Consider the following 60948-nt stretch of genomic DNA (forward strand, 5'->3'; position numbering starts at 1 on the left):
CCCCTCCAACTCCAGCCTCACCTCCCACCAAGGCATTGGTCACCAGTGCACCCCAGAAGAAGACACCACCCATGCTCACTTCAGATCCAGCTCTCCCACCGAAGCCACTGGGCACACACAGACTGCACAGGGACTCTCCTACACAAGAACACACCTTCAAGACTGGGGTAGGTAACTGGTTCTCCTAATTTCATAGATACAAACAGAGAAAGTCAAACAAAATGAGAAGACAGAGGAATATGTTCAAAATGAAAGAACAAGATTAAAAAACCTAGAAAAAAGCCCTAATGAAATGGAGAGAAATAATTTACCGGATAAAGAGTTCAAAGCAATAGTAATAAAAATGCTCACTGAACCCAGGAAAAAAATAGAGGAACACAGTGAGAACTTCAACAAAGAACTAAAAAACATAAAACAGAACAAATCATAGCTGGAGAATACAAAACCTGAAGTGAAAAATATACTAGAAGGAACTACAGCAGATTAGGTGATGCAGAAGAATGCATACGTGATCTGTAAGGCAGAAAACTGGGAAATCAGCCAATCAGAACAGCAAAAAGAGAAACAAAGTTTTAATGAGGATAGTTTATGGGAACTCTGGAACAACACCAAGCATACCAACATTCACATTATAGGGGTCCCAGAAGGAGAAGAGAGAGACAAAGGGGCAGAAAACATTTTTGATGAAGTTACAGCTGAAAACTTCCCTAACCTGAACAAGTAAACAGATATCCAGGTACAGAAAGCATAGAGTTCCAAACAAGATGAACCCAAAGAGACCCACAGCAAGACATATCATAATTAAAATGGCAAAATTTAAAAATAAAGAAAGAATTTTAAAGGCAGCAAGAGAAAAACAAAGAGTCACATACAAGGGAACCCCCATAAGGCTATCAGGTGATTTTCCAGCAGAAACTTTGCAGGCCAGAAGGGAGTGACATGATTTATTAATGTGCTGAAAGGAAAAAATCTACAAGCAAGGATACTTTACCCAGCAAGGTTATCATTCAAAACTGAAAGAGAGTTAAAGAGTTTCCCAGACAAGAAAAAGTAAGAGTTTATCACCACTAAACCAGCCTTACAAGAAGTGTTAAAGGAACTTCAAGTGAAAAAGAAAAGGCTATAACAAGAAATAAGAAAATATATGGAAGGAAAAATCTCATTGGTTGAGGTAAATATATACTAATGGCAGTGGACCAACAACTTAAATAAGCTGGTACAAAGGTTAAAAGACAAAAATTGTAAAATCAACTATAACTATGATAAACAATTAAAGGATATATATAAGGATGTAAAATATGACATCAAATACTTAAAACATGGGGGAGGGAGTAAAAAATGTAGTGCTTTTAGAATGTGTTTGAACTTAAATGACTATAAGTCTAAAACAAGTAAATATAGGTATAAACCTTATGGTAACCACCAGTCAAAAACCTGCAATAGATACACAAAAAACAAAGAGAATGAAACCCAAACATAACATTAAAGAAAATCAAACCACAAGGGAAGAGACTAGAAGAAGAAGAAAGGGAGAGAGAAGAACCATCAAAATGACCAGAAAACAAGTAACAAAATGGCAATAAGTACATACCTATCAATAATTACTTTAAATATCAATGGACTAACTGAAGAAAACAGATAGGTCCCAGATGATGATAACAGATTCCACAAATTCAAATAAGAAGTTGCTCCAATGGAATAAACTGGGCCAGATGTGTCTCCTTGGTAGAGCATATTAGCATAGTATTGGTCCTCAAGTCTACAGTCCTCAATTTGGTGAATGTGCTCTTTTTCATCCCTATCAAGAAAGTAGATCAGAATGAATATACATTCACGTGGAGCTGACAATAATATACATTATTTGAGGGCTATTTTAGTACTTTCACCTGCCATCATAAGATAGACTGAAGAGAACTGAACTATCTGTACATCCTGCAGGACATCACACTGGTCAACTATATCAAGGACATCATACTATTCAGACTGTAAGAGCAGGAAGTGGGTAATACATGGAAGGTCTTGATAATACACATGTGCTCTACATGGTGAACAAGAAGCTCTACAAATATTCAGAGGCCAGACCCATCAATAAAAGTTTTAAATGTTAAAATAAAATGTCAATGGACTAAATGCTCCAATCAAAAGACAGGGGGTAGCTGACTGGATAAAATAACAAGACCTACCTAAATGCTGCCTAAAAGAGACTCACTTTAGAGCTGAAGACACAAACAGACTGAAAGTGAATGGATAGAAAAAGATAGTCCATATATATAGAAAGCTGGGGTAGCAATATTCATATCACACAAAGTAGACTTTAAAACAGGTCTATAACAAAAGACAAAGAAGGATATTATATAATGATAAAGGGGTCAATCCAAGAAGAAGATATAACATTTATAAACATATATGCACCTAATACAGGAGCACCTAAATATATAAAACAAATATTAACAGACATAAAGGGAGAAATCGACAATAATACAATAATATTAGGGAACTTTAGCACCCCAATTACATCAGTGGAAAGATAATCCATACGGAAACTCAATAAGGAAATGGTAACTTTAAGTGACACATTAGATTAGATGGACTTAACAGACATCTATAAAACATTCCACCCACAAACAGCAGAATACACATTCTTTACAAGCGCACATAGAACTTTCTCCAGGATAGATCACGTACTAGGCCACAAAACAGGTCTCAATAAATTTAAGAAGATTGAAATTATATCAAGCATCTTTTCTGACCAAAATGGTATAAAACTAGAAATCAATTACGAGGAAGAAAAATGGAAAGAACACAAACATGTGGAGACTAAACAACATGCTATTAAAACACCAATGGGTCGGGGCTTCCCTGGTGGCGCAGTGGTTGAGAATCTGCCTGCTAATGCAGGGGACACGGGTTCGAGCCCTGGTCTGGGAAGATCCCACATGCCGCAGAGCAGCTAGGCCCGTGAGCCACAACTACTGAGCCTGCGCGTCTGGAGCCTGTGCTCCGCAACAAGAGAGGCCGCGATAGTGAGAGGCCCGAGCACCGCGATGAAGAGTGGCCCCCACTTGCCACAACTAGAGAAAGCCCTCGCACAGAAACGAAGATCCAACACAAATTAAAAAAAAAAAAAAAACCAAAACCAATGGGTCAACAAAAAATCAAAGAGGAAATCAGAAAATCCCTTGAGACAAATGAAAATAAAGACATAACTTTCTAAAATCTATGGGACGTAGCAAAAGCTAAGAGGAAAGTTTATAGCAATACAGGCCTACCTCAAGAAACAAGAAAAATCTCAAATAAACAACCTAAATCTCATCTAAGGGAATTAGAAAAACAAATAAACCCACCCTCCCACCTACTGCTTCATGGGCTCCACCCCCATGAAATCAAAAGCCTGAGCCCATCAGCCAATCCCTTCTCCTGGCTCCTGTGATTGGTTCCGGGGGTTGGGCAGTGAGCCAATCCGGGCCAGTGATGGTCAGACCCAGACTTTTGTTCCAAGGGTTTGGAAGGAGCTCCCTCTGTGGATTTGAACCTGGAGGGTGTAGACCAACAGCTGCTGGCAGCCAGCTTGCCACCTCTCAGAGATGGAGAATAAAACAACACAGAAAAAAAGGAGTGCTAAAGATGGGGAGAGACTGGAGTTTTTCTGGATACTCAAGTCTATATAGGCTCTTTTATGGCCTAAGGCAGTCTCAGTTGTGTTTGCTGTCATTTGCGGTTGAAAGAGACCTACCTCAAACAAAATGATTGGGACCCTAAGGGAACCCTTTGATAAGGGCTGGGAGGTAAGGGTCTCAGGATGAGCCCCTGTCAGTTCTCTGAACCCCTGAGGGTCTCTCTCTTCCCTCCCTTCCAGAAAGAGAGAGTTTTGTCCTCTAGGACTGTGGCCATTTTGCTGTAGTATCTTTATGTCTTTCAACCCCACATATTCTCACTTCACAAAAGCTGCACATTGTGGTAAAAAGAACAAGTATACTTCTCAAATTCTGGCTGCCACTTACCAGCTGTGCCATCCAGAGCAAGTTACTTAATTTCTCTAAGACTCAGCTTTCTTATCTGAAAAGGACAATACTACCTCCTGGACTCTTTGTGAGAATTAGATGCAATACCACTTCTGCCCTGTGGGTGGAGCAGCACTAAAGCAGTTGGAGCCCGCAGAGGGTGGTTGACAGACGCTGGGCTTCTAAGACCCCCTTCTCTTTCCTCCTCACCCTCAGCCTTTATGGGGAGGGGATATTTGACACAACAGATATGTCATATTATGGAAAGACATGAGCGGTAGGATGAGAGAGATTTATTTATCTCATAGATGTTTCACTGTGAGATATATAAACATCATTGCTGCTCTCCCGAGATGGTATCCGGAGTGAGTCTCCCCAGCCTCAGACACGAGAGGTGCATGTGCATTGTGCTGACCTCCACCACGAGGCATGCAAACTGAGCAGGTGAGGACCCCGCGTGGCTTTCAGCGAGTCGGAATGCCTTCTCAGGGGCCAGGGGCAGCAGAGGGCCAGGGGTGGTGATAGCAGTAGAGCCACTGGGGCAGGGGAAGACTGCGGAACAGACACTTCAACCAGGAGCAGGGACTCCTCCTTTAGGTCGGAATTGATGGGGCAGGATAATGCCCAGCCCTACTCAAGGGAAGGTCCCTGAAGGATTTCAAGGGAGGCAGGGGGCCTGTGCAGCAGGCAGCCTGGAGGAAGAGGTTCATGAGTGCGATATGACCGAGCTGGTGCCAGGACCTTAGCCAGTGTGGGATCAGACTCCACCCACACAGGGGCTCTGGGTGAACAGCCCAGGACAAGAAAAGGACCAGCAGCACAGCTTGCACTGGGCACCCCACATTTGGACACCTTGGGGCTCGTGGGAGATTAGGGCACGTGTCAGGGCAAGAAAAACTTGCCTCAACAGCTGAACACCCTTGTGAGAAGTCACAGTGATGGAAACTGTGGTAGGGTGAATATCCCAAAGATATCAGGGTCCTAATCCCTGGAACCTGTGACTGTTACCTTAGGTGGCCAAAGGGACTTTGCAGAAGTAATTAAAAGAAGGAATTTGAGATGGGGATATTACCCTGGATTAGGCAGGGGAGGCTCTACAGGTAATCAGGAAGTATCCTTTATTATAAGACGAAGGCAAAGGGGAATTTTACCAAAGAAGAGAAAAGCAAAGTGACTACTGAAGCAAGATATCGCGCTGTTGGCTTTGCAGATGGAGGAAGGGGCCACAAGCCAAGGAATGCAGCTTTAGAAGCTGGAAAGGCAAGGAAACAGACCCTCCCCTACAGCCTCTAGAGAGAACACAGCCCTGCCTACACCTTGATTTCTATGCAGTGAAACTGACTTTGGACCTCTGACCTCCTGAGCTATAGGAGAATAAAGTGTGCTATTTTAAGCCACCCATTTTCCAGCAGTTACAGGAAACAGGGACTGATAAACAAAGGTAGGTAATGGTTAGCCTCAAGGACCAGGAAGGAGGTGGGAGGTCCCTGCACTTGACTGGCAGCTGGAGCTAGAGCCGGCCTTAGGCAGTTGAACAGAAGGCCAATTCCCAATGGCTCAGTGCCTGCCGACTGCCACCCCAAATAACATGTGTGAGGGGAGGTGGTGTTGGCACCCCGGCGGGCTCCTGGATGGGCAGCTCGGAGACGGGGCCTTGCAGAGAACTGTGGAAGCAGCATCACCGTGGCTGGTGGTAGACTGACCCATCACCCTGCCACTGGACAAAGTTCAGCTGGACGCTGACCCCACCCCTGCTCTGCTTCCTCTTCTGCTATCGCTGTTGGCCTCATTCTAGTCTCGAACATGGGCTCAAATTCTGAGTCCTCTGTCTTAAGGGCTGAGGAAGGACTTCCTGATTCCCAGGACTACTAAGCAGATTCCCCAACACCCCCAAGGTTGGGGGTGGTGAATTTCACTGTGTTCCCCACCCCAGGTGCTGCCTCTCCTCCACAGCACACAGACCAGTTCATTCATGCTCCATCACCTGGTCAAAGAACTGGGGGTAATCTACCCAGTCCCAAGACAGAAACAACCAGGGCCGGATAGCAGGCAAACTCCAAGCCTGGCTAGAGAGGACCCCTAACTGCCCACGGACTCACGGACAAGGAGGCAGTGGCAGACAGACGGACCCTGTCTGGTGGCAAAGGGGAGAGGCAACACCCAAGGCAGAAATCCAATGACATCTCTGGGGGACTTAAGGAACCTGCTCAGTTGTCCTGGGAGACAGGAAGCCTCCCTGAGACCTTAAGGAGAAGACTTCACATTTGAACCCTTATTCGAGACCAGAATGAGACCGATGGTGACCATGGAAGAAACAGCAAGGCAGGGGGCAGGTTTGGTGCTCAATGTGGAGAAGCCAGGCACAGCTACCTGCAAGGGGCGTCGGGAAATCCACCCAGTGTTGCAAATGTCCCCTGAGAAGCTGGAGAACCTCTTCTCAGTGCTTCAGCTGTGGTTCAGTGGTGACTGGTCTTTGGGGAAAAGGTGCCCACCCCCCAACCCTAGGAGAGGGGCAGAAAAAATGTACCTATCGCTGCTATATCCGTAGTTATTTCTTTGTCACACTTCTGATTTTGTACGCTGGCTCTGTCTCCATTTTTTTTTATCAGACTCGTAGATTATATTATTAGGTATTTTCCCCTCTTGAATCAGCTCTTTGACTTGTCAGTTCTGCTATTTTTCTCTTTTTTTACTTATTACAATCTGTTCTTATCTGTCTTGTTTCCTTCCTACACTCCTTTCTGTGTATTTTGTCATTCTTTTTCTAACTTCTTGCATTGAATGCTTAATTTATTCATTTCATTCTTCCTCGCTTATGAATGCATTTGACTATCAATTTTCTGTGTATGGTTTAATCTATAACCTGTAACCATGAAATGCTGTTTTCATTATTCTACAATATTAAAAATGTCTTCATATATATGAGAGTCATTTAGAAGAATTCCCTTTCCCAGTGATAGAGGCTTTTCTTTCTTCTTTTGTTAGTTATTATTGCTTCTTATTGTGTTGTAGACCAAGTCTGTACTATTTCTACCTTTTTTGTTTAAATTAATTGATGTTTTCTTTGAGACCTAACACGTGGTCAGTTTTTGTTTGCATCCCACACACACTTGACTAGGAAGAATAACCTCTGTTTATCAGGCATAGAATTAGACCTATTAGATTCTTTATACAGTCATTTAATAAACATTTGTTAAGCATTTGCTATGTTCCAGCACTGTTCAAGTGCACAGATCACACCAGATAAAACAGATGTCTGGCCAAGGTTCCTGCTCTGGGATGGTGGGGGGCAGGGAGGAGGAGGGGGGAGACAGTCAATGACTGTAAACATAATTAAAAGTAAATTATATAGAAGGAAGAGAAGATGGAAAAGATGCTGATGATAAATAAAAGTTATGTAGCTTGAAAAAAATTTTAAGCACTAATAAAAAATATCTAGAATTTTTTTTTTTTTTTTTTTTTTTGCGGTACACGGGCCTCTCCTGTTGCGGAGCACAGGCTCCGGACGCACAGGCTCAGCAGTCATGGCTCACGGGCCCAGCCGCTCTGCGGCATGTGCGATCTTCCCGGACCAGGGCACGAACCCGTGTCCCCTGCATCGGCAGGCGGACTCTCAACCACTGCACCACCAGGGAAGCCCCTAGAATTTTTTTTAAAAAAGTAAATTATATAGTATATTGGAAGGTGACAAATGTTATGAATATAGAAAAAGTACATCTGATTAAGAGGAATGGGATGGGGGAGGAGTTGTAACTGTAAATAGGGTCGGAGGGGGATTCACTGAGAAAGTGACATTTGAAAAAAAAATTGAAGGACGTGAGGGTGTCAAGCAAACAGACATCTGGGGGAAGAGCCTGCCAGGCAGAGAGACAAACCAGGGCCGAGGCCCCAGAGCAAGGGTGAGCCTGGCATGTTGGAGGACCAGCCAGAAGACAAGGGTGTCTGGAGCACACTGAGCAAGACAGCATAACAGGGATTGGAAACAGGGCGTTGGACCATGTGGGACCCTGTCTCCCACCGTGAGACTTTGTCTTATTCTGAGACAAAGTGAGATGATGTGACTTGCACATAAAGTGATCACTCTGGCCAGTGTGTTGAGAAGAGACTGTAGGAAGCAAAGGCAGAAGCAGTCATACAGGTGAGGGAGTCATACAGGTGAGGGTGTCATACAGGTGGCAAGATGGCGGCGGCTCAGACAAGGCAGGAACCATGGAGGAGGTGAGAAGTGGTCAGTTTCTGGATATAATTTGAAAGCAGAAACAATTGGATAAGGGGTGTGAGGGGTCAAGGGTGACTCCAGGGTTTTCAGCCTAAGCAGTAGAAATCCCATGGAATGAGAAGGGAAAGACAGAGTGAAGCAGTGCTCTGGGGACAGGTCAGGAGTTCACTCTTGGTCATGTTGACTTTGAGATGCCTGTTACACATCCACGTGGGGGTGTTGAGTAGGCAGGTGAATAAAGGCATCTCCATTTACAGAAGTGCATACCTGAGCTTCAGGTATGAACTTGACAGTCATTAGCCAACAGATGGTACTGAAAAGCCGTGGGAGTTGATGGCATCACCAAGGGAGTGAGTGTGGAGAAGGGAAGCTGGGAAGGAAGATGAGAAGGAGTGGCTGGGGAGGAAACCAGGAGAAGGTGGTAGAAGCCAAGTAAAGAAAATGGGCCGAGGAGGTGGAAGGGTCAGCGTGTTAAATGCTGCGATAGGTCCCCTAAGGTGAGTATTAGCCATTGGACCAGCAATATGGTTATCCTTGGTGACCTTAGGAAGAGCCATGGGGCGAAGTTCTGGGAGTGAGACTGATTGATCAGAGTGTGTATCAGTCAAAGTCCTGACAGAAAATAGGTAGCCCCTTCGAACTGTAACTCAAGGAGACTTTAATAAAAGGACTTTCAGCAAAGATGTGGGCAGGTGTAGGGAAATCTCAAGGAATTTGTAATGGTGGGGTAGTTGTTACCATCTGCATGCCTGGAAAGTCGGGGGGCGGGGAGGGCGGGGCGGGGAGTGAGGAGAGGAGCCTGGGGGTGTGGCCTTCAGTCAAGGGACACACCCATACCCCTCCCCAGAGAGGGGCCCAGAGGAATAAACATCCTGACCTCACTCTCCTCCCTCCTCTGATTCTTCCGCTGGTCCTCCCTGGGGCCAAACCAAACAGGAAGCCACAGCTCAAGTGGACCTGTTGATGCAGTCATAGGGGTCAGCCTCCCAGGATGCAGGAAGGGCAGGGAACAGGACTGGAAGGACAAAGTAGTTTGGAGAGAATAACATTTGCTGTGTTTGCATTTTCCTGGCATTTTTAATTCCCTTGTGCCCAATACTTGCAATAGGTGTAAGAGAAAGTATACACTATGACTTAAATGAAAGGAAAGAGACTTTCTTAAATTAAAAATGATGAGGTCATGAGAAATGTTACAAATGCAGGCCACTTCAATTGCCTTAACCCTCAAGTTGACAATAATCTAATTGCATCATTTCTATACCTTAACTACAAGTAGATGCGATGTTATGTTTATAGTAAAAGTATCCATTCCTTTTTAATTTTTTTTCTCTGTTATAAAATCTACCACCTTTCCATGGGTGGGTCTAAAATTTGACCGTGGCCTGACTTCTGTCATTGATAAATTCAGAGCTAACTTGAGACTTTGTGTGGGATTGACCACATTGGACAAGCCATCTAAATCCAAGGCTGATCCCTCTACAGCAGGGTTTTCAACCTCAGCACTATTGACATTTGGGGCTGGGTAGTTCTCTGTTGTGGGGTCTGTCCTGGGCATTGTAGGCTGTTTAACAGCATCCGTGACCTGCACCAACTGGATCCCAGTAACATCCTCTCAGTTGCAACAACAAAATACCTCTCCAGACTTTGCCACATGTCCCCTGGAGGCCAAATCACCCTTGGTTGAGAATGATCCTCTACAGTTTAGTGCCTGGGCTCTGAGGCCATGCAAAACAACGTAAAGGGAAAGGAATTTGGGCGATCCCTCTATACCGACCACAGGAGCCTTTAATGCTAAAAGCTAAAGGCTTCATGCTCTAGAGCAGCACTGCTCAAAATGTAACGTGTCTGAAAATCTCCCAGGGAATCTTGTTAAAATGCAGATTCTGGTTTCCGGCCTTACGTTTAGGGCCACTCTGGAAAACAGTATGGAGGTTCCTCAAAAAACTAAAAATAGAACTACCATATGATCCAGTAATCCCACTCCTGGGTATAAATCTGAAGAAAACAAAAACACTAATTCAAAAAGATACATACACCCCAATGTTCATAGCAACGTTATTTACAATAGCCAAGATATGGAAGCCACCTAAGTGTCTATCAACAGAGGAATGGATAAAGAAGATGTGAGATATATATACACACAATGGAGATACACACACACACACACACACACACACACACACACACACACACACGAGTATACTACCCAGCCATAAAAAAGAATGAAAATTTTGCCATTTGCAGCAACATGGATGGACTTAGAGGGAATCATGCTAACTGAAATAAGTCAGACAAAGACAAATTCTGTATGATATCACTCATATGTGGAATCTAAAAAATAAAACAAACTAGTGAATATAACAAAAAAGAAACAGACTCACAGATAAAGAAAACAAACTTGTGGTTACTAGTCATGAGAGGTACTAACTACTATGCATAAAATAAATAAGCTACAAGGATATATGGTACAGCACAGGGAATATAGCCAATATTTATAATAACTTAAATGGAGTATAATCTATAAAAATATTGAATCACTATGTTGTACACCTGAAACTCATCAAGTATTGTAAATCAACTATACTTCAATTTCAAAAATAATTAATTTTTTAAAATGCAGATCCTGATTCAGCAGGTCTGGAACAGGACCTACCTGGTATTCAAAGTCAAGTCCAACTCAGACTAAGTGAATCAGAATCTGCCTTTTCAGAAAACCCCCAAGGGATTCATATGCACATTAAGGTTGAGAAGCACTGTCCTGAGAAAACACACTCGAATTTAGCTGAAGCTAAAGTCCTGGTCTGCAAACCTGGCTGAAGAAACACAGGAAATTCAGCAGGTCATCGTTCTGCCCCCATTGTCTGCAGGACGTGCCTACTGGAAGCCTCGTTCCCCCATCTTGAATCCTTGCCTCAGCTGTGCATACTGCCTAAAGCTCCCACAGCCCTAGGGCATCTGCTAAAGACCTCTGCTATCTCATGTACCTGTGCTAAGGCAGGCTCCTAGTTCAAGGTCAAGGTGAAGTTGCTTGGCCCACACTTTTGTGAAGTCCTTCCCCATGAACCTGCCCATATTTGCTTAAGAATATCACCTGAAGCTCCACCTGTATGGAAACAGCAGCTTGTATCAAATGCCACCTGTATTGGGCTTCCCTAGTTCTAATCCCTGTTTATTTCTTATGTTCCTAACAGACATCAGATGTGGGTTTTGGAGGAGGGTCATTAAATAATATTTTTCCCTTCCCATGTAGGTAACTTTTGTAGTGAACTTTAAATTCTGTCTCTTATTAACCCAGATCCAGAAGAACATCTTATCTCACCTGACTCAATTTTTTTTTAACATTTTGAAACATTTTAACACAAATACTGTAGAATTTTATCTCTAAGTGTATGGCTCCTACTTCACGTATTTCTTTCTACTGGATCAAAGTTATTTCTGCACCTGCTTATCTCCTCTTTGGGACGACAGACCTGCAGGATGGGCTACATATCTGGTTTGTTCTTGGACCAGGACATAACCTTGCACATAAGAGATGCTCAGTCAACATTTATGTAATGAATAGTCATGACTCTTTTGCCCCTTAGGCCATTGTATTATAAATTAAGTAATTAATTCAACTCCTTCTAGATGTGGCATAGAGCCTAGTTCTGTGGGGTAGCCCTCCCTGATCGGAGCCGCTCCCTCATATCGCAACTCTGAAACTATCTTGCAGATCTTATGCCATGTTGACTAACTCGCTGATAGATTTCTTTATCCTTGTCTAGTTCTGGCCTTTTGTTAATGTTTGAAGACATTACTTGCTTTCATCTGTTCTTGGATCACCCTTGTTCTGTTATCTCAGCAGCTAAGGACTTGATGGACACGTTATTTCAGATCTTGATCTGAAGATATTCTATGTCTAACATCAAAGTATAACAAGGTGACCCTGGGTGGGAAAAGACTTGAACCTGTTTTAACCCTTGGTGAGGAACAATGAGAAAGGGATGGGCCTAAGCTTGGCTGTTAGTGTTTCACACATGGTGTCACTTAACACGGAGCAGCATAGACTTGGGAGATGAGATGATGGGGATAGTGATAGGTGGACGATGATGATGATGATAAGAAGAGGGGGAGTCAACAGCATGATGTCTTCCATGACACTCAAGTACATGAAATGTCACAATGCTTTAGCTTTTCAAATCAAATCAATTTAGCTCACCTGACCCAGGTTGGTAGGCAATTTAAGTCATGTCTTGGAGGAATCTCTTCCCCCTCCCTTGAAGTTGTACCATAGTCTTCAGGATTGACCCAGCCCAGGACATTTGGGAAAGGGTCTTGGTACACCATGCTGCACTTCCTGGTGGTCACTTGGCCCATTTGAAAAGCTGAGGCTATTCTCTTTCCAAGCCATGGTTGAGCCCGTGGATCTTTGTGGAGGTTTCCAACCTCTGCACCTGGTGTTCAGCCTCACCTCCATGTACCACCCAGATACCCCTCCTGGGGTCTCCTGAGTCCAAGTAGAACCAGATTTCTGCTACCCATAGAAACCTTCTGGGTTATTCTTGCTCCTTCTCAGTTTCAAATGACAGAACCCAAGTCAAACTAGCCTAAGTCACAAAGAGAATCTGTTGGTCTACATAACTTGAAGGTTCAGAGTAGAAATCAAACGATGTTAGATCCAAGAATCTCAATATCTCTCTGTGTCTCTCTGTCTCTGTCTCTCTAGCTCTCTGCCCGCCTCCACCAGCATAGTGGCTTCATTCTATAGGAAGCTTCTCCCATGGAGTCAAGAAACATGGTCACTGACAGCTCCAGGCTTGCATGGTCTTTATAGCTCAAGGCCCCAGAGAAAGGGGGGACCCATAAATCAAATCTAAGGAAAGATTCTGATTGGTCCATTTTAAGTGCTTATTCCTGGAAATACCCCTGTAGCCAGGAGAAACAACCTGTGCTTGGACATCTTGGGTCACGAGTCTACCCTAGTGGTGGAAAATGCAGGGCACCATGACGAATAATTGTACAGGATCACATAGAATGGAGGGGAGAGATGGTTTGCGAAGTAAAAAGCAGTTATTACCAACAAAATGGAGAGGAGATGTTAAAACAAACCTTCCTCACTACACACACACACGTATACACACACACTCACATAAACACGTATACACACTTAGAATGCCTAGTGGTTGGGCATCCCATCTCCCCACCCCCAGTCCCCACTACACTCCTAGCAAAAAAAAAAAAAATCAAAGGACTTCTATTTCAGAAAGTTGTCTAACAATAATTAGGGTAACTAATGTGGACTTTCATGCCCAAAATAAAAGAGCTCTCCATGCTGCCACAAAGGCAGCTCCCTGCCCATCCATCTGAAAGCACTGGATGACAGGCCCCACCCACATGCATGGAGATGTTTATGGTCTTGTTTATAAATATCAGCAGACCATCAAGGACTACCAGAAATGTAAAGAAACATTACAAAGTGGAGGAGGCCAACATAAACAAGGTGAGGGAGATGACCCCGTAGAAATTGAGATAATTCAGAGAACAGAAGATATATGTTTTGGTTTTTTGTTTTTTTGCGGTACACGGGCCTCTCACTGCTGTGGCCTCTCCTGTTGCGGAGCACAGGCTCCGGACGTGCAGGCCCAGTGGCCACAGCTCACGGGCCAAGCCGCTCCGCGGCATGTGGGATCTTCCCAGACCGGGGCACGAACCCGTGTCCCCTGCATTGGCAGGCGGACTCTCAACCACTCCACCACCAGGGAAGCCCCAGAAGATATATTTTTTAAATCTCTAATTGTTACCCTCAGAAAGATTCAAGAAAATAATGCATTCATAAAGCACCAGGAAGTTATGTTAAAACAGTAAGTGGATAACAAGAAAGAAGTTTTAAAAAAAGATATGATTGCTGGAATTTTTAAAAGCAAAGAAGGGTTGGAAGAAAAAGTCAAAGTAATTCTTAGAAAGTAGAACCAAAAGACTATAAAAGAAAAAATATAACAGAAAAGAGACTCAGAGAATCAATCCAAGAAGTCTAACAGTCATCTTATAGGAAATCCAAAAGAGAGAAAACAGAGCAAAAGAAATTCTCAAAGAAACACGAGAATCCCCCAGAGCTGAAGAATAACTGTCCTCAGATTGAACAGCCTCACTTGAGTGCTTAGAAAATCAGATGGGGAAAACACTCACGCCTAGCCACATCACTGCAAAATTTTAGAACACTAAAGATGAACAAGGGGTCTTATAGCTTCTGAGAAAGAGGGGGAAATAAACAGGTTATCTACAAAGGAATAAGAATTTGGCAAAAGGGCTGATTTGGTCCATGGGCCATAATTGCCAACTGCTGGGATACAGTTCTACATCCAGAGAAACTGTGAGGTAACCATGAAATTTTGGGACATGGAAGGATTTAGAAGTTGCTTCTTTTTCCTAGAAAATTATCTGAGGATGCATTCCAACAAAATAAGAATGTAAGTTAAGGTGAAGACGTAAAGTCCGAAAAACAGTGCATCAAACTCAAAGATAGGGCTTCACTGGTGGCGCAGTGGTTGAGAATCCACCTGCCAATTCAGGGGACACGGGTTCGAGCCCTGGTCTGGGAAGATCCCACATGTCGTGGAGCAACTAGGCCCGTGAGCCACAACTACTGAGCCTGTGTGTCTGGAGCTTGTGCTCCGCAACAAGAGAGGCCGCGACAGTGAAAGGCCTGCGCACCTCAATGAAGAGTGGCCCCCGCTCGCTGCAACTAGAGAAAGCCCTCGCACAGAAACGAAGACCCAACACAGCCCCAAAAATAAATTAATTAATTAATTAATTTTAAAAAACTCACAAAGATAATAATAGGAAGTCCCAGGATGATTGACAGCTGTACCTGATGGAAATCTATGCCAGTCTGAGTCTCCCTCTAATTCAGAAGTGATATCCTGACAGGCTCCTGGACCCTAAGGAACTTCACTGAAGTTGAGATGCTGTATATTCAGTATCCTGTCATTCGGGTGTGTCAATTACTCAAATCAAACACGATCTCAGTGGGATACCAGCCCATTTCATTTCTGGTGACTCCAAAGTAGATCAGCCCATGCTCTGAGATCTCATCACCTCACCCACCAGCTATTGCCAGGATGACCCCCCACTCACTTTGCTCCTGATCATTGCCTGCTGCCTCCTGGCTGTGCCACCCTGGGCATCCCTCAACCCCACTGAAATAATTTCACCTGTTTCATTCCTCCCTCTTGTGAAAGGAAAATCAAAATGGAGTTGGTATTGGTAAGAGAGCTCTCTAAAATGGAACAGGGAGGGAGGCCATTGAGGAAGGATGACCTAGGTACATCTCAGCCTGGATGGAATCTGACCTTTTGACTGCTTATTATCCTAACAGAACATCTGGCAAAAACTCAAGATACTGATGGGACCTTACCCTAAAACGACCCATGATAGCCATCCCTTAAGCACAAATATTTCCTTTCTTGTATCAGAGTACAGCTTCATGGCTTTTGCCTTTATAAGCCCCTGACTCCTTCTCTTCCCCAGAACACTCTTTCCACTTTACCGGAATCTGTGTCTCCTGACTTGCAATTCTATTCTTTTTTTTTTCTTTAATTTACTTTTGGCTGCATTGGGTCTTCGTTGCTGCGTGCGGACTTTCTCTAGTTGCGGCGAGTGGGGGCTACTCTTCGCTGCGGTGCGCAGGCTTCTCATTGCAGTGGCTTCTCTTGTTGCAGAGCACGGGCTCTAGGCACACGGGCTTCAGTAGTTGTGGCACGAGGGCTCAGTAGTTGTGGCTCGCGGGCTCTAGACAGCAGGCTCAGTAGTTGTGGCACACCGCCTTAGTTGCTCTGCGGCATGTGGGATCTTCCCGGACCAGGGCTTGAACCTGTGTCCCCTGCATTGGCAGGAGGATTCTTAACCACTGCTCCACCAGGCAAGCCCCTAACTTGCGGTTCTTAAGACCCCAAATACACTCTTTTCTTATTTGCAGCCTTCTGTGGTTTTCTGGTTGATACTCCATGTTAAGACAATGAGTTCTGACTTTCCACATGCCGTGAACCAGCATGTGAGTTCGCCAACCCAGGCGACATTAGACTCACAGAGCTGCCCAGATTAGCACAGTGAATTACAGAACCTTGGGCTAGGGCACCCAGAGTAATAAGTTCAACCTGACACAACATTTTACTCTTGGTGGGGGAGCCTCAACATCTTTTCTCACAATTTCTCCCCAGATCTTTTTATAATACGAATTAGCAAATTCTTCTGACTCTTTCTGGGATAACGCTTCTATTTCTTACTCTAGAAATTCTAAACTAGAGCTCGCTGTTTAGTCGTGCATGCATTTGCTCACTTAAGTGCCTACCTTGTGCCAGGCATTGTTCTAGGCACTGGAGGAAGAACAGTGTTCGAGACAAAGTGTCTGCCCTCAAGGAACTCACATTCTATGAGGGGAGAACAGAAGAAATAAATAAATCTGACATATAATATGTTGCGTGGTCCTGGGTATGATAAATACCTCCCTCTTTAACCAAATGCCATCAAAACAATCAGCCCGTCATGAGGTCTTTCTATTCCTCATCCCGCCGTCATGAGGTCTTTCTATTCCTCATCCCTCTTAAGTTGTTGTATGTCAGCAAGCACCCAGCACGCCAAGCTTTGCCCTTGTGAGCAGGTGGCTGTTTAATGACTATGGGTACCATGGGCAGCTGGCGTTCGAAAATCATGGCCCCGTCTGTGCCCGTTAACCTATCCCAGGGCCTATTGCTTACAACCTTCTTTCTGGTGCCAATTTCTATATGAAATAAAGGTTTTTGTTTGCAAGCACATTGAACGGTTACAGAAACCTACTCTGGTTAACCAAAGTCAGAAAGGAATTTGGTGAAAGGAAACTGGATGACTCATGAACTAGAAGAGCTCAGGGCGGAGTCAAGATGGCATACTAGGAGGACGTGGAATTCGCGTCTCTGCACAGCGAGGGTACCTACCAGGCACCGGTGGGGGACCACGGACACCTAAGGGGTCAGGAGGAACCCCCAGCGACCTGGTATGATGTGAGCGCGGGGGGGAGGGAGGGAGAAGGAGAAGTGGAGGCAGGAGAGGACTGGCACCCCTCAGGGGCGGCGCGGGGGAGGGGAAGGGATCTCAGGCCCGAAGCGGGAAACTGGGAGGGCAGAGGATCAAACGGGAGCGTGGCCAGGTTTCCCCTGCCTACTTGGGCCCCGGGGAGCCTGCTGAGATCCCGGGCCTGATCCTCTGCCCACCAAGGCCCCCTCCAGCCGCGCGGGTCCTGAGGGAGTGGGAGGGAGGGAAGGGGGAGCAAAAGTAAAGGCTGGACCTCCAGGATCGGCACCCCTGAGGGGTGGCTGGAGGAGGGGAGGAGTTCCTACACCCACTTGGACCCACTCATGGCTAGGGGTCCAGCGGGGACGGGGAGACCCTGGGGGTGGACCGTGCGGGGGTGGGGGGCGGAGCAACGGAAGGGAAGGTGGCCAGCGCTTTCCCTGTGCACTTTGGCACTGGGGAGCCTATTGGGCTCCCAGGCCTAATCCTCTGCCCTTGGAGCCTCCCTCTTGCCAGCGCAGAGCCCAAGCCCCGCCCCTACACCCCCCCCCCCCCGCCAGGGCCCACCTCTACACTGGGAGACCCCCTCCAGTGCGCTGAGTCTAAACTCCACCCACACCCCGTCACCCAGGGCCTTAGCTCCCAACTCCGGAACTCCACACTCCGGAGGCCCTCCTTTGGAGGTGCGGCCTCTCCCCTTCTGCACAGGTGCTAAGCAGGGCCCAGGCCCTGCCCCACGCCTGAACATCACCCCTCGACCGGCCTAGGTCCCACCTCACCCTAAACCCCACCCCTGCCTAAGTTCCTGCCCCGCCTAAACTCCACCCCCCATGGTCAAGGCTTTTTTTTTTTTTTTTTTTTTCTGTTGTGGTTTTATTTTACCTTATTGCAGTTGTTTCAATTATATTTTTTATCTTTCTAATTTTATTTTGTTTTTCATTCTTTGTTATTGTATTGCTCTTTTTTTTTTTTTTTTTTTTTGCCATGCCACACGGCTCGTGGGATCTTAGTTCCCAGGCCAGAGGTCAGGCTCAAGCTCCTGTGGTGGGAGCTCCAAGTCCAAACCGCTGGACTAACAGAGAACCTCAGACCCCAGGGAATATTCATCAGAATGAGGCCTCCCAGACGTCCTCACCTCAGCACCAAGACCCAGCTCTATCCAACTGCCTGCAAACTCTAGTGCTGGAAGCCTCAGGCCAAACAACCAGTAAGACAGGAATACAGTTCCACCCATCAAAAAAAAAAAATGTTACAGACAAAGGAGCAAGGTAAAAACTTACAAGACCAAATAAATGAACATGAAATAGGCAACCTACCTGAAAAAGAATTCCAAGTAATGATAGTAAAGATTATCCAAAATCTCAGAAATAGAATGGAGAAAATAAAAGAAACATTCAACAAGGATCTAGAAGAACTAAAGAGCAAACAAACAGTGATGAACAACACAATAACTGAAATTAAAAATACTCTAGATGGGCTTCCCTGGTGGCGCAGTGGTTGAGAGTCTGCCTGCCGATGCAGGGGACGCGGGTTCGTGCCCCGGTCCGGGAGGATCCCACATGCCGCGGAGTGGCTGGGCCCGTGAGCCATGGCCGCTGAGCCTGCGTGTCCGGAGCCTGTGCTCCACAACGGGAGAGGCCACAACAGTGAGAGGCCCGCGTACCGCAAAAAAAAAAAAAAAAAAAAAAAAACCCTAGAAGGAATGAATAGCAGAATAACTGAGGCAGAAAAACAGATAATTGAGCTGGAAGGGAAAGTGGTAGAAATAACTTTCAGGGAGCAGAAAAAAGAATGAAAAGAATTGAGGACAGTCTCAGAGACCTCTGGGACAACATTAAATGCACAACATTCAAATTATAGGGTTCCCAGAAGAAGAGAAAAGAAAGTGTCTGAGAAAATATTTGAAGAGATTATAGTCAAAAACTTCCCTAACATGGGAAAGGAGATAGTTAATCAAGTCCAGGAAGTGCAGAGAGTCTCATACAGGATAAACCCTAAGAGAAACATGCCAAGACACGTATTAATCAAACTATCAAAAAATTAAATACAAAGAAAAAATATTAAAAGCAGCAAGGGAAAAACAACAAATAACATACAAGGGAATCCCCAGAAGGTTAACAGCTGCTCTTTCAGCAGAAACTCTGCAAGCCAGAAGGGAGTGGCAGGACATATTTAAAGTGATGAAAGGGAAAAACCTACAACCAAGATTACTGTACCCAGCAAGGATCTCATTCAGATTCGATGGAGAAATCAAAAGCTTTACAAAGCTACGAGAATTCAGCACCACCAAACCAGCTTTACAACAAATGCTAAAGGAACTTGTCTAAGTGGGAAACACAAGAGAAGAAAAAGACCCATAAAAAGAAACCCAAATCGATCAAGAAAATGGTAATAGGAATATACATATCAATAACCACGTTGAATGTAAATGGATTAAATGCGCCAACCAAGAGACACAGACTGCCTGAATGGATACAAAAACAAGACCCTTATATATGCTGTCTACAGGAGACCTACTTCAGACCTAGGGACACATACAGACTGAAAGTGAGGGGATGGAAAAAGATATTCCATGCAAATGGAAATCACAAGAAAGCTGGAGTAGCAATACTCATATCAGATAAAATAGACTTTAAAATAAAGACTGTTACAAGAGATAAGGAAGGACACTACATAATGATCAACGGATCAATCCAAGAAGAAGATATAACAATTATAAATATATATGCACCCAACATAGGAGCACCTCAATACATAAGGCAAATGCTAACAGCCATAAAAGGAGAAATCGACAGTAACACAATAATAGAGAGACACTTTAACACCCCACTTACACCAATAGACAGATTATCCTGCTTTGGGTAGTATAGTCATTTTCACAATGTTGATTCTTCCAATCCAAGAATATGGTATACCTCTCCATCTGTTTGTATCATCCTTAATTTCTTTTATCAGTGTCTTATAGTTTTCTGCATACAGGTCTTTTGTCTCCTTAGGTAGGTTTAGTCCTAGATATTTTATTCTTTCTGTTGCAATGGTAAATGGGAGTGTTTCCTTACTTTCTCTTTCAGATTTTTCATCATTAGTGTATAGGAATGCCAGAGATTTCTGTGCATTAATTTTGTATCCTGCTACTTTACCAAATTCATTGATTAGCTCTAGTAGTTTTCTGGTAGCATCTTTAGGATTCTCTGTGTATAGTATCATGTCATCTGCAAACAGTGACGGCTTTACTTCTTCTTTTCTGATTTGGATTCTTTTTATTTCTTTTTCTTCTCTGATTGCTGTGGCTAAAACCTCCAAAACAATGTTAAATAATACTGGTGAGAGTGGGCAACCTTGTCTTGTTCCTGATCTTAGTGGAAATGGTTTCAGTTTTTCACCATTGAGAACGATATTGGCTGTGGGTTTGTCATATCTGGCCTTTATTATGTTGAGGTAAGTTCCCTCTATGCATGCTTTCTGGAGGGTTTTTATCATAAATTGGTCTTGCATTTTGTGGGACCTCGACATTTCTGATCACGACAGAGCTGGGTCCTCTCCTCCATCCCACGAACCTCCAGCCAAGCTTTGAAGCCCGGTCTCAGTGTTCTGACCCGACGATGGGGACAGCAGCTCTCTCTGGGGGCCAAGTTGGACCAGGAGGCTACTGTCTCCCCGACCCAGGCCCTAAGATGACATCAAAAGGATGGAAGTTTCCAGTTCATGCCGGAATGTGGGTTTTCCAGCTGAGTCAGATGGAGCCTGTTTCTATGGCAGCCACGCTCCACCACTACTCGAGGGTTTGGGGAGACAGAATTCTTAACTGGGAGTATTTTCGCTACCTGTCAAACAAGCAGGAGCCTGCCCAGGAAAGAACAATAAAGAAAGAACCCTAAGCCCAACTGGCTGAGCGCCCAGGCTTTGCATTCTAGGTTCTTGGACGAGTGGCCCCCTGCTATGGAGTCAAGTTGCCATCACCACTCTCCGTCTGGGTAACACAGGGGCTGGTTGAGGGGCAGGAAGGGGAGTCGGGGCCATGCTGAAGTAGCTAGCGTCATGGAAACAGGACAGACTTGCCCTTGGTGCTCCCTGGCCAAGGGAGCTGAGAACTTAAGTTTCTCAGCCTCTCTAGGCTGCATCAGTGAAATGGGAATGAGAAAAAGACACCAAGAATGAAGAGCGCCTAGCACAGCCAAGACATATAGCTCCTCGGTGGGACCAAGCATGGTGATTTGGGGAAAGGAGGAGGGGAGGGGAAGGGCGGAGAGAAGAAGGCCCACAGATCGACCCCCACCTTCCCCAAACTGCCTGGAAGCGGAGCCCACAGGCCCCAGGCTGGCTCCTCCCCTGGAGACTTGGCCAAAGTGTCAGACCAGGAAGTATCATTACGTCACTGGGCATTCAGGGGTTATTGAGGGGGAGTGGACAGGACCCTGGTATTTAACTAATGCGGAGAGGCCTTGAGATCAGAGGCACCCCTGCTGACTTCCTTCTCCTGCAGCCCAACTTCTCTACTCCCTGCACCCCTCCCCTCCCAGCAGAATGAAGCTTCCCCCTCTTCTGACCTTACTTTGCCTCATGGGTAAGTAACCTTCCTGCCTTTACCCCTCCCTTGCCCCAGCTAGGAATCCCCAACTCCCTGGAGGCCCCTGAGCTGGGCCCTGAGGAGGGTGTGATTGGACATCCTGAGGAGGCCAGTTCTTCCGGAGCCATCACTAGTCAGTGGAGAGGCGGGAGAGGGGAAGACAGCAGCCCGGATGGCCTGGTGGGGCGGGGGAGAGGGGCTGGCAGGGACCCCAGACAGCACACGAGCTCCTGCCACCCCCGCTCCATCCCTCATTTAAGTTTCCATTTTTGGCTCTAACCTGCCCAGGTCAGCAGCCCCCCATTGCTGCATCATCAGGACCTAGAGGAATTTGGGGAAGTCCAGGTGGTTTGGAAGCTTATCCAGTGACATCTGATGGGACTTGACAGGGACAGAGTTCCTGCGGGGATGGGGCTGACACCTGGGGAGGTGATCAGGAAGGGTTGGGACCCAGGAGGATGAGTGGGCGGTATTCTGGGAGATGGTGGAAGGAGAGCGGGGTGGGGGGTAGGGGGTCACGTGTGCTGACACGACGCGGGTGAGGACTAGGGGATCAAGGTGCGATGATGTCATGGGGATATTATTACTGCTTAGCATTGGGAATGAGGTGCTTAGGGAGGTGAGGTCACCTAGACAATCGGAGAGATGTCTGGACTCAGGTTTGGGGGCACATCAGGGGCAGCTGGCTGCAGAGGGTGGGGCCCTGAGGGATCTGACCTCCTCCACCCTCCCTCCCAGCAGTGGCCCTGGCTGTCGGGAACCTGGTCCAGTTCGGGGTGATGACTGAGAGAATGAAGGGGCAGCCTGCGCTGCAGTACATTGACTATGGCTGCCACTGTGGTTTCGGCGGCTCCCACGGGCCAGTGGACCAGACAGACTGGTGAGCAGGTGGCCCAGCAGGTAGAGCACCTCGCTGGAGGATGGAGAGGCCGGGGGAGCATCCTGGGAGGAGGGAGGGGTTGGGGGCACCTAGAAAGTTGGGGCCGACCTCCACTTTGAGCCCCTTTGGGCACTGAGCCCCCCAGGCAGCCCCTGGTTCTGCCCAGCCTGGCTCACAGGCCCCTCCAAGCCAACCGTGACCCTTACAGGTGCTGCCACGCCCATGACTGCTGCTATGGGAGTCTGGAGAAGCTGGGCTGTGAACCCATGTTGGAAACGTATCTTTTCTCTGTCAGCAGGCACAGCATCTTCTGTGGTAAGTGAACAGCCCTAGACTCCCCCAGACACCAGGTTGGGGGAGAGCTTCAGCTAGGAACCCTCTCGTGTTGGAGACCCTTGAGCCTGGTCACCTGGGCTGGGGCGGGCGTGGGATCTTCCATCATCACGGAAGTGGGGAGAGACCTGTCCATCTACCCAGATGCTCCTGTGGCACCCAGCCTAGAGAGCATGTGACCCATCAGCTCCCACCCTGACCCCAGGCACTTTCCCCAGCCAGAGCCTTCCCAGCTCCAGCCTCTGGGGAGAGGAGCCAAAGGGGGTAGAGCTGAGCCCCAGAGCAGCTGTACCCACACAGCCCTCCCCAGGGCCTGGGTGGCAGCTAGAGGCAAGGTTCCCAGGACAGAGCCTTGAGGGCAGAGCCCCAGACAGAGAGAGCTGGAGCTTGGATTTGGGACAGCAGACCCTGCTCCCAAAGGCTGAGTGCACCGGTGCTCATCTCTGCCAGGCCCAGTGCCCACTTGGACCAAGTAGCTTTCCTCTGGTCCCCGGCCTGGGGAAGCAGCCTGCCCCGACTCAGAGCGCGGAGGGCTCCATGCAGCCCAGCCCCATGGAGGGAGCTCAGATCAGAGAACCAAACCTTCTTCCTGCCGCAAAGCCAGGAGCAGCCTGGAAGGAGGGCAGGCCCAGCGTGGGGCACAGCAGGAGGGTCTAGGAGGGTCAAAGAAGACTCAGCTCAGATCTCTAAGGTCTGTCCTGGGGGAGGGGCAGAACAAGGACCAGAACCACTGGAGGCAGATTTGGCTCAGAGATGCCTGTTCCCAGCAAGGCAGCTTTGACAGGTAGTAAGCTCCCCATCCCTGAGGGTTCATGCAAGGCTAGGAAGCCACCTGTCAGGGACGGCACTGAGAGGATGAGTGAGGAGAGGTGTTAGGTGAAGAGGGACACCGGGTCAGGGAGTCACCTACCCATTGTATGTCTTTGGGCAAGTGACGTAACCCCTCAAAAGCCTCTACTTCCTCATCTACAAAAGGGAGACAATCACTCAGTCCCCTGGCTTAGTCCAGCTTCTGGTAAGAACACCCCAAAGGAGCTGACGTGGCTGTTAAGCCCCTTCCAACTCTGACTGCTGCTGAAAGAGCAGGTGAGAGCAGAACCCGGATGGGGAACGAGGCTGACCTTTGCAAAGCACAGTGAGGAAGCTGGATATTTCTGAGCTGGGGGATGTCTTCGCGGGGACAAAAAGGAGCCAGAGCCAGTCAGGGCAGACAGAGGCAGTGGAGGGAAGAGGAGGCTTTGGGGCGCTAGGAAAATGGGCTTCGTCCGCTCTGAGGGAGATGGGCACGGCCGAGCAGGCCCCAGTTTCAGTCCCTCTGGGGCACGCCGAGGCCATCTGGGGTTGAGCTGCTGTAAGCTTCCCAGCTTTCCTCTCTGGCTGACGGCTGCCTCACTGCAGTAACGCATTACATGGGAGAAGGAGTTGCCTGGAAATGCACTCTCCCTGGGCTGGGGCGGACGACAGTTAGTGAACCAGATGGTCTTCCCATGGGGGAAAGGGCGAAGGGCAGTGGAGTGGGCTTGGGCAAGGACAGGAGAACAAACTTCCAGCCTTCCCAGCATCCTGGGCCCCAGCAGGCCCTCCGGGACTCTGCCCTTTCTCTCACCCATCCCTGGAACATCCCCCATGAGAATGGGCTTCCAGCAGAATGGGGCTGAGAACAGGGACCCCAGAGCAGTCCCCTGCATGTCTGAGAGTGGCAGGACAGAGGCGCCCAGGCCCTGACTCACCTCGTCCCATCCAGCCGGCAGAACCACCTGCCAGCAACAGACCTGCGAGTGTGACAAGAGGGCTGCTCTCTGCTTTCGCGACAACCTGGGCACCTACGACCGCAAATACGCCCGTTACCCCAACAAGCTGTGCACCGGACCTACCCCGCCCTGCTAAGGCTGTGCTCCGCTTCTTTCCTGCGGCCCCCTGCCCTCCAGCTGCTGGAGCCCCAGACCTCCGGAACGTTGGCACCAGAGCCCCTCCCTCTGGAAAATTCCTTTCCTGCAAACCCATCCCTCCCTGAGAGCTCCCAGATGAGGAAGAGCCATGCCCGGGGGCCCTTTAGCACCCAGAAGATTCTATAACCCACCCCCTGGGATCTCAGTTCCCTCTTCTGAATATGTGAATGATATTTTCCCATAATTCTAATACTGATCCTCAGATTCTATCATTGTAGGGCTTAATTAGTCTACAGTTTCATTCATTCATTCGTTTCTTGAGCACCCACCATGTGCCAACAATGTGGTAAGTACTGGGACACAGCGTGGGTCTGACATGGGTGGCCCCTGTGCACAGTTCTGACATTCTGCCCTTTTAATTTCCCATTACAGTGAGTTTCTGTGATTCTCTTTTTCTAACATTCCACCATCTTATCCAAGATAATAATGGCAATCTCTAGAAGGAATGTTTCTGGCCATATGGCATAATGTGAGAAGCACGCAAAATGCCAACCTAAAAATATTGTCCCCACCATGTCATCAGGCTTCAAATCCCTCCCATTAGAAGACTGGCTCAAAGTGAAAAGAAGCTCTCAAATCACCTTTTTCGAAGCCCTCCCTCGACAGATGGGCATCCGGGGCTCAGAGAGGGAAAGTTCTACCTGAAGGGGTGTCCTCACTCCCATGCCAGTGTGCCTTCATTTCTTCATGAGTGGGTATCAGTCACTGACACTCTAGCCCTCTGGTTGTCATCTTGGACAGCCTAGGGTGCCCAGGGAAGGTCAGCTGTGAGGATGCCCAGGCCAGGTCAGGCTCCTGATACAGGGAGGGGAAGAGGAAAGGTTTCAACATCCAACACCCTAGGGCCAACTCTGGAGCCAATTTAAAGCACCAAAGGATTCCCATCAAATGGAAATGCAGCCTATCTGGGAAGCAATGAACTTCAGCAGATTCTACTCCTAAATATAGATATATCTCCTCTATCTATAATATGCTGATAAAATCTTCCAGGATTGGGATGAGACTATTCAATGAGATAAAGCATGTAAAAAAGCATCGCACAGGCAACGCTCTCAGCGGCCAGGTAATAAACATCCCCTCCCTTTGTCCATTTCATGGAACGTGTGCAACTTTCAGGACTTTGAGGGCAGGAAGGAGCCTGAAGCCATCAAATCGATGATCATCATACATTTTAAAAGGTGAAGAAGTTCTGTGCTAGCAAAACAAACACAAACAAACAAAACATGAGGGGGCAGATGTGCGTGCTTTGTTGCTGTGACTTGACTCAAATCCTTGGCGAATAATCACCGGGAGACCAGGTCGTAAAGCACAGTGTGTGTGGGTGGGGAAGAGAGCACAGTGTTTGTTGGGAAGCGTGGTCCTGAGGCGCCCTCTGTTGTCCATTTTGTTCAGGCTAATAGGTGGAAACAAATTTGGCTTAAGCCTGAATTTCCCTTCATCATGGGGGCAAAGTATGTTTCTGGGCTAGTGAAACCGGTCGCTTCGCACTTTCAGTAATCATATGCTGAGAAATAATCAATAAGTCCTTACGGACATCTTAGAATGATGGTACGACTGCATACACGAGAAACACAGGAAGAAGGAACTGACCTGGGGGAGATGGAGAGAGGTGGTGCTCTAGGCGTTATGGATTCAAGGCAGCGATGGAAGGAGTACCTTGTGATGTTACAGTTGCTTAACCATCTGACAGGGTGAAAATTGGAACTTAAGAACAAGCCTCGGTGCAGTCTGTTTTTTGAAGAATCAACAAATATTTGGTGAATGCAAGAATGATTCCGTCTAAATCCTGTTTGTGTGTGTCTACAGTTCATACGCTTGATTTCCAGTGCAGACTTGGTGGAAAAGGCTGAAAAAAGGAAAGGAGAACCCTGAACTTGATGTCGGAGCTTCCAGGTAGAGCCCTCTGCTCTGCCAGTTAGCAGTGGTGCATCTGTTCTAGACCTCGCTGCTCAGGGAGCTTATTAGAAATGCAGAATCTTGGACCTGACCCCAGACCGCCGAGTTAACAAGACCCCCAGGTGACTCGTGTGCACACTGAAATCCAAAAAGCACTGATATATGGCCACAGACAGCCTCAGTGTCTGCACTTGTAAAATAGAACAATGACATTTCCCTGGTAGGTTGATTGTAGCGAGGTTTTAATAAATTAGCATGTGTGGATGTACACAAAATAATGCCTAGCACATTATAAGCATCCCATAAATGAATGAATGATAGTCATAATAACAAAAAATACCTAACATTTATTAAGCATTTGGCATTCACCAGGCACTGTTCTAAATGCTTTCTGTTTATTAATTTATCAAATGAATGAATGAGTGAATGAATGAATGGCTGAATGAGGCATGGGGACTAAATCAAGCCTGGGGAGGGGACTTTGTTACCTGAATGTTCCATAGCTTGCGTCTCCAATTTTGATGATAGGATTTGGATGGTTTTTGCTTTTGTTCCCACTTGGCCCCTAACAAAAGCTATGAACCAAGTGTTCAATTAAATAACTTGCTGAGTAAGCGATTAGAAATCAAATCACGTTGGAATTCCAGAGTTAAGTCCAATTATTATTTCATGGACATTCGTCCACTTCTTTAGGGTTCTTCGCAGCGTCACTGCTGGAGAACTGAATACTGTATTAAATTCCATTCTTTCCCTCAGTACGCTTTCATACAAACCATGCTCCTGGCCCCTTGCTGAAACCTGGAGACAGAGCTAAATCTGACGTGGCCTACCTATAGACAGACAACACCAATTACTCTACACGGGTAAGTGTCATAATAGAGCTAAGATCGGGCTCTCAGGACCTAAGGTTCTTCAGCCCTCCGTTCTCCATCCAGCCTCCATCCTGTCCACAATGCCAGCTTCATTTTCCCAGAGATTGGTTTCCGTCATATCACTCTTCTGCCCCTGAACCATCAGTGGCTCCCCATTGTCCACCAAGCCCTGGCATTCAAGCTTGGTATCATCTGCTTTTCCTGCCATATATATTTCTCTATGCTCCTCGCCACTACCGGAACATGCCCACCTGTCTTCACACCTCTGTGCAATAGCTTCCTTCAACCCGGAAGCCTCCCTCTCACAGGCTCCTTATCACCACATTCACATCCATGTGCTTTGAGGCACATCTCAAATGCCACCTTTCCCATGTGCTTTTCCACCTGGAGAAGATTTCACCCTCCTCTGAACAGCCAAGCAATGTGTTTATACTTTTCTTAGGGATACTTACCCCAGCTATTTGGGCTCTTATTTTGGGTTCCTATATGGGGAAGGCAGACTGCCCTGGGTTCAATTCTGTGATCTTGGACCCATTATTTATTTCCTCATGTGTAAAACTGGGATGGGACCATCAGCCTCACTGGGTGGTTTTAAGGTTTAAATGAGATAACTTATTCAAAGTGCCTGGAGCATCATAGATGCTCCATCTGTGCTAGGTCACTTTGCATTTTTGTCTCCCCTACTGAATCCATCACATGGTGGGTGCTAAATAAATATCTGCTTAATTGAATCCACAGATACATGATAATTGCGATTATACACATGATAAATACTATACTAATTTATTTGAATAGCCCCTTGGCCCACTACTCTGAGTGCCATTTATCTTAAATGGACAAGTGTTTGGAAATCATTAACCTTCAGTGCCCTGATCTGTTGTCCCACAGAGGCAATGAGGTAAAATTGGCTGGAGAGACGGTACATAGCACTCTTCCTGGAGGGCTGTTACCTGTGATGTGTTCCAAGGTCAAAATGCACATACAGGCTGACTCGTGACACTGTAAGAAGAGGTCAGGAGGAACCAGGTATTTCTCATCTTTGGAATTCATTCAGTATGCACAGCATTAGTCTTCCAGTAGCAAAAGGCATGCGACAAGTGTTTGAAGAAAGGAGTTCCCAGTCCTTCTCCAAACGAATTGTATACCCTTAATAAACTGTCCCAAACACGTGGGACATCCTACTCTCCCACTGGAGGGGTTTGCTTATGCTGGTCCTTCAGGCCCAAATATCTTAGCTTCCTATTTCCACCTCCTATCTTCCCTTTCATGCCTTGTCTAAATGTCACTTCCTCCCCGGAGCCTTCCTTGATTTCCCTTCTGAACTCACAGCCCTCCTATCAGTACCTCCTTTTATGGCCTGTGTTCTCTTGGGTCATAGTTAACATATCCGCTTTCACTGCTGGGCTGAAAGGTTTTCGAGGACAAGGTCCATGTCTGATTCAATGCCCAGAAATAAAGACTCCAACACAGCACAGGTTCAGTAAATGATGGATGGATTCTTGGATGTTTGGATTGGTGAATAAATTGAACAAAAACTGAGCATCTTGAGATATCTAAATCCCTCTACCATAGGGAAATTCAGACAAGCTTCTCCAAGGTGGAGAATTTTTCCTTCTGCCAAGCCAGAATCCATGAATCAGCAAGATTGTTCTTGATCCTGTTCAACCCAGAAAGTTCTAAATCGCTGCATCACTGTGGTCTGAGGGCCCACCCTGTCCAGCAGTCCAGTCAAAATCATATGGGAGCAGAGCATTTTATGACAAATTTTGGTTGTATCTCAAGGCCAACATGCACTTTCTGTGCATCTGGCAAACAGGTAACTTTAAACCTGGGGGTTTCAACCCTGTTTTCTCCTAGACAACCATAAGCAGTTAACAAGAGGGGACACGGGAGCTGCCACTTTCCCTCTTATGGTATCTCAATCTTTGGCACCATAACTTGTCACTCACCCAGAGTAAGCAAGGCTATAGCCTGGAGGAAAATGTAAATAATAAACTGTGTTCTCTAATTATCCCCTATGTGGCCTGAAGACACTTCCGCCCTTACAGACTCATCCAATCTCACGGGTCACCGAGACCCAGCCAGGAAGCCCCACGGCCCCCGGCCCCCGGCCCCAGCTGAACCACTGCGGAATGGAATTAAGGAGGCCACGGAAGTCTTCCAATGGGGGGAGGGGACACTTACATCGGGACAGCACTCTGGTCCTAGCGGATCTTTCAGAAAGATTCTCAGTTGGGTTAACAGAGTCCAGAGTCTGGGCCTCGTGGGCTCAGGAACTGGATAGCATTTGTGCACCCAGAAGTCTCTTGGTCACGGAATGAGGCAAAAATCACACAGGGAGGACAGTGCCCAGGGGGGGTCGGCCTTGCCAGTAGCTGGAGAATTCTTCCACCCAGGGTGGTACCGGACACTGTTCAGTGCCAAGATCCTGCAGAAACAATTCAAAGGCTGCTTGATGAGCACAAACATAGACCAAGAGCGAGCAGGAGCCTCGAGGCCAAAATCATGAGGCCGCGGCGAGGCTGGTGAGATGGCAGCAATCTTGACCTGTGACTGGCCCTGGAGCCCTGGAGCCCCGTGCGAGCAGCGCCCTGCTGCACGGGCCAAAGGGTCCCCTCCCTCTGGTTTTCTGTGGCCGCCCTTCCCCCTCCCGAGGACCTCTTCCAGGTGAGTCCGTGCAGTCACCGCTGCCTACGTGCGCCTGGGGGAAGATGCTCCCTCCTGGAATGGGATCAAACCAAGCCCCCGAGTTCTAGAGAAACCCCAAGGTGGAAGCCAAAAGACAGCTGCTCTGTATTTAGACAACTACAAACTATCATAGACGTTCTTAGATACCAGGCAGAAATCTGAGGGATGGCCCTGCCAGTGTGTGCGGCGGCCATACTCCCCTGGACGGAAGCTACAATCAGCTGCTTAAGCTCAGTGAGACCCCAGACGAGCATACACTGGAAGAACGTGCACATCTTCCGTGCCAAGGTCTCTAAGGAGGATATTTCCCAGCATGCTCTCTGTCTCATGCAAACGGCGGCCAGACAGCGACAAAAACAACTTGAAACTTTCTCTTTAAACTAGAATTTATTGGTATACAAAACTCCATTTCATAGATAAAGTGGCACATCTTTGCAGCTTCTATTGCACCAAGTATTGAAGATTAAAAACACAAAAAAAGAAACATTTGGTTTTGAAAACACTGCAAATAGCCAAGTACAGTACTTTGGTAAATAAAAAATAAAATGGTTCAGAGTAACACAATCTGAGGAAAGAAACATCCTGGAGGAAATGAACTATGGACATCAGACAATGGTCACATTCCCCCCGTCCAGCTCCACAGATAAGGCAAGACTTGCTAAGTCTATGGATCATGACCCCACAGAGGTCTTAAATATCTTCGGACTGCAGTGAGGACAAGTATAGTGCAATTAGAAAAAAAGAGAAGGTGGCTGAGCCTGTGAAGGCCCCTGTGTTCTCCACAGACCCACCTGCCCTCCTTCATAAAGGGGATTAACACCCACCAGCGCTTCTACATCAGCAAGAGGAACACGGAGGTTTGATGTCCGACCCCTGGCTCTTTTCTTCTTCTCACGGAGCTCGGTGCTGGTGGCGGACGCTGGAAGGGTAGCCAGGGAGGCCGAGGGCCCTTCTCCCCAAGGAAGATGAACCATGAGAGGAGCCCACACCCACATTCCTCAAGTTCTGGTTGAGGGACCTGCCAGGGGATCAAACCACAGGCTGAGGTCTGTGACTGTGCTCAAACAACTACCACAGATGGCTGGCAACAGTGAGCTGCTGGATGTCGAGATGCGGAGGATGAGGGGCAGACCACCGAGGTCTCGCCCAGCGGCCATTACCTTCCGGGGCCACAGCACAGCGAGCAGGGGTAGTTCCGGGACCGGGGGCATGCCCTGCTTAAACCACAGTCACCACGCACAAGTCCGCGCTCTTACAGAAATTGTTCTCTACCGGTACCAGCCCCTTCTCAGGTAACTTTGCGAGAATGCTAAACGTTTTAATCAAGCTACAAAGTAGTCTGAACTAGGAGAGCGAGGCTCTAGAAGGTAATTCCTCAGAGGAGATGGTTAAGAGCCTGAGGTTTTTACAGGGAACGTTACCTTGGACAGACGCAGCCAAGCAGTCAACGAGGCCCAGCTCCTCCCCGGAGCCGGGCCCTGTGCGCACCTTCTGAGTTCCGTACTGTGCAATGCACTTCGCGCCGGGTGCTCAATGTCTCCACTTCAATCCAATTATCCACTCCCCCTCTCGCATGTGACAGCAGAAGATCTGCTATCATTTACATATGCCGTCCAGATCTTCAACTTAACAACATCAATGGAAAAATACAATTTGCTTTAGAGTCAGGAAAACACACCTTGTAGAAAGCGCCCTTATTAAATCACCTCAGAACAACCGTCGGAAGGCCCCAGAGTTCGAGCAGCGCCTGTTCTGAAGGCTGAGATGAACAAAACAGTGAATAATGAAAATGTCAAAACACAAAAACTGCATCAGACTCTGAGTCTAAAGGTTTGCTATAGATAGAGCCTTGAGGTAAAAAAAGGTGAAGAGCTATGCATCCACCCAAAATGGGAGTCAGGGAGGGCCACAGATGTGACATTGAAACTACAAAGCTCCACTGTCACCCCATCCACACAGACCCTTCTGGTCAGGGTGAGAGTTAGTCAGCTCTGACTAGGAACCCAAGTTTCCTTCAGCTGACTGCACATTCGAGTTGAACATCTCACAGAGGTAAAACTGACAGCGTTCTATGTGGACACAATAAAACCCAGGCAGTCCAGTTTCTCAGAATGAGAGAAACTGCACACTGATGACAGGGACTCACTACGAGCACAGTTCAATGCCAAGTCCATCTGATATCTACCTATTTAACATGGGAGCAGCTCTCCCCCCTCAGCATGGCCCTCCCCCCACCCCAGGACAGTATCATTTCGAACCGTCAAAGCTCCCCAGGGAAGCAGGCAGCACCATGAGAAATGACCTACACAAAGGCCCCCTCTAGCTGCCCCACAATGGAGCTCCCACTTCACAAGCCCTCAGAATCACAATAGGTAGGGAGGTGTTTTCAGAGCTTATAAAAGAAACTATAGACAAGCTCAACTAACACTTAAGATTCTTCTTTCTGCCACAATTCTTCAACCAGACTTCACTCCTGAAAGCATATTTCCTATTATTGAAAAATTAAATATACATATACATTCTTTCTCTAATATCTCCTGGTGGCAACTATATTAATTCAGAAGTTGCGATTCTATGTTGTTTCAATACATCTACCTCTCTAGTACAAAGCTGATGCTACTAAAATTTTATTTTGTATTTTGACCTTTAAAAAAATCTTTTTTTAAAATCCATAAAACCTTTATATACAGTTTATAAGACTAGTAAGCAGCTATGGACCACAGCCTCATCCCCCTTCTCCTGACCAAAGCTACCGAGACAATCGCACATAACAAACCTCTAACAGCCACAGAGGTCAAGAAAGAGTCGCCTCCTACTATGCAGTTCACCTGAGTAACTATACCCGGTAACCGTCACTGACCAGTCATCCCAGGACTAAACATGCTGGGCCTCCATTTTGGCTGCCAATAAAGTAGTTCTCAAGTGCCTACCAAGGCAACCAAGTACTACATGGATTCCATCTACCTCATGCTTTGGTGGGACTGAGGCAGTGAAGGCTAAATTTAAACCCTTAGCTAGAAGTTATCACTAAAGTTGGATACATGTTCCCCATTCCTAATAATTAACATACTAAACACAGACCAATTATAACTGGAAAACTATGAAATGGTAATAAAAGAAAATTACTGAAGCCATTTGATTAGTTTTTAAAACCACTGTTATTTTACCCAAGAAATGCCGAAGCCTATGATCAGAATTAGGTAATTTATAAATAAATGTGCCCAGTATTCTTTAGCAACTTTTTAGCAACTTCTAAAACCCAACAGGAAAAAACAAAAACCCAATAGAGCCCAAGGCCACCTTCATTAACCAAGTAAATAAAGCGATCCTACTACTTCTGACAACGGGTCTCCCTCAAGCGATTTCTGACTCCTAATTCTGCTGAATTTCTGGTACGCAATCAGTCTTTCTGAGGGGATCTGGTCTCCTGTACTCTCACAGTACAAGACAGACAAGAAAGAGTGCTCGCTCAGAAACGCTCAGCCAGAGTCGGGAACGTGCCCAGAGTTAAAAGCCAAGAGAACAGATCCTGAAGCACTGGACCTCACTCCCTTGGAGACAGTGAGACAACGGAGACCCCTCACTTGTCTGGACTGAGTACTAGAGGCTCTAACTCAGGACTCCGCAATGTGCAAAGAAAAAATGCTGTGCAGTTTCTAAATCTGCTACATATTACGATGTACTGTATCAGGATGTTCTGGGAGCACTTCCAAGAGACTACTGATGCTCCAACCACAAAAAGTCACCAAGTCAAACAAACAAAAAATTAAAATACATCACCAAAACCACAGAAGGCAAATCACCTGCTGATAAAGGCAATCCAATGACTCCAAGGCCAGCCCACACGATGATATGTCCATACGTGTCGAAACCTTTTTATAGTTTTTCCCTTTGCCTCGGAACTCTGATAATTTTGAAATCTGAGATGGGGGAGGTAACTAATAATTTACCTTTTGATTCAGCATATATTATTTCTCCAAATATTAGGTCCCCAAAAGGCAAAGAGAGTCCAAGATTGGCCACTTCATACATTCGTTTTAAAGTTCACATTCACCTAATTCGGTTTGAGGAATGCAATCTCTCCACCGCCCAAATCTATTTCAGCACTGTGGAGTCATTTGAAGCCCTCAGCCAAAGTAAGTTCTCTGCCTGGCTAGTCTAACCTAAGTCACTGACAACTTCTGGAGGGTGCTGGAGAGTGTTTTGAACAGCAAAATCCCCAAACAGGGCTTAACTAAAAAGAAGTTAAGTGCAGCGTTTTATGGGATTTCATTTTCACAATACTAAGAAAATTCAGCAAAGAGTCAAGTTACCTTTTCTCTCTCTGAAGGCATCTTTCTAAATCCAGAATAGTAAGGAAGAAAAGACGGCTACTTACTTAAAATGTGAACGTGAAAAGCCTTAGAAATCCTTCCAGACACCCCCAACCCCCCACCCCAAATCAATTACATCTTCAGACTTCTTCCTGAGCAAAATCTCAGGACTCTCTTGACTTCTGCCTTTACAACTATGGCTTCTGCGCTCCACGCTATCAGAATCCCGAACTGTATCATAAGCACTGATGATACACTGTCTTCTCGTTGTCAAGAAACAAGTACAAACTACTCAGCAACACTACAGATTTTCCAGCAAAGCCCAGGCCTAATTAACAGTCTGGCCTATTTATCATATGGCTTGAGTGCAAACGGACCAACAGCACCTGCATCCCATCTGAGCATCAGAATCAGGAAGAAGAGAAACGCAGCTGTTTAATTTCCACCCTGACTACAGGCCACAACCTTCACATCCTATTACTTTGGGAAAACACTTCCTGAATTATTTTCTGATTAACTTGCATTAGAAGAAAGTTAATTCTAAACATGTACCTGAGTTGGACATCATTTATAAACTATCCTGCATATGAATGTCTGTTTGAAAATGAAAGAGAAACAAAGGAAACTTGTCATTCTGAATTTCTAGCAATTAATCTAAACTACTTCATGAACAATTACAATGAAACCCCGAGTGTTAAGGAAAGATCCTGGGGTCACCGAACTCTGATTTTCAGGGCAAATAAAACCACACTTAAAAAGGGTTTTTTTGACCTAACTATCCACCCCTAAAAGTCGATATTTTAATTATGGAACATGAATGGCTTCACTGCACTTTCATTAAATAAGACACATCACTGACAAAACTGAACAAAAAAGGAGGCAGCTTGAAGGAAACTAACTCAGTGTGTGATTCTGTGGGTTGAGTTTCGTTTTGTAAAAGGATGGCCTCGCTGGAAAGCCTGGCACACGGCCCTCCGTTTTCCATTCCCTTCTCACAACTCCCAGGAGGCCAGAGTCAGATGTTGAGAGCCGCGAAAGTCTTCACCAAGGTGACCTGGGTGCTCGCGTCTGCTTCACTTCTGTTGTTGTCCCTGTGGCTACTCCTGCTCTCCAGGGCTTTGTGACGGTGCCTCTCCTCCTGTCGTTTCTTCTTCTCTAGTCGCTGCTGTTCTCGCCTCTGTTTGTTCGTGACCTGAAAGAGAAGACTGCCACCTGAGTCGCCTGCACGGGGACACAGGCTGCACCAGTGGACGGGAAATGCAGGGCTGACAGATGCAAAGGGTACAGACTGCCTTTCAACGAGAACAGAGAAAACCCACCTAACAGACCAAAAATGATTCATTTCCCATTACTGCTCAAATTTACATTTAAATTTATACCCTCTTGCTGAGCTAGCAAACGAAATCATTCCATTCTCCTCATAAACCAATTCAAAATGACCTAAAGAAACATTAACCCTAGTCCAGCAGGAGGTAACACTCAAACACGCCATAGGATGCCTTCCTGTACATAATTTATTGCCCCAGGGCATCCTAGCAAAATCCTCAGAAGCTTATCGCATCTCAGCCTCTGCCTGTGACCTTTTACATTACGTTGCATTTTGAGCTCAGAATTTCCTGGTGAAAGTCTTTACGATAAGTTCCAAATTCAGTAAAATTAATGGTGTCTTATACTACTCGTGGGAGTGGGGTTGGGAAGGGAGCAGTACAACCCTTCGGGGAAGCATTTCACAATTTACCAAAAGACCTTAAAAAGATTCAAATATCCATGCCCTTTAACCTGTTAACTCCATTTCTGGGATTCTAGCCAAGCAAATAATGCAAAATACTAAGACTTATACACAAAGATGTTCACTGAAGGTGATGGTATTTACAAAAAAATGGGATTCAATCACCTGGGTTAGCATGGAAAGCACCCACACACGCAGTAATGTTAGGCGGGAAATGGAGCCGATCCGCGTGTATGAGTATGAATTCACGGTATACTTCCTTCTAGCCATCACTGCAAAGCCCAGGCAGGACAAGTGAGGTCTTCCTTCCACTTCATGATATACCCTCATGCACTCCCTGTATTTCCTACAGTAACCACTTTCATAGATCAAGAGAAAATCACACACTAAATTGAGCTCCAAGTTCCCTCCACGCCACCGAATTACAGCAGCCCACCATTTGCCCTTGCAGCCCCATCTTTCCTACCTTGGGGAGGTGATTTTTATTTGCTTTGTTTTCTTCACTAGGGCTGGCCCGAGACTTATCGTTTTCAGTTCTGCCTTCATTTAAGCCCTGATTTCCAAAGATTCTGGTGCCACTGCCACCCTCCTCCCATAAAGGGTCACACTGCTTCAGCACTCGGCCACTGGACTCAAGGTTCTCCTCTGCATCTTCCGAAGAAAGATATTTTGTTAAATTGAAAACCTAAGATAGTTACACAATGCGATTATTGTTAAATGACTCCAAAATTACCCGGGTCCCGAGATCACTGGCATTTGGAAAGCAAGTTTCCTTGAGGCAAAATTCTAATATCAAGTCAATACAGTGGGGAACATAAGGAAAAAATAATTGGTAAAAATTGGAAGATAAATTTTAAGATAACCTGTTGACCAACAGTCTTATCATCAGCTTCCTACCAGCTGAGTGCTTTGTTTTGTTAGATTAAACCACTTTTTAACATGAATTTTTAGGGGGAAATCTTTCATTTGTACTCCAAAACCAGAAAGGAAACAAGCTCTAAAGCTGTGCTCTCCAATACAGTAGCTACAAGCCACACGTAGCTATTTAAATTAAAATTAAATAAAGTTAAATAAAATTTTAAACTTAGTTCCTCAGTCAGTCTCGCTTAGCCACATGTCAAGTACATACCATACGGGATAGCACAGACACTGCATAGCGTTATTTTAAAATCACAAAGACCAAGTTACTTACAGCTTTCTAAGAAGGCATAGCAAATATGTAAGGAGGATAATAAAATACCCAATCAGAAAACTATAATGCCAGGAACAGTATGTGGCACATAATGTCTGGCAATAAATATTGAAATCATTTAAAATAAATAACTTGAGAAAACAGTTCATTGTTAACAACTTTTTTCCTTCCTCTGAATTACAGAATTAAACTCAGTTCAAGCAAAAAGAAATTCTGAATTATCACCAGTTGACAGGGGCCAGTAATTTAAATATTTCCATTAGAAAAATAATTTTTCTCTCCATTCCATTTCAATGATCATTTTGGTATTATAACGGGATCTTATTTCTAAAAGGCTAAAGTCTTCCCTGACATTTTCCATTCCTCCAAAACTGAGCTAGGTGGCCTTTTCATGCATTCCCCTAGCAGCCTGTACCCACACTTCATTATGTCTTATTATACCAATTTACTTATCTCTCTCCACCAAGCCCCTCCCCACCCCAGACTATACTCTCTCTGACACAGGGCTGGCACCTAGTAAAAAACACCTGCATATATAAAGCTGCTGAATGAATAAATAACAATATAATTATTACCTGTCACTTGATTAAAAATAAGTATTTGGAAAATCACCCACATAATCATTTTGAAACCTTATAAATATCAATCATGGACTTACTATTTCTTTTCCCCTGGTTCATCTGGAGCATGGCAATTATCGCAGATTCAATATTATAATTTTCAGCTTCCAGGTTCTGGACTATCAAATTAAAATCCTATGAAAGAAACAAAGGAACACATCAAGACTCTGGGTATACTTTTCTACCTATCTCTACATCAATAATCTGACAAACAATTTTATAAACTTTTGCATGTAAAAGTGTAAGTGGACTCAAGCAATGTGCAGTCTATTCCTTAGAATGTTAATAAAAAGCAACCTATTCTAAAAATAAACAAAAGGATGTCATTGAGGCAAGGTTTCAAGATCTTCCATTTAGAAAATGTCTTAATTTTCAGTAAGGTTAATCACCTGAAATAACCATTTAATAAAATGAATTCTTATAAAACCGCACTAGTCAGAAAATAATAAACCCACATACTTCCTTAGGATTTTGAACAGTATTGGACAAAGTCTAGCAAACAAGAGAGAAATGAATGAACATCTCTCATTAAACTGTATCACATAAGCTAATTAAACTACAAATATCATGGGCCTATTTTGGCCCATCAGGTGTCAGCATGCTAGAGTGATGCCACAAAACTAGCAGATAAACTAGGCACAGCAATGCCTGTCTATAAACCACTGTTACTGCATGACAAATACTAACTGAACATCCAGTTGCATTGCAAACTTTCTGGACAGCATCTTCTACTTCATCTCTCAGGTCATCTTCAAAGTCAACTCCCTTTGTTTTGATCTTCTCTCTTTTATTTGATTCATCTTGATGAAGCATCTGAAACTAAAGTACACAGAAAGAGTAATAATCATGAACTCTAGCAAACTATGTTCAGAATCTGCAATACAGGAAGACCCTCTAATCTCAAAAACATTTAAATATATGGGAAAAGACTCCAGTGACAATCTTAAAGGAACAGCAATCACTAGGCTAAATTTTATCCAGACACTGAGATTCCAGGCCACAACTGAAGTATTAAAAAGAAAGGCCCAAGATATGGGATAAACTGTTCAGTAAAAATGGCATTAGAGCGCCTACAGCTTCTAGAGACCAACATTTTGGCAATGACTGCTGACTCAGACAGCACATATCTGTCTCAGCCCGTTTCCAGAGCTGCGAGCTTAGTAACAGAATCAATCCTCTACACTAGCACCCAATGAGCTTTTTCAGCAGGACAACTCATCTTGAAGAAACACACATACAACTCTCATCTGGTTCCCTAGGCCCTATTCGATCATCAGCAAGCTGCAATGTGCTGGAGCTCCTGTCCCAACCAGATTATCACAGGTGAGCGTGACTCATTTAACCTCATGTGCTACCACCACACTCAAGGGTACCTGTCAAATTCTAAAAACTTGAAGAGCCGCTCACTTGGTATCCACAGGCCTTTACAACCTAAACCCAGTTCAGAAAAGCTAAAATCATCCCTCTGTGGCTCCCAATCACTTTCTCCCCCTGCTTGCTATTAATGCGGGGAGACAGGAAATGAGCAAGGACATTGCTACTTTTGCATGTAAAAGTGTAAGTAGACTCTAGCAATGTCAGTCTATTCCTTAGAATGTTAATAAAAAGCAACCTATTCTAAAAATTTACCCTAACCATTTGGCTATGTGTAGCAAGTCTTTGAAATTCATCCAAAGGAAATCATGTCAAGTATAGAAAGGATTTTTGTTAAAGCGCTCCTCACAGCGCCACCAAGAGTGGTGAATAATTGGAAACACCTAAAGGTTTCATAGTGTGAGTATGGTTAAATAACCACGGTAAATCCACAGAATGATGCTTCATTCCCATTCAAGTAAGGTACACAACAAGGATTTTCACCACCACCATGATTATTTAACCATGTCTTGGAGGTAACAGCAATGCAATTAGCGCCCCCCCCCAAAAAAAAGAAAAATTAGAAGCATAGAACTGAAAAGGAAGAAGTTATCGCTATCTGCAGATAATATAATTCTATACCTTAAAAAAAAAGAGAGAGAGAGAGAATCAACAAAAAAACTACTCCAAACAAAAAGAATTCTGGAAAATCCTATGTTTATAAGGAATGTAAATTGATAAAGCCACTATGGAAAACAGTATGGAGGTTCCTTAAAAAACTAAAAATAGAATTACCATATGACCCAGCAATCCCACTACTGGGCATGTACCCAGAGAAAACCATAATTCAAAAAGACACATGCACCCACCCCAATGTGCACTGCAGCACTATTTACAATAGCCAGGTCATGGAAGCAACCTAAATGCCCATCGACAGACGAATGGATAAAGAAGATGTGACACATATATACAATGGAATATTACTCAGCCATAAAAAGGAACGAAATTGGGTCATTTGTAGAGACGTGGATGGACCTAAAGACTGTCATACAGAGTGAAGTAAGTAAGAAAAACAAATACCGTATATTAATGCATATATGTGGGGTCTAGAAAAATGGTACAGATGAACCAGTATGCAAGGCAGAAATAGACACAGATGTAGAGAACAAACGTATAGACACCAAGGGGGGAAAGCAGTGGGGGGTGGGGGCGGGTGGTGGCATGAATTAGGAGATTGGGATTGACATGTATACACTAATCTTTTAAAGTACATGTATCTTTTAAAAAGAAATAAAAATAACAAGTACTGGTGAGGATGTGGAGAAAGCAGACCCCTCAATACGCTGCTGGTGGGAATGTAAAATGGTGCAGCTACGCACTGTGGAAAACAGTGTGGCAGTTTCTCAAAGAGTTTAAGATAGAATTACCATATGATCCAGCAAGTTCACTCCTAGATATACAGTTAGCGGGTTTGGGCTACACGGTCCACTTATACAGATTTTTTTCAGTAGTAAATACTACAGTACTACACAATTCACGACTGGTCAAATCCAAAGATGCAGAACTGCGGATACGGAAGCTCAGATACAGACAGTCAACTATAAGTTATACTTGGATTTTCAGCGGCACATAATCGGCACCCCTGACCCCTGTGTTGTTCACAGGTCAACTGTATATCCAAAAGGTTGAGAATAGGTACTCAAATACGATACACACATATTCATAGCAGCACTATTCACAACAGCCAAAGAGTATGAAACAACCCAAATGCCCGTCAACAGGTGAAAGGATAAACAAAATGTGATATATCATACAATGGAATATTATTCAACCTTGAAAAGAGCTAAGTACTGATAAGTGCTATGACATGGATGAACCCTGAAAATATTATGCTAAGGAAAGCCAGACACAAAAAGCCACATAGTGCGTGATGCCATTTATAAGAAATGTCCAGGATAAGTAAGTCCACAGAGACAGAAAGTAGACTGGTGGTGGCTGGGATAGAAAAGGAACGGGGAATAACTGCTCAATGGGCACCAACTTTTCTTTGTGGTGATGAAAATGTTTTGGAACTGGATGGAGGAAGTGGTTACACAGCTTGATAGGTGTTTTCAGTGCCACTGAATCACATACTTTAAAATGGTGAATTTTCTGTTGTGTGAATTTTACCTCAATTAAAAAGTAAGAAAATTCTCTAGCATAGCTGGGTATGTACATAATTAACATTTTGTTAACAAATCTCATATATACAAATATAAAGGAGAAAAAGATCCTTTCCTAACAACAGGAACAGAAAACATAAAACATCTAAGAATAACTCAGTAAAAAATGGGAAAGAGAAAAAAGTGCTCCCGCAGATCGCCAAAAAGTCAACGAAACAAATAAAAAGCTTATCAGGTTCCCGGCTAGGAAGATTCAACATCATAAAGATGAAAATTTTTGCCTGTTAATCTATTAATTTAATGAGATCCAATAAAAGCAAATTATCAACAGGACTTCTTTTTAACTAGACAAACATATTCTAACACTCATATATAAAACAGAAAAAGCAAGAATATACAGGAAATCAAAAAAAAAAGAAAGTAACAATGAGTGAAGAGTTCTACTAGATTTTAAAATACACTGTTTCTTAACTAAAATAATGAACACATTAACATATGAAGAGTAAAACCAGTGGAATAGAACCAATGTCTAGAAGTAGACCCAACTACACATGGGAATTTATTATATGAAAAAAGCAGCCTTTTAAATCAGTGGACAAAAGACATGTAATTAATAAACAGTTCGGGTTCAACTAGGTAACCACAAGGAAAAATACAAAGTTGGATCCATACCTCACACCTGTATATCAATATAAATCCCAAATAGAGACAAGATCTAATTTCTTTTAAAAAATGAAAGTACAGAAGGACTAAAATAAACTGTGGGAGAATTCTTTTTAACCTCAGAGTGGGAAGAGCTTCCTAATCATGACCCAAAACCCAGAAGACATTTATATGTTGTCTTGAAAACTTGATAAATTTAACCACATAAAAATTTAAAATTCCTTCAGAGCAAAGACAATATGGGAAAGAATAAAAAGACAAATGACAGACTGTGAAAAATCTGCAACTCATACCACAAATAGAGGCTAATTTCCCTAATACATAACGATTTCCTAAAAATCATTAAGAAAACTGAACAGGAAAAAAATGGACAAAAACATGAATACAGTTCACACAAAAAAGGACAGAAGTAGGTTTTAAACACAAGAAAAGATGCATAAGCTCACTAATAAGAAAAATACAAATTAAAACTATGTTAAGAAAACTATTTTTTCCCTAACAGTGACACAGATTTAAAAACTTGATAACACACTGTGCTGGCAAAGGTGCAGAAGAGACACATATTGCAAGTGGGAGTGTAAACTGACTAAGACTTCTACAGAGAGCAACTTGGCAATATCTACCAAAATTATAAATGCACACATCCTCTGATGTAGTAAGAACCTTCTAGGAATTTATTCCACAAATACACTCGCACATGTGTGAAAAGATACACATATAAGGCACTGCATGTTGTTTGTAAAAGCAAAGTTTGAAAGCCATCTAGAAGTCCATCAAAGGGACTATTCAAGCACATTATAATGCATCCATACACTAGAACACTATGGAGCCATTTAAAAAGATTTAGGAAGTTCCTTATGTACTGCTATGAATTAAACTCCGAGATATGTTCCATTCGAAAAGCATGGTGCAGAACAGTATACAGAGGATGCTACAATTGTGGATAGGAAGAATGTACTCCAGCAAAAGTGAAATACATGCACATACTCACATATTTGCTTGATATGTAAAATATCTCTAGGTAATTTTATGATACACTAATAACATTGGTTGCATCCAGGGAGGTAAACAAGGGTGAGAGAGTGACATTTACTTTATTTTTTTAATTACAAAGAAAGTGTCTAATAATGTGAGGAAAGGCTTGTGAAATAATGTTAATGGCAAAAAAGCAGGAAACAAAGCTATACAAATACAAAAACAATAACAAAAATTTTTGATTCTGTGCATTTTAAATTTTCTTCTCTACTTTTTCTATAGTTTCTGAATTTTAGATACAAAGCATGGATTAATTTTAAAACATAAAAGTTATTTTAAATGTTTATATAAATTATATTCATGCAATCATAGCCATCAGCTGTTAGGGAAAGCAAAAGAACAATAATTTTATCTGCTGCTCTCACCTGAACTAATAAAATTTTAAAAAAAATCAAGCCCAGAGATTCTTAAAGGCAACCTTCTATTAAAACATCACTGGTTTTTAGCTCCAGGGCACACAGCTCTCGACCTGGTTCCTGCAGGGCTGAGAATAGAGAAGAAAACGGAGGCTTCACTCACATCAGTCTGGAGGTGTGCAGGCGCTTCTGAGTTGTCGTTGACCCTCCGAACGCTGTCATAGTGCTCTCCGTACCGGTACGCGATGTGTAACTCCTGCACGTTGCTCTTATCCGTACCACGAATCTGCAGGCAAAGGAAGGGGAGATGCCAGCGCGGATCTGCACAGTGTCCACTTCAGAAGAGAAACGCCACCTGATTGCCCAGGAAGCCCAGTCAACAGGCTCTATATAGAAGGAATTGGGAATATGACTGCGATACGTCCTAAGCAATTTCTGAGTTATCTTTCTTCCACTCATGTATATATGATTCATTGTGCTTTAATGTGCAACTATATGGATATAAATCCATACAAAAATGCATATTCAAAAACCAGGGGCAGATTTACCATGAAGCTAAATAAGCTTAAGTTTCAGGAGTGTTAGTACCTCTCAGCCCCTCAAATGCACAGGTCCCTTCCAAGAGGGAAGGCCCAGGGGCAGATGCAGATTTGTTGGGCTTGAAACTCAAACAATTTGGGACCCTCTTCGAGAAAAAGAATATAAAATTACATATATAAAATTGCTAGAACTCCTCCCAAGACCTTGAACGGGGCCCCATAAAAATGAAGGACCTGACACTTATGCTTCACTAGCTTCACAGTAAATCCACACTGTTTTTTTTTAACAAAAATAGCATTTTTCATCAAACACATACTGAGAAACATTAACAACTCAAAACACCCCACTTATATCAATTTCAAAATAAAATTATATACAGTCAGGCAGTACTACTGCGCTGCACAACCTGGAAGCACTACTCACAAGGTGTTCTGTGTGAATGGTGCCCCTGCAGCACAACCCAACCAGAATGGTGCTCCCTGGAGTCATGCAATACAGACGGCCTGAAGTGGAGCCTGGGCATCCCCCCCAAACCACCAACTCTGCAGAAACTCTACAGTAATTCTGAATCTGTCCTTTAGAGAGCCCAGTAACTGTCTATTTGTTAAAACCCCAAAATATCAGCACCTCCTTCTTGTTTTTGCTGAAAGTCACAGGCAGTAAGATACTATTATTAATTTAAACAATATCTGTGGTCTAAAACCACAGCAAAACCATGGAACAAACAGGAACTGCACAGGTCTAGAAGTCAGAACCACGCAAGTTTTCTCCAGGTAGAATATCTAGGTCTCAAAGGGCAGAGGGTCTGGTTTTGACACATGCAAAATAGAGAGAGCACCATTCATCTCCCAGGAAGACTACTGGAAAGGAAATTAGTTGATCAGAATCTCTGAATGACATAATCCCTAAAGCACTTACATATTTAAATAATAATAACACTACATATGCATTATGAATAAGAAAAAATAACTTGACGAACAGTCACCAAATTGTGATGCTCATGGAGAGGGAGACCACAGAGGACTTTCATTTTCTAAATCACACGTGTCTATATTGTTTACAGAAGCATATATTCCATTTGTAGCCAGAAAAAAAAAATGTACGTTGTGAGTATAAACCTCCTCATTATTAATGTAAGAGCTCTTACCCATGATAGTAGCAACCAATTCAGTTTCAATTCTCAAATTTTATAAGGTGCTTCACTGGGGTGGGGAGAGATGGGGAAAACCTAGTAGACAATTCCAGTATACAGGAAATGTATTTATTTTAAAAACATATACTCTGAATGTTTAGCAAGAGGACACTACAGAAATAAATGTATTTGAAAAAAAAATCTAGTTATGCAGAATTATCTTCCACAACTACCTAGGTAATTAAGAAACTTTAAAAATGGTTATCAAAGGAGGAAAAGGCAACCTACAGTTACTGAGTTGGCCCTGAGTATATTCCTTCAAGAGGATCATTATGCTGTATATTCAAATGATTTTGATGACTTCTGCTAAGCAGTAAAGATTTCAAGACAAAAAATTGGGACAACGAAAGAGGTAACCAGTCTTCTTGGCTCAAAGACATCCTTAGAAAGAGAGAGCCTCACTAAAAATATGATAGCTCTCCCCGGTGTCAGTACATGTGACAACACTACCCCAAAGAACAGCACATACAGATATTGTTTCCCATCCTGCTCACTGTATCCCTGCAACGTAAAGTCCTTACCAACCCATGGAGTATCTAATTTATTTTGCTGTAGTGTAATTTTTGTTAAAAGGACATTATGCCAGACACAAAAAGCTATATACTTCCATTTATATGACATTCTGCAAAGGCAAAAACTGTGAGAGACAAATCAGATTAGTGGTTACAAGAATCTGGGAGTGGGGGGAGGGGACTAGTGACTGCAAAGGGGCATGAGGTAACTTTTTGGGGTGGTGGAAATATACTGTATATTGATAGTGGTGGTGGTTACATGACTATGTTTGTCAAAACACATAGAACTATACACCAGAGAATGGTGAATTTTGCTACATGTAAATCATATCTCTATAAATGACTTTATTTTTAATGAGCAAAGGCTAAGCAAAGGAATAAGCAATTTACAAAGAAATATATATGCAGGTGGTATAGGAAACCAATGAGGAAAAAAGGCCATTGGTGCCTTGATAATAATATAATATATAGGGATACACCGTGTGTGTATATATACACGTATGGATGTGTCTGTGTGTGTGTAGACTTCCTTAAAACGTGTGACATTGTGATAGTCTCTTCCCAGTCATACATGAATGATTTTATAGTTAAGAGTGTGTGTGAATAACAGGGATACACACTAAAATGTTAATAGTAATTATCTCTGGGGAGTATGATGACTCTGAGTGACTTTTATTTGCCTTTTTTTATTTGCCTTTAATGGGCTTTTCTGAATTTTGAAATTGTTCTATAACCATTATGTTTTACTTTCTAATTAAAAAAAACAAAGTTAGAAATGGGGGAGTAGTGGAGCAGGGGAGAGAGGAAGACTGATAGGAATCACCTGACCAGTCTCCAGGAGCTGAGCCACAAAGTGAAAAGCTCTCTGAGTGCAAGGAGGACGAGTAAGGGGTGGCAGTCTGTGTACAGTTTCACCCCGACCTCTGACCTTCCGTACTCCAGAATGTTCGGTTTGATGGACTGTTTGGGAGACTAGGGTACTTTAGAATAGAATACCAAAGGTAAAGGAGGGTAAGGAAGGCCTAAGCGACTCAGCAGCAGCGTGCTCTGCCATCCCACAGCACAAACGCAACATTTGTTGTAAAATCTTACTTGCTGTAGAAAAACCATTGGAACCGCTATGTATAGCCAGGCAGGGCACAGAAATAGAGCTTGACACCCTAGGCCATGAAATAAATTTTGTTGTTCAGAAATTCTTTTTAGCAACAGCTATTATAGTGAATTTGGTCTTTGTTTTTCTCCATCTAAAAAACAAAAACATATACATGGAACAGATATATTTCAAACTAGAATATGTACGCAAATCCTTTAAATTCTCACTGAGGTATTTTTACAAAATTATCTAAGTTATTTCCACAGGAGGCTCTCCACCCCAAACTACCCAGTTAACTGACTGCTGAGTGACATTTCTGGCAGTTTAAAGGTTTTTGAATTATACTTCAGACTCCATTTGTAATGCAGGATTTAATTCCAAGCCACCACAAGCTTCCCATCTTGGGTTAAAGTTACCCTGCATAGTTCAATATCATAAGTCAAGCCCCATCATCTGAGGACATCCCCAAAGCTAATTTATAAACAAGAGCTTCACATAAATTCCTGAATAGGCGACCTACCTGCCACAAAGGGGCATTAAGTTGATGAATCACCACATTCAACTGATGATTTCTTGCGAAGGCGACAATTGCATCATTGCCAGCAAATGTTCCAGGCTTTGCCAAACTGGCCACTGCATGGAAAGAGAGAAAGAAAAATGAAGTCTTTATCATAGAAAAATCCAAATGCAAACATGCTTTGGTATAATTTAGTTCTAAATAATGAGAAACAGTGAACATACCTGAAAAAGTCCATTAGCTTTGTCAGTCTACGAATTGAAGCTGGTTAAACAGTACATAGACTCCTACTCAGAAGGGCACCAATCACTCATAAAGAAAGGATTCATTTATTCATTCCTTCAATAGACATTTTCTAAATGCTTCCTAAATGCCTAACTCTATGAGAGACATTGGAAATGTGACAATAACCATAACAGTTTGCATTAATGATGCTTATTATGTGGCAAGCACCGCTCTACTCACTTCTCATATTCTTTCAGATTTTATTAATTTCTTCTCACAAATCACTTTTTTTAACGTTTTTATTGGAGTATAACTGCTTTACAATGGTGTGTTAGTTTCTGCTACATATACATATGCCATATGCATATATCCCCACATCTCTTCCCTCCTGCATCTCCCTCCCTCCCACCCTCCCTATCCCACCCCTCCAGGTGGTCACAAAGCACGGAGCTGATCTCCCTGTGCTATGCGGCTGCTTCCCACTAGCTCTCTATTTTACATTTGGTAGTGTATATATGTCCATTTATACACTACCACTCTCTCACTTTGTCCCAGCTTACCCTTCCCACTCCCCGTGTCCCCAAGTCCATTCTCTAGTAGGTCTGTGTCTTTATTCCTGTCTTGGCCCTAGGCTCTTCATGACCTTTTTTTTTAGATTCCATACATGTGTTAGCATACGGCATTTGTTTTTCTCTTTCCGACTTACTTCACTCTGTATGACAGATTCTAGGTCCAACCACCTCACTACAAGTAACTCAATTTCGTTCCTTTTTATGGCTGAGTAATATTCCATTGTATATATGTGCCACATCTTCTTTATCCATTCATCTGTCGATGGACACTTAGGTTGCTTCCATGTCCTGGCTATTGTAAATAGAGCTGCAATGAACATTGTGGTACATGACTCTTTTTGAATTATGGTTTTCTCAGGGTATATGCCCAGTAGTGGGATTGCTGGGTGGTATGGTAGTTCTATTTTTAGTTTTTTAAGGAAACTCCATACTGTTCTCCACACTGGCTGTATCAACTTACATTCCCACCAACTCACAAATCACTTTTAATCCTCAAAACAATCCCCTGAAAAAAGGGATTATCATGTACACCATCTTATAGATGAGGAAACCAAGGCACACAGTAGTTTGCAACTGTGTCCAAGGTCACGAGCCGGTAGAGAGCAGAGCTGAGTTTCACCCCAGGCATCCTGAATCCAAGACCTTGGCTCCTGGCCACTCCATTATACAGCCTGTCACAGTTTGCCCTGAAGGAGTTTATAACCAGTGGGGAACAAACAACAAGAAAATGGACACTGCTGATGTGTAGGTGCTTTAGGAAAGAACCATGTAGTAAAGAACGTGGCCTTACCCCAAGAGAGGTCTGGCCTTTAGCCCCCCCTCCTAGGAGAGAACCTCTAAACCCTTGGGATTTCCCAAGTGACAGGGGTGTCTTTGTTATCCACAGTAGGCCCCTGAGCCTCAGCTGACAGCTGATGCTAAGTTTATGCATGAGGCGACTCATGGTGGACCTCTCTGGCCGTGTGATATTAGAAAGACCTGGGGGGCTGGGGAGCTGGAGACTGAGTTGAACCACTTAGGCAATCGATCAATAACATCTACATAATGGAAGCCCTAATAAAAATTCTGGACACTGAAGTTTGGGTGAGGGTCCCTGGTTGCCAATACTTTTTGTATAGTGTGTAACCTTCCCAGATTCTACCATCTGGCTAATTTTGATCTGTATTCTTTCCTTGTAACACACTACAACTGTGAGTATAACAGCCTTCAGTGAGCTCTCTGAGTCTTTCTAGCAAATTATCAAACCTGAGAGTGGTTCTGGGAAACCACAAACTTGCAGCTGGTGTCAGAAGTCAGAGAAGTCTTGTGTAAGACCGTGTCCTTAAACCTTGCAGCTTGGCTAACTCCAGGTGGGGAACATAAGCCAGTCTGACCAGTGGGGAGGGGAGGCAAGGTGTACCAGATAAGCTTCTCAGCTGAGACAACTACGCTGCTTCCCAAAGGGCAGGTAAAAGACAGAAGAGGAACGGATGATGTTCCAAGCAGAAGTGAGAAAGAGCATGGTGAGCTTGTGGACTACACAGTAATGGCAGGGACTCAGAATGCTGAGATGGCAGGGTGCGGAAGCAAGAAAATATATTGGGAAATGACAAGAGAAGAGGGTAGGGAAAGAAGAAAATCACAGATCAGAAAGGGCTAAAGAGTTGGAACTTTCCTGGGGTCAACGGGGAGCTGCCAACAGGCATTAGACAGGGGAAGACCTATTCAATGTCCATTTAGATCCCCACTCTGGCTGCAATGTGGAAAACAAACTGAAGGGGTCAGGAGGCAAAGAGTATTGAAGAAATCTAGGCAAATGGCCAAAGAGGCCTGATTCTATGAGACAGTAGAATGAGAAAAAAAACATTGAGGTAGAAGTGACAAGACTTAATGAATGACTGGGTATGAGGAGGGAGGGAGAGAAGGCATTAAGAACATTCAGGTTTCTGATCTGGGTATCTGTTTAGTTAGGGAAAAGATGATGCCGATTCTCCAAAGCCACAGTCTAAAGGAAAGAAAGAATCCTAAAGACACAGCCAGATGCAAGGGTAACCAGGTCCTGAAGAGTTAAGTGAGCCATTCAATGATTCAGTCAACAAATATGAGTGCCTACCATGTGCCAGCCATTGCCACAGTGGGGAAAACACACAGTCCCTGCCCTCAAGAATATCATAGTATAACAAGGTAGGTAGACATTAAAAACATAACTTGGGGCTTCCCTGGTGGCGCAGTGGTTGAGAATCTGCCTGCTAATGCAGGGGACACGGGTTCGAGTCCTGGTCTGGGAGGATCCCACATGCCGTGGAGCAACTAGGCCCGTGCGCCACAACTACTGAGCCTGCGCGTCTGGAGCCTGTGCTCCGCAACAGGAGAGGTGGCGATAGTGAGACACCCGCGCACCACGATGAAGAGTGGCCCCTGCTTGCCACAACTAGAGAAAGCCCTCGCACAGAAACGAAGACCCAACACAGCAAAAATAAATAAATAAACTCCTACCCCCAACATCAAAAAAAAAACCAAACATAAGAGTAATAAATGTAACAAGTCTAGTCTTCAACTGACACACAAGTAGAATGTGCAGACTTCTAGGTTTCTTTTCCCTTCTGCTATGGCAGTCAGTCACTTCCCACTTCTATGATACTCAAACTCTTATAAAGCACCAACCAACCAGCAGGCACGCACAGCGACATTTCTTGAAAACACCTTCCCACCGTACACCTAGGGTCCTGCCATACCCCCAAATCTACCACGTGAACATCACTGAAGATGTTCAAAGTCACAAACTAAAAACTCTCTTCACCTAAAATATTTTAATTGGATCAATGACACAACTCATTTTATATGGCATTAAATTCCCAAACTTGCTCCATACACCCACACTTAATTTGTAAACTGGTGACCATCTGATTAACTGGTGTCTGCTAGACAAAAAGTGACCCAGGAAGAGACCATCAGAACTCCGTGACTATGACTAGAATAAACTAATCGCTAGGAGTTTCGCTACCGTTTCTCTTTTGCTGCTTGTGCCTAATGAATGAGTTCTTCCCCAGTGAGGAAAGAGAAAGGCTTTGGGATCACAGATAGCTTCCCTCCCAAATGTCTTCCTCCTGCTGCCCTCTAGTTTATTAACAGTACAGCAACTTGGTCTCTCCCCAGGCAGAAACTTCAGAATCGCCTTTGTCTCCCCCACCCCTCCCCTCCCCCCACCACCTCCCAAGTCCTGTCAATTATATTGCCAGACTGTGTCTTGGTCTGGACGCCACTCATCATCCCCAGTAGCTGCCTTGGTGGAGACACGCTTATGCTTTCATCTGGCCAGTGTGCAGAGCTCTCTAGCTCATCTCCCTTCTCAGTCTCTCTCCCCATCCTCTCCTGACATGGTTCCCAGAGTTAGCGCTCTAAAACGCAGAATGAGTCTCTTGCCTGATAAGAGACAGACAAGACCGTGAGACCTGTAATGAAAATGTTATTTGTAAAACATAAATATATCAGCACCCAGCACAGTAGATTCTCAGTAAACATCTGTCAAAATCAAAGCTTAAAAGCGAGTATTTTCTTACTAGCTTTGAGCCTATTAAGGAACTAATTTAAGTCACTAACTGACGTGCCTCAAAGAAACCAGGTTGTGTTTGGGTTTGGGGGGGAAAATTTAAATGACTTCATTGATTTTTCTGATTATAAAAGTAACGCATGATCATTTAAAAATCAGAAAAATCTACAGAAGATAATTTGAATACTCACAGTCCCATCATCCCCAGATGGCTGACACTTATTAAGAACTTATTTTAATTGTATTAACTAATTTAATCTTTACCAAAAACCCCTATAAATTAGGCCCTATTATTATCTCCCCTTAATAAGAGTTGTTGAAAGAGTGAGTGGTTTCTGAAAAATAAATGGAGCCAGGAATTAACCATAAAATGTTAGTATCTTTCCAGATACTAATTTGGTTCTGTGTGCACACACCTCTTAAAAACAGGATCAATCTATACACACTATTTTATAACCTGCTTCCCCCCTCCCTCCCCACCACTAAATAAGAAGTCACGAATAGCTTTTCAGGTTAATTAACATCAACAATTTTTTTTTCAGATTTTACTTATCTATTCATTTATTATTGGGGCCACACCACACAGCTTGGGGGATCTTAGTTCCCCAACCAGGGATCGAACCCGCAAGCTCGGCAGTGAAAGCATGGAGCCCTAACCATTGGACCACCAGGGAATTCCCAACATCATCATTTTTATTAATGGCATCTACATCTAAACCTAATGATTCCCAACTGCCTAGCACGCTGCCTATTATGGAGCAGACAAATAAATACTTGTTGAATAAATGAATGCCATAATTTATGTAATCAAACCCCCAGCTGGAAGGGTAGGGGATCCTGATGGATTTAATTACCCAATGCATTTACTCCTGGAGGATCCAGTGTCCCACGGTGAACCTACCATGTTTCTCAAAAGGAATGTCATCTTCTACAAAGGGTTCAAAATCTTCTCGCTGCTTTATCATGTAGTCCACTGTCTCTTGTCGGTGCTTGAGGTGATTTCGTGAGTGTCCCTCCAACTGATCACCAAGAGCTCTGAATAGGCAATTGCTATCAAAACAAAACGCTGGTCAAGACCTTTTAAAAATGAACTTAGTTCATCTAAAACAATGACGCTTCATGCTAGGCCATCCATGGAAATCTTTCCACAGAAAAGAGATAAAGCCTCAACTCTGACTGTCCAGGTTCCTCCCAGATACCAGAGGGGAGAGCACTAGGGAAGATATTCAATCACATTACCTTTTTGAGAGGCATCAAATACGAATCCTATTCCCCACTTACCAGCTGGCTGACTCAGGAGAGATACTGAACTTCTCTGTACCTTTGCTGCTTCAACAAGTGAAGTTTGGTGATGTACTAACCACCTGAAGACAGGGTCCAGACACTACAGGCCATTCCACACCTAAGGGCTATGACTCCCAGATCCCCTTCCAAAATAATAAATCACATCTACTGCCTCTTTTCTGAAACCCTTTTCACTATGGCTGCTCAGCTCTTCACCTAACAAGTCCCAAAAAGATAGCAATTTGTCAAGCTCCCAATAGAAACAGCTGAGCGGAACATCCTCTTTGAGTCCTAAGGACACAGTGGGGAAAGCTGTGGGAAGAGCACCTGGACAACACACAGGCATAGTTCACAAGGACACTCTCCCTCCTCGGCTCATCGCCTCTCACCCAAGGGCCACAATGCTGTCCTTATTCCTGCCAAATGGAAACTCTCCAAGTTTTCTTTCTGTTTTGTTTCTAAAATTAAAATGCTGGTAATAAATTGTAAGAGTTATCTTTACTTTCAAACCCCTTAAAGGCTTCTAAAATTCCAAACTATACCACAAACACAGAACCCAGATACACAGGGACTGAACAAGACAAACACTGGTATCCTTAAAACTAAGGAAATAGCCATTCTGAAGCCAAACGTTTGTCCACTTTCACACCAAACTGTTTACTCTTCCAAATGAAAACCTATGATATTCTAATTCCAAAATATAAACTCATCACACTTCTGGAAGGACTTCAAACCTACATGTATAGGTGACGGAGGTTTTCTGTTTTTCAACTCAGAAAAGTGAGTTTTCAACAGAAAGTTATAGAGAGGTAGGAATCTCTTCAAACATATAAGGAGATATATATATTTTTTGTTTGTTTGTTTTCGTGGGGCGAAGGGGAGAATTTAGACAACAGATTCTACAAACTAGGATCCAAGAAACTCTACATCAATCTGGGGCAACATTCTAGAAGGGACTGGAACATAACAGTTCTATACACTAGAATGAGGGGTCTGTTGCTAAAATCTAACAATGGCAGTCTTTTTTCAACCACAGGAATAAAGTAAGCTAGTGGATAAGATGTTCTCAATTTTAAGCTTCTCTCTCAAACTCTTCTTAAAACTTTAACACCTGCCACCACTAGTTTGTTCTTGAATCCAGTTTAAAAGAAGGCATGATTTGGTGCAAAATTACATATTTAGTTGCTTTACATTTGATATCTCAAAATTCATGGTGTTCTGCAGAAAGTAACATGCTTTCCATGAACTTTCAGCAACAGAGGCAAATGTTCTCCACATAAGCCAAAAAAGTAGGCATCACACTGTATATACTGCATGAGCGCAAGCATGTTCGCCTGTATACTATATACACAGATGTAGAAACACATACAAATGTATGCAAAGAAAAAGCACTGAAACCATCACTTCAACAGCTCTTACAATGTGCCAGGGACTGTTCCAAACACTTTATATGTATTAAATGTGTTTAGTCCTTACAACTCTATGAGATGGGCACTATTACTATCCCCCTAAGGTAACTTGCCCAAGGTCACAAAATCAGTAGGTGGTGGACCGAGGATTCAATCCCAGGCACCAAAATGTTAGTAACAGTTATCCCTAGGGAATGGAATTAGGATCATCTGTTAAACTTAGTTTGATATACTTTTCTATATTTACCAAACTTTCCTTGAGCTCACTGAAAACAAGTAGTCAAAATCAAAAATCAAGATAGACAAATCACTTCCTTTTCTGACAGAGTTACAAGATAGTAGCACATGAAATGTGAACAAACTCTACAAACAACCTAGGTTCCCTTAGGGAGCCCAGCAAGCGCACTCACGATCCTCGTGAGAACAGTGCGGCCAGGGCCCAAAGGGCCTCTAGGAGATCCCAGCTGTTTCCTGAGTCCACACCCTCACCCAATGCACTAGAGCAGGGCTTCTCACCCCCCCACACACACACTGCTGACATTCTGGAATAATCCTTTGTCCTGTGCACTGGAAGATGTTTAGGAGCATCCTTGGCCTCTACCCACTAGACGCCAATAACACCACTACCACCATGTTCCCGCCAGTCGTAACAGCCAAAATTATCTCCAGCCATTGCCAAATGTTCCCTTGGGGGAAAAATCATGCCCACTTCAGAACCACTGCACTATAGGGATATATGTAGTCTTGCATTTGAGTTCACAAAACTAACCAATTACATGAATTAAGGGTTTTGGGTGCTCAGTAATTTAGCATGAGACAATACTGCAACGTTAGGTGTTAAAAAAATTAATGGGCTCTTAGGCTGCAGTAGTGGCAGTAAGTATGCAGAAGTCGGGGGAGAGGGGGTCAGATTTTGTTCTGTTCTTTGAGGTCAGACCCCAGCTAAAGTACTGTATATGATTCTAGTTCCTACATTTTAAGATAGGTTCAGATGAGTTGATGTGGCTTTAAACTAAATAATATGAAGAACGTAAACAACGAGTGACTTCTAGCCTAAAGCAAGCTCGGGGGACATGAGAGCTGCCTCCAACTATCCGTCATGGTGAAAGGGGTGTTATCCTTGTACAATAAAACTAAACTAAAACAAGGAAGCTACAGGGACATAGATTTTGGCAAATAAAAGGTACTTTTATTTTAGGTCTAGAGAGACGGACGGCACAGACTAAGGATTTTGTACATTTCTACTGACAAGCCTCAGGAATTGCCTACATGTATGTTATACAATGTGGTTGCCACTAATCACAGGTGATTACTAAGCACTTGAAATGTGGTTAATACAAATTGAGGTGTGTTGTAATTGTAAGAGACTTACACTTTTGGACATTATTTTAAAAACTTGTTTCATTTTACCTTTGTAATGTGGCTAACAGAAAAATTTTTAATTATTGTACATACGTGGTTCCCATTTTATTTCTATCAGACAGTGCTGGTCTCAATCACTGATTCTCCAAGTGTGACCCCTGACCAGCAACATCAGCATCACCTGAGAATTTGTTCAAAATGAAAATTCTGAGCCGCCTAGCCCAGCCCCAGCCCTACTGAGTCAGACACTCTGGGGTTGGGAACCCAGCAATCTCTTCCCTCTGAGGGTTTAATTAGCCCTCCAGGTGATTCTGTTGTATGTTAAAGTTTGAGAAACACTAGTCTAGACTCTAGACTCTAAATCAGCAGTTCTCAATTATACTGCATATTAGAATCACATGTGGACATTTTTTAAACATTATCCCTAACCAGGCCCCACTGCCTGAGATTCTGGTGTGGCTGATCTAAGGGAGCGCCCAGGCGCTGTATTTTTTCCAAAGTTCCCCAAGTGATTCTATTGTGACACCAAGCTTGAAAACCACTGAGCCAGACACAAAAGATGAGGCTGCTGTACAGGTGATGCAGGTACTAACGGATAATCAGACAAGATGACAAAGTGTGAATGCCCTTCTAGCACTAAGATCCTACGATTATAAAAATAAGGTAAAACTTTCACAATAAAACAACCTGAGACAGAGACAAATGGCTAAAATTAGTGATTCTTTAATGCTTTAATATTGGAACACTACTAATTAGCAATGTACTTTGAGGCTACATTTAGGAAGATACAACTGGATATAGTTCAGAGAGATGTTAATATTGTACTGCCTAATCCAATTAGCGATTCTTTTCACGCTACATCCAATCATGTTTTTAAGGACAGCATCAAGGTTAAAATATTTCTTGTTTTGAAACGGAATCCAATTTATGTCCACCCTCCAGATAACACAACAAATATGAAGGCGGGCCATGATGCATTACAAAAATCCGTAAGTAGCTCCCGATTAATCTATGCTACATTGATTTCACGTAAAGGCTACATTAGAGAACACCAGCTAATTTCTTCCCAAGTACCCGAAGGTTCCAGAATGCTACAAGTACCATACTGCCAACAATGAATACGCCTATATAGTGTGAGATGCTATCTCAGGCTACTCAATATTGTAATCAGACCAGAATGGAAAGACAGAAGACTGGAGATTGTCAACTTTTTTTTTATTACTGTAACTTTATATTTCACCAAGAGTACTCAATAAATGTTAACAAATAAAAGAATCTGTTGATGCCCACTAACCTGTAACATACACAGGACGCACCATCCACTGCACAGTGATAAAGCCTGTCATCACCATATCCCAAAGTACCACAATACTAAAGAGGGCTGAACAGTCCATGGCACCCATGGGAAGAATTTGTGAACAGAAAGGGGTTAGCTTCATGGAGCCCCCAAAGGAGAAATTATCATTATCCTTTTATCCATCTAACATTGTCCAAAGAATAGGGACGTCAGAAGTGAGAGACATGAGCATCGCAGTCAAGCTGGCCTCTGCCTCTGCAGCCTCATTGCCGCTGACTTCCACCCTTGTACCCTATACTCCTGTCATCCTAAACAACTTGCAGATGTCTCAAAAATAATGTGCTCCTGTGCCTTTACATGTATTACTCCTCAGCCTGGAATGTTCTCTTGGCATATTTTTATTGGATTTTTATTGGTCCTTCATGACCCAGTCTGAGTATGACCTCCTCTGAAAGGCATCTAGCACACGGTAGGTTTCGATGAACGTTTGATGAATGAACAAGGTTTCCCTGACCACTTCTGGGAGTGTTGGCAACTTCCTTCTCAATAGTACCACTATAATCGGTCACTGTTAAGAATATATCAACTTGCATTTTAATTATTTATATCATCCATTCTTAAAGTGTGGCCCAGTTTGGGAAGGGAGGGTATCTCTGAGAACCTTTCAGGGTATCCATGAGTCCAAAACTAAGATGTTATTTATCTTTTTCACTCTCATTCTCTCACAAGTGTCCCGTGGAGTTTTCCAGAGGCTACCTGATATATGATACTCGATGTTATCACTCTGAAAGTTAATATAATGGGTGTTTGTGTATTATGTTTTTAATTTTTATTTTACTTTCTAATATAGTAAATATTGATACCTATAACCCACATAAACAAAAGCTCTTTGGAGTTCTCAGTAATTTTTAAGAGTGTAAAGGGATCCTAAGACCAAAATGTTTGAGACCTGCTGTTATGTCTCTCTTACTAAGCTTGAACGTTAGTCATCAATGTGTTCCCAGCATCTCTGTGCTGCAATTCCTGCTCATAAGCAATCTTCTGTTGAGTACTTCAGTTTCCTGGATACCCTGCCAGTGGGAAGCCCATGCCCAGTACAGCAGACACAAGCAAACCAATCATTTGCAAGGAAGAAGCAGACCCCAGCCCAATCCTACCGGAAAGTACTCAACTGGTATTTCGGTTTATAGAGCAATGTCTGTGCTTGTGAGTTTGCTCAGGATAAATAAGGCCCTGAATATTTATTAACTATATTTGACAAAAATCAAGGTACTAGGCTAAAAGCAAGACCCAGCAAAGCAAGCTTTTAACTGTAGCGACTCCACCAAGAAAATGTCTCTTTGAGGGGCCCTGCTGAGGGTCTAGTTGGCCTCCCTCTATGATATTTTTATCATTCATTCATTCAACAAAAATGCCCAAATGAAGGGAGGAACAAAAACAACCAGGCTGTTATTAATACTATCTCTTCAAGAGTGCCACACTCTGGCCTCCAGACCCCCTTTTACCTACCCCTGCAATGGGGATGCTAACTGATCTCCTGCCCTCTCCCCTACCCTTTTTCTTCTTCCCTCCACGCTCCTGCATCCCTATGCCCCTTCCCGAGGCCATTCTTCCTTCCCTTCGCCCAGTCCCTCCCTCCCACCCCGTTTATTTATCCCGTGTTCCCTAAAAAAGTTGGACACAGATTCCAGTCTAAACCCCAAGCAAACTTGGGTAAGCGCCATTGCTTACAGAGAAACTGAAGCCCATATAAGTAAGAATCAGAGAAGCTGCCTTCAGCTCAGTAAACAACAGGCCCTCACAGACCTAATTTCCCAAGCGTAAAAGGAGGGCAATATCCAACAGTAAGGACTCAAAGGAGGCCAAGCGTTATACCAAGTGGGGCTTACGCCTTTCTATTCGTCTGATGGTCATTATGACCGCTCTCCGCGCAGTCCTGCTCTTCGGCTGACTGGCTCCAGCTCATTCGTTCAGGTCTCAGCTTAAATGTCACCTTCCAGGGGGGCCTTCCTGAGCACCGATCTAAAGGAGACCTGCTCCAGTATTCTCTCTCAGGACCCCTTTACAGTTTGCTTGGAGCCTTTGCCACGATTAGGGCAACTGGGGATTACTCGAGCGTCTCGAGGGGAGGGGCCTGGCCGCCTCGCTCGCCGCCGGACCCCCTGCATTAGGAAACGGCTGGCTCGCAGCTGGCGCTCGGGGCCGCCCGATGAATGGATGGGCGAGAACCGGCGACGGTCGTCATGCCCGGCGGGTCCCCCGGCGCCGCCCCCCGCGCTCCCGGGCCCGCCTCACCCGTCCCCCGGCACCTCCCGCAGCTTCAGCCCCAGGGCCTGCAGCTGGTTGGCGAAGCTGACGAACTCCTCCTCGCAGCCGCCGCCGCCGCCGGGCTCCGGCCGGTTCCGCCGCTCCTTAGCCAGGGCCCGACGCGCCGCCCGCTCGTCCCGCTTGCGCTCGGCCTCGGCTTTCCGGCTGCCGCTGCCCGGCCGGCTCTTCGCCGCCTGCTTCCGGGACATGGCCTTGGCCCCGCGGCCCGCAGCGGCAGGAGCGAGAGCCGCAGGACCGCCGGGCGGCCGCCTCAGGTGCCAAGGAGGCGAAGCGGCGTAGGCTACGGAACCTGGCGACGGCGACACTGCCACCCCGCCTGCGCCGGCGCCGGGGACCCAGGTCATGTGACGGAACCCCGCCCCTCCGCCCGGCTAGGCTGACAGACGCCATAGAGAGCTCGCCTGGGAGGGCTAGAGGGGAGCCCATCTTTGTTTGTTTCGCTCCTCCCTCTATCGGTGGGTGGTACTCCAAGTGAGCCGCCGGTGGGACCAGAGAGAACAAAGCCGGAAAAGGTCAAGGAGAGCCGGGGAACTAAAGCGCATACACTTTATTTAATCCTGGCGTTCTCTGCTTCTCTACCTTCCCTCATAACTCAGGGGGAGGTAGCCCTTGTCCAAAACTGGCTCCTCTTGTAATCTTGATTCCACCGTAAGGTGACCAGCCCAGGTTTACCTGGACTAAGGGTTTTCCAAGGGTGCAGGACTTTCAGTTTTAAAACGGGGACAGCCCCAGGTAAACCAGGGTAGTTGGTAACCCTAATCCACATCCACGTACCCTGGAAGCTAACTCCAGCAGTAATCCCCTCTCTCCTCCTGTAATCCCCTCTTCTCCCTCATCCTGGACCCTCTTTCTTAACTCTCTCTTCCCACGGTGATGCCACTGTCTCCTCCACGTCTTGACCCTCTAACCAGTCTCTTTCACCATTTCTGGGAATGTTCCTAATGTTTCTGCCCTTAATGATGTTAGTTTCCCTACCTACAAGTTCCCCTTTGGGAATAGCCTCCATTTCCTCAGTTTCAACTAATGTCTGTACTTATCTTCAGTGTGTAAGTACCTCTCACTTCAGCCCTTGTGGTAGATACCAGGTGTAACGCTGAATCAAAGAGACATGGCGATTGCCCTCAGGGAGCCCAGATTCCAATGAGGCATATGGGCAAGGACACAGCAATTTCGACACTGCATGACAAATTCTATCAAGGGTGCAGTGGGGCAAAAAGTGGAGTGAAAAATGCAGAA

The 60948-nt window shown here is 44.4% G+C and overlaps 2 protein-coding genes across 12 annotated transcripts; one reads left to right on the forward strand and one right to left on the reverse strand.

Annotated features, from left to right (window-relative positions):
* The first annotated feature begins 17082 nt into the window (after positions 1 to 17082).
* Positions 17083 to 36495, forward strand: LOC101285862 (group IIE secretory phospholipase A2). Of its 10 annotated transcripts, XM_033433141.2 has the most exons (6): positions 17083 to 17227; positions 21728 to 21808; positions 22550 to 22691; positions 22900 to 23006; positions 27626 to 27732; positions 35902 to 36495. In XM_033433141.2, exons 2-5 carry the CDS (start codon positions 21769 to 21771, stop codon positions 27703 to 27705), a joined length of 369 nt encoding a protein of 122 aa, XP_033289032.1. In that variant the 5' UTR covers positions 17083 to 17227; positions 21728 to 21768; the 3' UTR covers positions 27706 to 27732; positions 35902 to 36495. The 10 variants fall into 10 exon arrangements, with proteins under 10 accessions (XP_033289032.1, XP_033289029.1, XP_033289030.1 ...); XM_033433138.2 differs by lacking the exons at positions 27626 to 27732; positions 35902 to 36495 and adding an exon at positions 24769 to 25198; XM_033433139.2 differs by lacking the exons at positions 27626 to 27732; positions 35902 to 36495 and adding an exon at positions 24769 to 25198 and having other exon boundaries at positions 22553 to 22691.
* Positions 33564 to 60258, reverse strand: OTUD3 (OTU deubiquitinase 3). Of its 2 annotated transcripts, XM_004272483.3 has the most exons (8): positions 59680 to 60249; positions 52934 to 53082; positions 47710 to 47822; positions 44016 to 44138; positions 38971 to 39102; positions 38322 to 38418; positions 36938 to 37122; positions 33564 to 35934 (listed from the first exon to the last, which is right to left on the reverse strand). In XM_004272483.3, the coding sequence occupies exons 1-8, from the start codon at positions 60054 to 60056 to the stop codon at positions 35758 to 35760; spliced, it is 1353 nt and encodes a 450-aa protein (XP_004272531.2). In that variant the 5' UTR covers positions 60057 to 60249; the 3' UTR covers positions 33564 to 35757. The 2 variants fall into 2 exon arrangements, with proteins under 2 accessions (XP_004272531.2, XP_033289026.1); XM_033433135.2 differs by lacking the exon at positions 36938 to 37122 and having other exon boundaries at positions 59680 to 60258.
* Between the last annotated feature and the right edge of the window lie 690 nt (positions 60259 to 60948).

This window comes from Orcinus orca, chromosome 1 (assembly GCF_937001465.1).
Source record: "Orcinus orca chromosome 1, mOrcOrc1.1, whole genome shotgun sequence".
NCBI lineage: Eukaryota > Metazoa > Chordata > Mammalia > Artiodactyla > Delphinidae > Orcinus > Orcinus orca.

What these genes read in the sequence shown, in the direction of transcription:
- LOC101285862 (XM_033433138.2), top strand. Translation starts at nt 21,769, where the DNA reads ATGAAGCTTCCCCCTCTTCTGACCTTACTTTGCCTCATGG. An exon ending in GACCTTACTTTGCCTCATGG is followed by an intron (nt 21,809 to 22,549) that starts GTAAGTAACCTT and finishes CCTCCCTCCCAG; the next exon opens with CAGTGGCCCTGGCTGTCGGG. An exon ending in CAGGCACAGCATCTTCTGTG is followed by an intron (nt 23,007 to 24,768) that starts GTAAGTGAACAG and finishes CGTCCCATCCAG; the next exon opens with CCGGCAGAACCACCTGCCAG.
- OTUD3 (XM_004272483.3), bottom strand. Translation starts at nt 60,056, where the DNA reads ATGACCTGGGTCCCCGGCGCCGGCGCAGGCGGGGTGGCAGTGTCGCCG. An exon ending in CTGCACACCTCCAGACTGAT is followed by an intron (nt 39,103 to 44,015) that starts GTGAGTGAAGCC and finishes TGTGTACTTTAG; the next exon opens with TTTCAGATGCTTCATCAAGA. An exon ending in GCAATGCAACTGGATGTTCA is followed by an intron (nt 38,419 to 38,970) that starts GTTAGTATTTGT and finishes TTTCTTTCATAG; the next exon opens with GATTTTAATTTGATAGTCCA.